We start from the raw sequence: 72,089 nt of genomic DNA on the forward strand, positions 1-72,089 counted from the left end.
GTTTGGCGCACTCCTGATCGCCGACCTTTGTGCTTCCACTGCGGTGAAGCGGACCATTTGTACCGCCAGTGTCCATACCGGCGCCTCGGGCTGCGCGGATTTTCAGTATATTCAGCGCCTCCTCGGTATGGCCAGCGACCCCGGGACATTGAGGACTACCTGGCTCAACAGCGCATGCCGCCGCCTTCTGGACGGCAGTCGCGCTCACCGTCGCCGAGGCGCTTTTCATCTTCGCCACAGCGCCATGCTGGCGCACGGTTCTCCAGTCCCCGCCGGGAAAACTAACGCAAGCGACCCTTGGAGGCGAGGTCGCTGGCAGTCGACGTGCTGAAGACCTCCGATCGACGCTAACAGTAAAGGGTGTAGATTCGACTGAGCGATATGTGCGGCTTTCTCTGGATATACCGGTGCTGATAGATGGCTATGCAGTAGGTGCTTTAGTTGATACCGGGGCTGACTATTCGATACTAAGCGGGAAAATGACCAGACAACTAAAGAAGGTAATCACGCCTTGGCATGGCTCCGTGATTCGAACGGCTGGTGGCCACACCGTCTCTCCGCTTGGAACCTGCACGAGTAGAGTTCGGGTCTGCGGTCATACTTTTGTAGGAAGTTTCCTTGTGCTCCGTGAATGTTCACGCGACGTTATTCTTGGTGTTGACTTCCTGCACGAATATGGAGCTGTCATTGATCTTCAAGAGAATCGCATCACCTTCTCAGCCGACCGAGCAATCGACAAGCAGGACGACCAACAACGTACCGACGTTCTTCGTGTTTCTGCTGAAAGTATAACGCTTCCTCCAAGAGCCAGTGTTATTGTCGACGTCACATGCTGTGGATTGCGAAATGGTGAAGCGATTGCAGAAAGTAATTTTGAACACCTGCTGACTCAAGGTGTTTGTGTGGCTAGGAGTATCATACAGCTACGTGATGACCGATCTCAACTGCTCGTTACAAATTTCAGCAACGAACACCGACACCTTTTCCGTGGCACTTCGTTAGCGTTTGCAGATGAATTAGGAACCATTCCCATCTGCTTCTCGTCGGAAGCAGTGGAGGCCGCCGATACGTCTCTAAACAATATCGATATTAATTCTAACCTCACACCAGAAAACCAGACAGCACTGCGGAAACTCTTGCTTGAATTCAAGTCATGCTTCGCTGCTTCCTCTAAGGTGCGCCAGACTTCGATCACTAGGCACAGAATCATCACTTACGACGACGCCCGCCCAGTACACCAACAGCCTTACCGTGTGTCAGCGAAGGAACGAGAAGCCATTCGTACGCAAGTTCGAGAAATGCTTGACGACGGCGTCATCGAGCCTTCCAACAGTGCGTGGTCCTCTCCGGTCGTCCTAGTCAAGAAGAAAGACGGAACGCTACGTTTTTGCGTCGATTACCGGAAGCTGAACAGCGTGACTAAAAAGGACGTGTACCCGCTGCCACGCATCGACGACTCGTTAGACAGATTACGCCACGCCCACTATTTTTCCTCTTTGGATTTAAAAAGCGGGTACTGGCAGATTGAGGTTGACGAGCGAGACCGCGAGAAAACGGCATTTGTGACCCCTGATGGCCTGTATGAATTTCGAGTCCTTCCTTTTGGTTTGTGCTCAGCGCCCGCAACCTTCCAGCGAATGATGGACACTGTGCTTACTGGTCTGAAGTGGCAAACTTGTCTGGTATACCTTGATGATGTTGTCGTTTTTTCTGAAACCTTCCAGCAACACCTTCACCGCCTCAGGAGTGTGCTACAGGCTATTCAATCAGCAGATCTTACACTCAAACCGCAGAAGTGTCACTTTGGTTATGAAGAGCTCAAATTCCTTGGCCATGTAGTCAATGCGAATGGAGTACGACCCGACCCCGACAAACTTGCTGCTGTAGCCGCGTTTCCGCATCCTACAGACAAAAAGACTGTTCGGCGCTTTCTGGGTTTGTGCGCCTACTATCGACGATTTATTAGAGGGTTTTCGAAGATAGCGGAACCCTTGACTCGCCTTACACGCGACGACACACCGTTTGTATGGGCTACCGAACAACAGGCTGCTTTTGCCGAGCTACGACAGCGGATGCAATCAGCCCCTGTTCTTGCGCATTTTGACGAAGATGCTGACACAGAGGTGCACACTGACGCCAGTAACATCGGCCTCGGCGCAGTGCTCGTCCAGCATCAACACGGCAAAGAAAGAGTCATAGCTTATGCCAGCCGCTCACTGTCCCGTACCGAGGTGAATTACACGACCACAGAGAAAGAGTGTCTCGCAGTAGTGTGGGCGATCACCAAGTTTCGTCCGTACCTCTATGGTCGTCCATTTAAAGTGGTGACGGATCACCATGCCCTCTGCTGGTTGGTAAACATTCGTGATCCCTCTGGACGACTGGCCCGATGGAGCTTGCGTCTACAGGAATTTGATGTTACCATAGTATATAAGTCTGGACGGAAGCATGAAGACGCTGATACGCTGTCACGTGCACCCATACCTTTAGTCAATCAAGAAGAAGAAGACGATGACGGTTTCCTGGGCGCCCTTAGCTCATCTGACTTGAGCAGACGCCAGCGAGAGGATGAAGAGATTCGACCGCTCATCGACTATCTGGAGGGTCATAGCGCCGTTATACCTCGCCATCTATCTCGCGTCGTGACATCTTTCTGCCTCCGAGATAATGTCCTGTACAAAAAAAACGCCCGTCCTACGAGCCGCGCTTACCTCCTCGTCGTTCCGAAGGACATGCGGGATGAAGTCCTCTCTGCGTGTCATGACGAGCCCACATCTGGTCATCTAGGTTACTCGCGAACGCTCGCCAGAGTAAGTGAGGCGTACTACTGGCCCGGACTTTCTGCAAGCGTGAAGCAGTACGTTAAAAGCTGTCGCGAATGCCAGCGTCGAAAGTCGCCACCAAGCAAGCCGGCTGGATTACTTCAGCCAATTGATCCACCCCACAAGCCATTTGACCAAGTTGGCATGGACATTCTCGGCCCATTTCCTTTATCGTCTGACGGCAACAAATGGGTCATTGTTGCAACTGACTATTTGACCCGCTATGCTGAGACACAGGCGATACCACGAGCCACGGCTTCTGAGGTAGCACAGTTCTTCATGTGCCACATTGTTCTGCGCCACGGTGCTCCATCTACAGTGATAACCGACAGAGGAACAGCGTTCACTGCACAACTTATTGATGAAGTTTTTCGACTAAGTAACACTAGGCATCGAACGACGACTGCTTACCATCCGCAGAGCAATGGCTTAACCGAGCGACTAAATAAGACAGTCACAAACATGATCTTCATGTACATCGACGTCCAACACAAAACATGGGATCGCATTTTGCCTTATGTGACGTTCGCTTATAACACCGCCGTTCAAGAAACAACCCGATTTACACCGTTTCGCCTTCTCTACGGCCGCGAAGTTCAGACGATGCTGGATGCGATGCTTCCTTGTGAAGGCGCCGATCAATTAACAACTGACGCAGAAGAATTTGCAGAGCGTGCCGAGGAAACTCGCCAGCTCGCCCGGCTACACATAGGTCAGCAGCAACAGGTTGATGCACGACGTTACAATATGCGTCACAATGACGTATCTTACAGACCGGGAGACCAAGTTTGGATTTGGACCCCTGTTCGACGCCGTGGCCTCTCCGAAAAGTTGCTCAGCAGATACTTCGGTCCGTATAAAGTATTGCGCCGCGTGAGCGACGTAAACTACGAAGTGGTTCCGGACGCTACGTCGTCACGATGGGTACAACGAAAACAACCGACCTCTGACATAGTTCACGTGGTGCGCATGAAGCCCTATTTTGCGCGTTCCTAAAAGACCACTTTTCCTGTGTTTTTTTTTTATTTGTGCTCAGACAATTGCCTCATCATTGGTGAACTTATCGCGTCTAACATTTCATTATTGGTGCCTTTTTTTCATTGTTTAAACTACTTTGTTTTGTTTTTTTTTCAATAACTTTGCAGCATCGGGACGATGCTCTTTTTTTGTTGTTGAGGGGGAATATTGCCACCTCTTTCTAGTAGTGGGTCGTATGCCAAGGTGAAGGCCCACACCACAGAGAAGAAAGAAGTGCACGTGGGCTCTCGCTCTGGCAAACAAGCCAGATAATTACTGATGATAATTACTGATTCTCTTTCGCTGTGTACTACTCTCACAGCTTCAGAACAATCAAGAGCTCTAGCGACATTACAAACATTAGTTCCACCTCATGTGAAGTTCCTGAAGTTAGTCTGGGTCCCGGGACACTGTGGCATACGGTTGAATGAAATGGCCGATTCACTATCTCGAGCCACACTTGATGGCCCTGTGATCTCGGTACTACCAGAATCGGAACACATAGTGTCGATCAGATATAGAAAATTGGCTATTTATACGGATATGATGGAAAATATTACTAAATATACGGACTATCAGCACCTTACATATCCCTGGAAACCTCAGTGGAGTCAATCTAAAAAGTTAGAAGTTATTTTAACCAAATTTCGATGTCGTGTCCCTCCATTAAACTTTTACTTGCACAGAGCTGGTCTGGCGATATCCCCCCTGTGTCCATTCTGTGAAGAAACGGAAACAATAGAGCATTACTTTATAACATGTAAAAACTATTCATTAATTAGGAAAAGACTTTTAATTGTTCCGTTTCACGCAGTAGGATTAAATTTAACTGCAGATAATGTTCTAAGTTTCGGTGCCTTTAGCTTGGGACATTGCCACAGGAGCGTATTCGATGCTGTATGCAATTTCATTCGAGAATCAAAGCGCATGTCATAATAATGCCTGCTTAAATATATTTCTGACGACACTTGTCTAATTTTGAATGAAATTTGCATATTCATTTGATTGTGACCGGGTGAGATAAGCTCGATTGTCTGGTCTACTCAAAATTTCTGTCTTACACTGTAGTATTACCTCACCTTTTCTCTTCTTGATTCAATCTTCAATTATTTGTTTAGTTTAATATTCTTTTTCTAGTTAATTATTCTTTTCTATTATATCATTAGTTTTTCATTTAGGATAAACCTTTTAGTATATCTCATATAGGCTACTTCTAGATTTCATGGCCAATCCCCCATAGTGGGTATGTGCCAATGCGAAGGGGCAACAACAACAACAACAACAACAACAAACAAGCCCAACCGACGCGCTTGGTTAGAGCCCTGTTGCTCAGACGTCAGTAAATCTTGTCGACACCCCCTGGAGTGACGTGACAATATGGTGGTTTTGTGACGTTCGAGCCCACATATCAATCATCGATCTGTGTATTAGCAGCCGAGGAAGGCCATGTTCTTTCGTATGTCTTTTCAGTCATACAATCAAGCCGTTACACTCGCACTAACATGACCGGACAAATCACCCTTTGAGAATGCATAACGTACGCACACATGGAAACACGACATGGCTAGCAGACGACGCACGGAACAATTTAAACTTCTTGTTGTTGTTTTCTTTTGAACATCACTCGTATCCAATGGAGGATATTGGCCGATTATAAGGTGCATTCGCCCAATACTTTCCGCATTGCTTCATTCCTGGAAACGCTAGTTATTTAATTATGATTTCAAGTGCCCATTGCGAACTTGAAAAATATGTAGTGAGCCCCCCCCCCCCCTATTTAGCAATAAAATCGTTTAGTCTCAGTAATGTATTCCTGAATGGCGAATAAAACATCCGCTTGGCTGTACCCAAATGTAGAGGCTCCAAAAGAAAAAAAAGAGCAGGTTCTGATAATTTCAAGCCCAGTTCTTGAAGATGTGGTCTTAGTGCACTTTTTCTGAATAAATGAAAACGGTGATAACTGCGCGCTTCAGACAGATGCCGTCAAGTGGTGACTCCCCTCGATCTCACGGTCAATAGTAGAGCACGGCGAACGGGTAGGAAAGAAAAGTGACAATAAGGATGAGAGGAGAAGGCAAGGACGGGTACAGATGAAAAAAAAATAGAGAGTTAGAGTGCGAAAACAAGTAGAAGCGCAAATATTTCAAATAATAAAAAGCTATGAAGACAAAAATAGAAGTCGACAGTCTGACGGTCAGAAAAAAAAAGGTGAGGAAATGTGACAAAAAAAGAAAAAAAACAAATGGAAAAAACAGCTCAAAAGTTAGAAGACGAGTGTCTGAGAAGCAAAAAAAGAGCAAAATAAATTATTGAAAGGGGAGCCAAAAAAGCGAAAACAGAGAAGGATTTATGAGTGAAAAAATACACAGACAAAGGAAAAAATACAGCGAGAAAGGTTTTTTTTTGCAATTTTATCTCTAAAGTAATTTTTCACATTGTTTTTATTTTTATTTCGGTATCCTGCCACCCGGTTCTTGGCCTAGTCTCCTTTGTCGGTGATTGCAATTCATGTCAGATTAGCATCATCATGATCAAACCTTACAAGCACATAAACACACAAAAGAGAGCCAAAGAAAAGAGAGAAAGCATAATCACATTTCGTAGAGTATTGTAAGTATAGTTTGCCGTGTGGCTCACAAAAGCTGTAACATTCATGAATCCACACCTCGTCTCACGATCGTCTAGATCAACTTAATCTTGTTCGAACGGAACGTTTCCTCCGACTTGTACACAGGGGGATGAAATAACAATGGTGGGTAAATTATGTGGTGTCAAACTGAATAAACAGACATATTGAATTTACTGCTCCAATCTACGACCAGATCACCACCTCTGCTGTTAACCAGTGTTGCACCACTCTGTCTAAGATGAGCAATTTTTTTTCGGCAGAACAAGAGCACGTGCTGTGATGGATGCACTAAAACGTGAAGAAGAAATCACGATAAAGACACGCGTTACACGAGGAAGCAGACGCCGAAGAAGAAGACTGCAACCGTGCCAGCACCTGTGTTCCGTTCCCGCATCGTCTCAAGAAGCGTTCTAGTCCAGAAGAGGCTCACCTATTGCTTTGAAAAGGTGAGATTATTTTGTCGTGTCGACACTAAAGTCCTGAACATTAGGGACTGAACAATGGTCATTTTTTCCGGAACAGAGACACCTTATTATCCTCCCTGCAAGTCTCTCGAAGCAGTCACTTTTTATGCTATGTTAATACCATAAGGCAGTCTAAAGAGGCGAGGAAATATGATATGTAACGTTTACAATTTCACAAGTAATGTAATCTCACTTGAAATCTCATTTAACTTTGATCCCCCTTATAAACCATGCTACAGGACAGCACTTCCTGGTCAGTATTTTTAAACGCACGAATACACTGCCACATGCTGTACACTCAGCTTTGTAGTGGTACTAAGGACAAGTAAACTCAACCGAGTAAACCCAACCGAGGTAACGGTCAGGCTTTGCGTGCTTACGTTGTCCGCTTTCACGATTCAAAACTGGGTACAAATGGTAATAAGCTCACACATATGAACTCTTCCCAGGAAATGCACTGTTCGCCACAACTGCAAATGCCGTTATCGAAATCTTACTCTACACAGCGAATTCGCGTGGCTTTAGATACGCTGCTGGTAGTAATCCTTCACAATATATCCACGTGGCATTGGAAACCACTTCCGGGAAACACATGTTTCTCGCTTGCTCATAACTAGCTTAGGAAAAGTAAGTGCGCACGTACGATGTTCAGCGGTCAAAGGATGGCCTTGTTGAGTCCTACAATTTTGTTGTTCACTTGTGCTACGGGACGTAACGCTTCTACATTACGTAAATGAAAACCTATGCATCCCTCTTCGTCGTAATTCTACAATTGTGAATCGGACTTTATTACGGCGCTCATCGCACGCACCCGTCTTCTACTTGAAATGTCGTTAAACATCGCACGTACCCTTCTTCTAGATGAAATGTCCTTAAACATTACGTTAAGAGGTTTCACTTCTAGAAAAGCCCCACCAAAACGCCAGAGGGCAGCACAGCAAATGAAGAAGGTGGATTGTGTGACTGATATTCGGCAATATTAACTGGCAGATACGGCCTTGCATGTAAATTATAACTTATTGATTCCCAAAAAGTGTGTGTATGTGTGTCGTATGTATATGTATGTGTTAAGTGTGTGTGTGTTTTAGTGTGTGCGCATGTGTGGGTATGTGTGGCCCTGGGTACGCGCGTGCGTGCGTGAGGGTAGAAAAAAAACGAATGTCACTCGTGAACTTTCTGTGGCACTTACTATTGTACTATAGTCTGAGTTACAGTCTTTTGCTATAAAACTGCGCTCTCCATAAATTGACACGCTTACGCCAGTAAGTCTTTATTTGATCAAACTTGCCAGAATCACGAGAAGTAGGTAAAAGGGGGGTAAGCTAATCTTGAGCAATTACGCCCAATTTAACGTATTTTCTTTGTACCAACAACATAAGTATACTGTTCACCATTACATCGGCAAATTGCGTAGGCGAAAGAGCAAATTTTTATCTCAATGAAGTGGAATAAGACAGCATCATTGTTAGCGCGCGTTCCTTGAGAGAAATTTTTATATCTCCCTCTCTTCCCGTATACACGGCGTTTCAGAATCACAATGAACTGCTCACTCATGAAAAAAAATCTACATCACAAACATCGCTTTTTCCAATCCTTACACCTTACGAAACATTTCGCTATCGAAGAAGCACGCTCTTTTATTGTGGACGCAATTCCTGACCACCGGGAATCGTGGACGAGTGAACGCATCCTACGCTATAGCTTCGTGAATTATCACGACTGTGTGTTTTCTAAAGTGTGCGTCTTAGACTACTGCATGAAGTTACACATTTAGAATAACAATCCAGTCCCAACTACGGGGAGCAGATGATGACCTCTTTTCTGACCACACTCATAAGAAAGGAAAACCTCGTGGCACTTTTTGATAACATGAACAGAAAAACAGCATGAACTGAAAGAAAATGACAGGTTATTCTTTCAAGGAAGAACACAAAATCAAGCATGTGCACTGAAACTTTTCACATGGTGTTACTACGACATATCAACCAAAAGCGAATTTCTATAGGCTTTCCCTTTCTATTCATGTTGTTTTTGAGCTCATACATAATACTGTTTTTTTATAAAGCCGCTTAGCCCACCACCATATTGCACCTTAAGGCCTCCTTGTTTCTATCACGTGGTTGAAAACAGATAGATTGCCTGAGACGCTAACTACTGCTGACATTGACGCTTGAGCGAGAGTTCATTAAACTGGTGGCGGTACGTCGGTGTTTAGGCTTGACAGCGTTTGACCATCCTATAACTGAAAGGAAATGCAGCGCGAGCAACGCAAACTAAATATAAGACACGAGATGGCAAACCAGATGGCATAGTAAGCGCTGGTGTTACTCGTGTGTTACTTTGCGCCTGCATTTCAAATAGTTTCTGATGTACAACCGCAAGACCCAATGAACCTTTTTCATAATTCGCAAGTGCGCTTCCTCTGAACTGCTTTTCTTTTCAATAAGTAATGGTGGTGCCTGTCGTGCTTTATGCGGAGACGTGGTCCTAGGTCCTAGTCATGGGCATGCGTAGCGCTCGTATTCAGGGAGGCGGAGGTCCATTGCTGCGCCCACTACCCTCTCTATTAGGTAAATATTGGGGCCCAATTTTACGATCTCTCTCTTGTGTGGCTAGCAGGGTGCCCCGCTTCCGAGTCAATGTAAGGAGCAGATCTTGCGCCCCTAGGGGGTGCCGCCGTCCCTTCTGCCCCCTTCGAGCGCACACCTGAGTCCTAGTTGAACGTGCTCGGTCTTGTATATCATGAGTGCTTAATTTTGAGAGGCGACTCAACATTTTTCTTAATATTGCGTACGCGAGACCCGCTTAAACAAGCTATTCGGACGGACTGACAAGCCACCAATATTCGCTCAAGCCACATAGCAGGAAAGCAAACTTTACAATTTTGAAGAAGGTGTATTTTAGGCACAATTCGGAATGTCTTAATATTTTTAGCACATCGCCTACACGCTCCTACCCGCAAGCAACTAAACCATGTCCTACACGTTTTAGAACCTAGACCAATGATGTCTCCACAAAGCGGCAGATTGCGTAAAATGAAGGCAGCAGATTACAGTTTTTGCAACGCTTACGCACTGTAGCTTCGATGCGGCCATCCACCATGGTACCCTCGGAGGAAGGCCGTCAGGACACTCGCAACGACGACGTAAGCTTGTCGTTGCCTGTTCGTGAGATTGGCCAGGCGTCGTTCATGCTTTCACCAACGCCGGATCCTTGTCCGTCCGAGGCGGGTGCACCCCTCTCGATTGACGCCTGCGTTGGCACTGCCCTTATCGGCCGTGCAAGTGTGCCACGCACGGATATTGGGAGCGCCAGGCCTAGTGAAGGAACTATGAACGCCCAGCTGACCTCGACGGCGCTTCAGGTGTTCGTGCCCTTTATCCTGGCTGGCTTCGGCTCCACCTTGGCTGGCATCCTGCTCGACGTGGTCAAGGTAAAAATGGCTGCAGTGTGACAGCGAACTACTGAGTCACTCAAAATAAGAGCTTCATAAACAATTTTGATAAACGTTGTGAAATATTAAAATGCATTATTGTAACAAGAGAGACACTCACAAATTAAGAAAGAAAAAAAAACAGACAGAAACAAGTAGGCGCAATCTCTCAATGGTGAATATTTCGTGAGGCAGCAATCGGAGCCACTCCATGAGAAAAAAAGGAAGAAAACGAGAGTACAAATAAAAGTAGAATATGTGAGAAAACATGGCTGATCTCTCTGTCTGGTGATCAGTATATCAGGAAAGAGAAACGTGTCAGAACAGAAGGAGTTTACAGTTTATTCTGGTTTGTTCGTGCACAAAGGAGAAGGAATATATGCTACAGAAACAAATTATAGTGTCACGCAAAGTACGGCAAGCAGCTCGAGGAGAAAGCACGCACGAAAAGAGCATACACAGGACGCGTGCGAAGTAACAACTGTCGCGGATCGAATTCTTACTCATTCGTGTGTGAGCAGCTTTGGATAAACTCAATTCGAGTAGCTAGCGAGGCAACCTTCGTGCTCTCCCTAACTACTGCAATCTAAAAGCAATCTTGCCGTGGAAGTGCAAGAGGTACATAGCGCCTTAGTCGCGAGATTAGTGGGCGTGCATGAGCAACACGCATTGTTAGACGCGCGCGCATCTTCAGACACAGGACGACGACCTTTACCGCGTGCCCAATGCACGTCTTTCGTGCCATTTTGCTACAGTTGTGAACGCGCTGAACGGCCTATCATGTATATGAAAAGCTGGACAACGTACAATCCATGGTTTTGTGCCGCCCGCTGTGCATTGGGAGGTTGTATGTTCGAAACCCGGGGAGAAGTTTGCCATCGGTGAGGATATATTCTGCGCGATATCAATGACGGAAATAGGTCAGCAGAGTTGTGGTGCACTTCGGCAAAAACACATTTGTGGTAAAACCGATAAATCTAGAAATCCTATTGTGGGCGTGGCTAGGGTTGCCCATTTAGTGTGATAGTCAATTTTCATCGCACTCGCCCCCCCCCCTCCCTCTTCGTTGGCAAAATCCAAACGACAACGTGCATTACAATGGGTTAGGAACTTGGATATTATGCGGAGACTTCCTTCGCCCAAGGGCTGGCCTGAGTTGAAGACGGGAAGTAGGCAGTTCCTGAAATGCAACGTCAGGTGTCTTCACTTGCCAATAGTTTAAAATACCTGTGTATTCATAATTGAACAAACGTATGAGGCAGACTCTGCAAACACCCTTTTAAGTGAGTAATGGAATGCAGCGTCCCTGTGTCTCTCCTGTACGCACTTTTATGATGCTATATATGCGACTACTGACTTGAGGTACTACATCATTTTTAGATTCGTTCACAAATTTGTTGCAGTTTCATCATAACATTCGAGCAGTACTCAACTTTCAGAGGGCTGGTGGTTAAACCCAATAAGTTGCTTATATCACACATTGCCAGCGCCATAGCATTTTCCACAGAAGAAACTTGCTAAAAAATAAGGCCTTATTACATGCTTGACGTGCCTTGACTGCAGGATTAGCGCAATGGAGCGTACCAAAACTTTATTCCATAAAAAAGAGAGCAACCCGTATTTACGACACTTCCTTCCAACACCTCCGACACACTTCCGACACTTCCGACAATTCCTTCAAGTATTTCGGCAAAAAAAAGTAACGTGTAAGATATTCCCCGTCGCAGTCCTAATCACATACCCTGATTTGATTATTCGCATAATGTCAAGCTTCGAAACCTTCAAATTGACAAATGTTCCCCCTCGCCTCTTTAAAACTGCACTGCACAACCTGTGGTAGTAGTGCGGAATATAAACTGTTGTATTGCGTAGTTCCAGTATCCTTCATTCGCAATAATTGTATTACCTCGTATTTCAAAGTGAATGGTTCTAGTTGCAACTTATGAATTTGGTAAGGAAATCGCAGCGAACTTTTTGCCTCCTAAAGCACGACTAAACAGATTGTGGTTATTGTTTTTGACGGCCACGTATTTTATATATACAAAGTGGCTGACCAAAAGCAACCACCTTCTAAAAATAGGCGGACTTATTCGGTTCAGTAGCTATCCAATATAAACCATCATTAGGTCTTTTTAAATGAAGTTCCGTCTAATTGAACTGATAAAAACTATTCGCATTGTTTTAAAAGTTCTATATAAAGCTTTGTTTTGATGTATGGTACAACCGAAATCTGTTTTTAATGTAAAAAGTGACCACATATGCTATCCTTACGTGTACTGGTCGAATGGTTAGTAAAACACATTTTACCCATACTGAAAATAAAAATATATAGCTTTTGCTTATACACGCAATGCAGCATGAGGTGGTCGCTCAAGTTCTAGTATGACAATTGGAGTTGGGTCTTACTGACCACAACCGAAAATTTCTACAAATTTGCAAGCTGCACTAAATGATACCAATCTCGTTTGATTGCTCGCAGGAAAGCTTAAGAGGCGCTTGTTTAGTTTAGCTCCTCTGCGATAAAATGTAAAGAATTGAGAGAGGAAGCGGTTCGGACTGTTATTAGTGTTGGCGACCACCGCATTCTGTTTTTTGACTACGCCTTCTTCGATGGTAATAAGAGCTTGAGACAAGTTTCTTGGACCTTCTTTGAGCCTTCTCTATATGTTCTCATTTCAACAATGTAGGAGTGGCCGGTGTATGTGATAGTGCACCACATATTCGTGGTCATTCCACCCTTGCTGGGTCTCAGCGGCAATCTGGAGCAGACCCTGGTTGCGAGGCTTAGCACCCAGGTGCGTATTCAGTGTGTCACATAATACAGAACTCATCCATGTCCTCGCTTGTCTATTTTTTGCACTATTCGAATATACGTTTTCATGCGTGCCTGTCAGACTCTAGCTTTCAGTTGCTCTGTAGAGTATCATGTTTGAATTTTAATCACACCCTCACCTAAATTACAAAACTTATTGATTTTCGATGGCGTCTTCCATAGCATAAGCTCCTTTTGATGTTTTGCATCTCATAAAACAACGAACCCATTGTTCCTTGTTTAGGCACACTTTTAAGACGCCTAACTGAAGTATCTGATTCACCCTAATACTCGCAGTTTCACGGATTTTAAGCCTTGTCCATAAGCGTGTTCCCCGCTTCACTACTGTTATTCCGCACAATTTTCAGAAGATGTGAAGAGGAATCGTCTATAAGATGGTATCCTGAAGCTAGTTAAGTACAGTTTCTAGACAAAATGCAGTCGTCATTTGAAACAGTGTGGCCTAAAAGAGAAGCAAAGTTCACTAATTCAGGTGTGCTTGTTAAGGTAATAAAAATGTGAAACCCTTCAGCACTCTGTAAATGGGCACAAAATAAAGGTAACGCTTTGAAAGTTATTCAATTTTGATGCTACTATTGCCACATATCATAACTTTAGTCACTTTTTATCGCAAAAACAATGCAATAGACACAGATTCGTCTACACAACTTGGCATGCATACTGTAACTTATGTTTGTAAAGTTAAAGGGACACTAAAGTAACATAACAATTTCCGCCAGAAAGAAAGCTCAATGCATGACAGCATCTAAAACGACAATTTTATCAACGACAGTGCGCTACTTACCGTAAAATTAGGGTAGATTCACAAGAACACAAGCGCCGCAGCCAGGCATTCTTAAAAATATCCCGATTACATCAGATGAACCACGTAGAGTTATTCTCTTGTAATTTGTTTAACAGCACTAAATAAAAAACCTTCCGTGCATCAAAATACGCAATAAATTGCTGATTTTTGTTTCTGTTTGATTAATGGAAAAAAGAACCGGAAGACGTAACTATGGGGAATGGCGCGAGTGGTTAAAAAATGCAATTTCCGCGTAGTTAAACTGGACAGATGGTGTCACATAGCGGGTCACAGTTGAACCAAAAAACGTCTACGATCTTGGAGCCAATGGTGGGAAGTAGATCTATGGCTGTATTTTCTGCTGTGGCTCCCACTGCTTTCGATCTGCTGCTAGAAAGCCGGGCAACGTTGTACATTGCAACGGTGACGTGAGTTGGTATGAGCAGTTCACTTTTTGAGGCAAGTAATTTGAAGTGCGCTAACCTGTTGCGGACCACTAAAACGTGATTTTATTTCAAAATAGGCCTTTCCTTGGCACAAAAGTAACACACGAGGTTTATGAACCAATATTTATAACAGTAAACATTGACCTAATAGTTGCTTTTAGTATCTCTTTAGAGTTCATCGAAGTCATGACCCGCTAAGTTAAAGCGTTGTGCCAAAGCAAACTTCCAATCACTAGGAAAGAAAATACGCAGTCATAACTTAGTTATGAACTTTTTCAAGGGGGTTCTTGAATTCATGCAATATGACTGAGTACATGCCCAACAAAAACTGATGACAGCGGAGCCCTTATATCAATTTCTGACGTACAATTTACACGTGTGGCCTCCGTCAGATTGAGAATGAATTAAGCATAATCATAATATATTTCATAATTCAGTGATGCATCTCCCCCTCTCCCCCTCCAACTCCACGCCCGCGCATTTTTTCCCGTTTTGAGGGAATGCCTGTTTCTCTTTGAAGAACCCGATTCGAAATGGCGGCCTCCTTATCGCCACCACGCCCGCTTTCAAAGTTGCCCTCTACTTGTTTTTGCTTGTTTTGAAGGGGAGTGTATGAAGCATGCATAAAAAAGCACTGAAGAAAGTAGTGCAGAATTGAAGACAAGATGTCGAAATGACGGCTCCAGCGCATACTGAATGCAGGAATTTTCCTTAACCATGCTTAATATTACATAGCATAGCAAGAAGGTGGGAAGGGAAGTTAGGGCGTGGAGGAGTCTTGTGAGCATGACAGGGGAAATGAGGAGGCGAGAGGGTGAAACATGACGTAGTCTTATAAGGTTCACTTTAACAAAGAGCTAGAGCTTGCGCCCAGGCATATGAGGAATAAACGTGTAGCTTTGCTGCAGAAAGAGTCATCCGGACGCAAAAGTGAGTCGTCCTGGCAGCGTGGTCTTGCTACACGTCAGCGAATTCTAGTCCGAGCACATCTTGATAACGCTGCCCCAACATCCTCACAATGTTCCCGTGGATGAGCCACACTTTTTTATGTGATAACGTTAGAAAGCTTGTTTCTCAGATATGCTGGCGTCTGCATCCGGGCCGGTATTGTTCGTCGGGAGCAAAAAATTATGATCTTGTCCATGATTGACACAAGAGTCAAATGAAATGAATTAACAATAAACATGTCCGGGACCAAGTGAGGATTGAATGCCAGCCATTTCCTTTTCAAGCAAGTATTTAGCCACACAGCCACGTTGATGCTTGGAAATGCAGCTAAAAATACCTCCTCTACGTGGAAATGCAGTTAAAACAACTTTCACGCTTTACAAACACAAGAGCGTTGTATACAAGCTTCATAATATAACGTGGCAAAAATCGCGTGGTACAGGAGTACATTGCCACTGGGTGTAATAACACCCGATAATCATAATGACGTCGTGGTTTGAAGCCGGCCACAGGTGACAAAATCACGGACATTAAGGCGTGTATCCCCTTGCTACCATGTAGTGGGTGCATAGAAAGCTAAAAACAGATACTTAGTTCGCAGAAATGTTTCTGGTTGAAAGTGTGCCACCCTCTACAGAGAGCACAGTGACATGCAAAAACTTCATTGACACAAGCTACTTTCAGCTTTATCGCTTACTTTGAAGTAATCCACGATTTGAACTTTTCGGGTTACATGACACCTAAAACATTTTCACCGAAGTTTTTGAAATACACACTAAAAGGACAGGAATTTGCTCCCGCGTTACACTTTGAACCCATTATAACCGAACGTACTTTTCAAAGTACACTTGAATTTTCGGGAATAGAAAGTACAGAATATAATATTCTGAACTTGTTCACTAAAATTTAGAATGCCGAATGTCACAGCAAGCCACATTTTAATGGTATATTCACTCGGTTCTGCTATTTCTTGTTTTATAAGTCGTTAAATTTTATAAAAGTATAACGAATCTTAGAACTAATAAACTTTTCCTACCATTAGGAAAACGAGAACCCGTCAAACACACGTAGTCATACTGCTTTACCGAAATATTTATCAGAGTTTTCCCATTTATATATTTCAAAAACGAATTTCTTGTGCTTCACCAAGAAGAAAATACTCCTTCCAAAGCGCGAGATGCACATTGAGTGCATAGGTTTGCTTTGAGGTATAATAAAATGTGGGTGTACATTGTATTCCATATTGGGACTTCGTGGGAGCGCACATGGCCTGTTGTGCATTGCTTCAGAGACTAAACTATAGTTTTTTAGGTGTGCTGTATCGGGGGAAGGTAGGCTTTTTTTACTTATATGAGGCTCACGAGACTGCACCTATTGTCGTGCGTCGGTGGTGCCTTGGCGCCGCCTTCAGGGCCACCAACGGTAGTATTCTGTCGTAAACGCATTTGTGTGGCATTGAAGGTGGCGGTAAGTCAAGCTCAAGACAAAGAGCCTGTATGAATACGGGCGTAAGACTGAAGATGTACTGAGATGGCTTAAAGGGCCCCGCGACACTTTTACTACAGCCTTATTTAGCACTGAAACGCGTGTAGCCATGATTACTGAAACATATGCAATAAGATTGGTGAAAATTAGTGCACAAAAAGTGAAATTATGAGTCCTCAAAGTTCAATACTTAAGCAGACGACAACGAGAAACGTTCTCTTTCACAAGTTACTCACATGATGACGTCAAAGACCACTTCCAATCACAGCGCACGTCTCATAAGGACATTCTAAAAATGTCATTTCTTGGTGGCTTTCACACAATACCTCTTGATCGCTTTTTTGAGGGCGTGATGGTGTGCTTACTACAAACCACATGCGTCGAGTAGCTGATGCTCCCATGGTCTCACTATGTAAGATACATACACGCGCTTTGGGCAAGGTCAGTTCTCAGTTTGCATGCAAGGTGCGTTCTATACGGCAACCCGGGCGTTCACCGCCTGTTGCATTCCTGGCTCGCTAAAATCTTGGTACAAGTTTTCACTTTTAGTTGCCGGTGTACCATAGCATCGTTCGCAGGCTAAGTGTTGTGTTCTTTGTTCTGAAAACACATCATTTCGAAAGAGGAATGACTTCTTTCTGAGAAAGTATAAAAAAGATTTTTGCTGTTTTAGCATTCACTCGCAGGCCTAGTTACCACCATATGAATATGGCGTGCTATTTCTCGCATCAAGCTAATGAAAATAGTACCGTGTTTGTCGTCACGCCACATAACATGAAGTCACTTCTCATAATAAAAATAGCCGCTGTGTGTCGCGGTAGCCTGAAAAAAGGTAGTTTATCCCGTGCAATAAATTAAAACTGCGTTGATTTTGACGTTGTCGTGTGTGCAATGATATTGGTGGGTTCAACAGCACCAGAAGAACTAATGATAAATACATGTTCAAATAGTGTCACAGGCCCTCTTTGAGGCTCTTTTATAGTAGAGTATATCCTATACTTGAAATAGTTCAACCTTGTTTCCGAATGCAATATACTACAAAGTATACTTTATGAATCTCGCAGGCAAACTTGGGCAACCTGAACCGGGTTCGCGAACAACTACCCATGATATTTGCAAACATCGCCCTCTTGCAGGTAACGTACCTATTTTCGCTCATTAAATTACTGATACAATCATCGAAAGCTTTTGATAGTGAACTGTATGGTGAATGTATTTCACATGAATAATTGTGTGGTCATAATTGAGATTACTGTATAGGGTGGATAAATATATGAACAAACCAACCAAATAAATAGTTTAACCATTTCGTTCTACAATGCGATGTTCATTGCTCTCACTGAAACCACTACTTTTGCTAGATTTAGTTTCGTGTAAGTAGGTATTCCGTGTAGCATTTCTATCCATCGTTCCATACTGTGGTTATAAAATTCCTGCCTGTGCGATATCTTGAAAAAGGCCTGCATGATGATAACTTCTTGTGATAACTTCTCTGGTGTACGAAACAAATGAGTAATTATCTGTGGTCTGTTATGCCAGCACTGACACTAAAGTAGTTCGCGTGTATCAAAACATAAACGCTAAAAACATGCGTTCGACTATAGAATCGAAAAAAGTATATCTATTTAAGTATTTCAAGTAGGAATACACAGGGGACATGGATGGAGTAGTTTCGTTGGAAGTACTACAGGTTGATGAATGTGGAAGCTGCTCCTGTAGATGCAGAGCTCTCACCATTTTGTGGAAACAGAAAACAAGTGTGGCAGTGGCACAGGTTGTAGGGGTAAACTTCTCCATTGTAATCGTCAAAAATGCAACTCTGTTTAGAAAAAATTTATGTACAGCATGAACAGAGCACAAAGGCTTCATATCATTCCAGTAACAGGGCATATACACTTGGGCACATCTATATTTCAAGACTAACATCACTACGTTACAGTGAAGAAATTTGCTCCAATATATATGATTATGTTGGCATACATGTACACAAGAATTCAATGTGATATCACGATACAAGGGTATAACAATACAATAGATCTAAATGAAACACAATTTGTAACAAATGAAGTCATATATAACGACTCAACGGGCGCTGCTTAGCACCAAGTCGGTCGAAAATTGAGTTGTATCCTTTCGTGTTCCACCTTGACGAAAGGACACGACCAATGCCGCAGAAACTCTTGCTCCCAGAGGAAGAAAAGCTTCACGGAAAGGAACGTAAGGGTCTGTCGTCTCATTCTCCCCAGTGTCGGCCACAAGGCACGCCGGCGGCAATCGGCAGTTACGGCCTCACATCGGTTTCTTCGAAGGCTGAACAGCCCCGCAACTAGCAAGAGAGCGGCGAAGCGGCTACGCGGAAATCGGCCGTTGGACACGATAGTTCGCAGACCCTGTCCCCGAAAACCAGCATTAACCGCACGCAAGAAAAGGCGGGAAACCATATATTCAAACGTCGCATGTCGATTGGTCTCTACCATGACGCAGTTGGGGCAAGTGGAAGTGCTGACCACCTGCCATCGCTGCAACCGATCTCGCGTGGGGAGCAAGCCCCAGCCCAACCTCCAGACAAAGTCTCTGAGATGCCCTGGCAACACTGCGGCAGTTATTGGTTTCCAAGCGCGGTTCATTACAGATTGACGATGCTGGGGCACCAAGGGCCGTAGAAGGGCGGCCATTGTGTCCACCACTTTATAATCGGTCACATCTATCTCTGGGCACGTAGCTTCCAAACGTCAGTGAAATTCCAGAAGGGCTCGATACAAAGATGGTTATTCAGTTGATTGGGGACCTTTGTTTATTTGGGTATCCGGCAAGAAGACACGTAGTGATGGCCCCAGATGGTAGCGAGCCAGTGTCTGGGTGGGCATGTCATCATTGCTTAGTATTCGCAATAGAGTGCGGAGGCACAATGTAGAAGCCATGACGGAAACGTCGGAGAATGCAAAACTGCCTTGATCTCGCGGATGAGCTAGCGCTGGACGCGATAATAATTCTGTGCCAGCAGACCAAAAAAAATGAACTGATGCAGCTTTGCACTTTCCTGCAGACGTGGAGTGGTGGTTTAACAGAATTGCCAAGGCACCAAAATTTTCATAGGTACACCGTTTGAGTTAAGTATTGGCGTTTCAAGAGGGGGAATTCGAAGTACCTGGCTGCTTTGATATCATTTAGAAGAGTTTGTAGAACAGATAACCAGATGCTATCCTGTATACCAAATACAGTGAAAGTAACTCCGGGTATAGATATCTCAGGAGACCACTGTAAAGGCGACGTGATGTTGATACGACTGCTGGGGTTGCCAATGAAAAAATACTGGCTTTTAAAAAAGTTTAATCTTGCACCGGAGATAATACCGAAGTCATGGAATGTATCAAGAGCATGCTGCAGCGACTGTTCATTATGTACATATAGAGTAATATCATCTGCATATGCAGCCATCTTTACTTGAGTGTTACCGGGTAGAGGTAAGCCACGAATCTGCGGGTGATGTTCAACGGCCCTTAAGAAGGGCTCTAATGCAATGATAAATAACACTGGGGAGAGGGGACACCCTTGACGGACCCCACGCGTGACTCTAAATGCGTGACTCTCACGGGAAACTAAGTAAAGGGTACTTTCTAAATTAGTATACATCGCGTGGATGAGGTCAATGAACTTATCCGGGAATCCGAATGCATGTAAAACATTTAGTGTGTAGCCATGTTCTATGAAATCAAAAGCTTTCTCTTGATCTAATGAAACCAACAGTTCTTGCGCACATTGGCTAATGGTGTATTGAATGATGTCACGCGTTAACCACGTATGGGTGCGTATTTCTCGGACCGGAACAGAACAGACCTGGTGGGGAGCGTATAATGTTGCAAGAAATGGACTTATTCGGCGCACCAAAATGTTAGCCAAGAGCTTGTAATCTACATTGAGCAGGGTAATAGGACGCCAATCGTCTGGTCACGTGGACATTGGGTCTTTCCTGGGAACTAGTGTTATAAGGCCTTTGCGGAAAGAGGTTGGAAGTGTAATATCTTAGAAACACTTGCGAATGACGCGTGACATAGTTGGACCAATGATGGGCCAGAACTGTACATAAAACTCTGCAGGGAGTTCGTCAGGCCCTGCAGAGTTTTATCACCGTCATCGAATGGCGGTGATAGCCGGATGTCATTTGACATGTTGGAATTATGAGGTAAATCTTTTAGCAGACGATGCGAAGAAACAAATCCTGGGTAACAGACATTAGCACCAGATTGAGCAAGTGACTGAAAGTGTTAAGTGAATTCCTGAAAGTCGCGCGTACGCGCAGCAGCTGGGGTGGGAGAGTTCAGCGAGTGGGCAGGTGAGCCTGGTGGACAAAGCAGAGCTCTTCGTGCATACCTTAGCACCCCAGGGTGCGCACATGGTGCACGTGTGAAGCGCCAGGCTGCAGCCGAGAGTGAAGAAGCGCGCATAATACGTTGGTATCGTTCAACAAGCTCCTCTTGCCATGCCCTCATTACAGTGGAAGGACTGGGATCTCGATTGGCAATGCGTATCTTCTGGATTAACAATGACGCATCTTTCGACATACGGGTGCAAAGTCCTCTGCCCGACGCACTACAATGATGGCGCCACTGTTATTTGAGGCGATCCCAATCAGCTACATCCGCCCCAATGAACGATGCGCGTAACACTCGGGACAATTTCTTCGTAGCCTGAGAGTGCTGGAGGACGCGGCAATCGAGACGCCATGGTCTGTGAATTGTTGGCATCCCCGCTGGCAGGCGGAGTGAGAACATAACCGGCCGATGGTCGCAAATGTACACTGGTGTCGGTGGCAATGACATTACCCCGGTGTCGTGAACGTAGGTACTGAGACTGGGGGATGCACACACGCGATCGATTCGGCTGCTCGATGCTGCTCGACACCAAGTGTAGGCATAATTACTGCCATGCACACTTTGATGAATGTCACTCAATGCCAATTGCTGCACTAGACGTTCGAGTTCTCTGGCATTCCAGTTTGACCAGCCGCGACCCGGACCTCGAACGTCTGCGTGTGAGTCTAAGACACAATGGAAATCCCCTAAAAGTACCCTAAATGGAAATCCCCTAAATGTTGGGAATATAAAAGGGACGCGTCAAGAGATTGGAAGAACGCGTTTGAGTTCACGCGTGCCGCTGGGGCATACACGGCAACAAATCTTATTCTTAACAAAAAAAGGTGCAGTCGAACGCCAGCACGCGTCCGAAGGCATCGAAGGAAACATGATGGTCACGTAAAAGACCTCGGTTAAAAATAATGACTCCGACGCCAGTCGAACGCGTGCTGGCGTACGAAAAGTAACAATCAATATTGAACGCGCGCTTGAAAGCGAGTACATCAGAAAGCTTGAAAAAATTTGTTTCTTGCACGAACAGCAAATCACAGTGCACTGATGCGCAAATGCCGATACCTCAGCCTGTTTTTGTGGATTACGGAAACCTTGAACGTTAAAAGTAATAACCTTTAGAGTAAGAGCCATGGGGAAAATGAAAACATGGTATAGGATCACGCAAATGCAGGGGTACCTTTATCACGTGCGGGAGCCGGTGCCCCGCAAGTAGCTGAGTCATTTTTTTCCGGCCAGGCGATCCACTGGAGGCTCGGGGCTTCCGGGATCGCGTTGAAGTCCACAGGGGACTTCTGTCTCTGCTGGGGGCTTCCAAGTCACGAGTAGTTATTCGGTGGCGTTTGGAGTCCAGGTTCTTGAGCGAGGATGGTACAAAGGCGTCTCCACTGTCCTGGCTTATGTCACTGGGGCTGGTGTCTTCGTCAATTTGTAGAGGCGCCTCACTCGCGGTGCTGTTGGAGTCCTCGTAAATGCAGGCGTCGTCGTCTTGAGATGTAGACTCCTCGATGACACCTGAGCTTGTTGTTGACAGAGCAGCAACTTGAGGAGCGTCAGATGCAATATTTCCATCCGAGACGCCGTCCTCACGAGGCGCTTCGTCTGACGAGGGCTTGGCCTGTGATTTCTCAGAAATGGCCACGGGACGCTGGGAACTTAATTCTTTAGTACCTGGAGGGATTACCAGGTCCGGAATCGTTGGGGACGCAGTAAGCGTCTGGTGCAGCGTCGCGAATGGCGCACCTTGGTCGTGGTCGGTTACCGCGGCTCGCGCTGACGAATCGTCGCACTTGTTCATAAATGGCGTTCCTGGTTGAAGTGGAGGGAAATCCTAGGATGTCGCCTCCGAATACGATGGCCTGATGGTGCAGGCTACGGTGGCATGCGGGTCCCCACAACGGCGACACGGCAGCGAGCAGCCTTTCCCGTCATGGCCATAAACGCCGCACCTTCCACAAAACGGAGCTGTGCAGTTCATGCGGAAGTGCCCACTGTCTCCACATCGACGGCAAACTCGCTGGATGCCTTTATAGTCACAGGTTACTCGATGGCCCGCGACCTTGAGGTAGTTGGGCACCAGTGATGAAGCCTTCATTTCCATGCGGACGTATCACGTCCCAGTGGTCACGGTTGGGCGCGATCCCATGAGTCCTCTGGTGATGTGCAGCACCTTCCCGAAGGGAGAGAGTGCTTGTGCGAGGACTTCGCTGGGTAGGCGGCACGCGAAGTACTCTAAGCACGCTAACACTGATTTGCTCACTTAATTGGTCACAATCTGCGGACGCACTTTTTTTAACTATATGCAAAAACACCATTTATAGTACAGTTTGTCTCGTCGTGTTGTTCTATCAGAATAATTTATAAGCAATAAAAATAAGTATAACAGTGTTATAAATATTCAGTATATAGGTTGAAATCGCATTCTTTTATATTTACTACGCGGGTCTCAGTAAAACTTTGCAGCGATATTTTTCTACAAAAAGATCAACAAAGAGTTTGATTCGGGAGCACGATAGAATTGACAAGTATTCACACAGGCCACACTCGAGTATAATCATCACTTTGGGAGATATATGCAAAAAGTTATTTTTCAAAGCCGCAAGAACTTGTAAAACATAGGTTGACTGGTATAAGTTCTAAGGTTGATTGTGGTTTGGCAATTCATAAAGGCTTCAGTGTGCCGTTGAGACAAAAAAGGCTAAATTATCATCGATGGTAAATAATCGCTGTATCTGTCTTGAATAAATTCGATAACAAAGTTCACGTTACTTAAATTAAAACATGAAACGGAACATCAGCAGAAAAGTTTACATTCTTATTATAGAATCACAAACGGCCACAACTCTACAAATAGCAGTTTTCCAAGTGTGATGATGAAGCTTTTCCTGTTTTGTGGTACTTTCTAGTACCATTAGCGCAAAGTTTGCATTGCTGGAAACAGTAGAATTACATATTTTAGGTGCGAAGCTTTTGGGGTTGAGGGTCTATCCCCCCTCTCTAATAGTCTGTTGTTGTAGCCTCTTTTAGCCAGTTTTAAAAATTGCTCACTAGATGGCATTGTATATGTGTCTTCAGAAATCTCACCAGGTGGCATTAGCAGTTTTTTTATAGTTTATAAATAAAGAGGATAGATTGTGCATTCATAATAAGAAATTCACAACATATGTACGGAATACGTAATGATGAGTGGGGTGAAGTGCCGGTCCATCTGTTTGTTTATCTAACGCGTGCTCTAGTGTGATAGCAGTGAACGGATGGACAGAAAGACACACAGACAGACGGACGGATGGATGGATGCACCAATCGACCGACCGCCCGACAGACCGACCGACCGACCGACCGACATACAGACAGACAGACAGAATTATTGGCTGTGTCATACTTCTCTCGTGTGCAGGTTACGTGCCTGTCAGCCACTGCGCTTGCCCAAAATCCTGCAGGCCATGTGACCTCTTTGTTAGCCGCTGACTGCTGGCTTGTGGCATTGTCGTTTTCTTTACTTCCAAACACTTTCATGAGCTTCATCTGCGTGCCCATTGCACTGGGTTTGCTGGGTGCACGCATAGGAAGTGTCCCAGCGTTCGCTAGTCTTCTCTGGCTCGTTGTCATCGCAGGAGGCTCGTTTTCTCTGGAACCGCTGCTTCACAAGTACTACATGAGTAGTTTGGATACCGTTTTAGAGACGAAGCTCCTAAGGCCGTGAATCAATTAATCACTTGTATATCTCTCGTGGTACGTAAGCGCCTAGTTGTATGATGCACGTTCTAGTGTAATAGAAGCGGGTGCACAGACAGACAGACAGACAGACAGACAGACAGACAGACAGACAGACGCTTCGACCCACTCATCATCAGTTACTGCGTGGATTTCCTGTAAATGTTCAGGAAGTGTCTCCGCTTTTGTCTCTATAATAGGCCAACTGATCTCTTTATAATAAGACTACACGTTGTTGGTATGAAAGTAACTTTATTGCCGTGAAAATGAGATAGGAAAACTACTTGTAGGTGTACCACCATACTACAATGCGTTACAATTGTCTTGCCGTGGTTCTTGAAAAATCACAGCACATCCACAGAATGAATGATGATGAGTGGGGTGAAACGTTCTTCAGTTCATTCGCGCTCCCATCCATCCGTTTGTTATTGCTTCCGTCCGTTCGTGCGACCGTGCACGCGTCCACCGTTGCAACCATCCGTGCGTACGTCCGTCCATCCATGCCTCCGTCCATGTGTCCGTTCATGCGTAAATCTGTCTCTGCGTCTGTCCGTCCGCCTGTCCGTGCGTCTGTCCATGCGTTATTTCGTGCGTCCGTCCGTTCATATGAGCGTCCCTGCGTGTGTCCGTCTGTGCATACGTGTGTCCGTTCATGGATCTGTATCTCTCCGTCCATTCGTTCGTTCGTCCATCAAATAAACGCTCTATGTACTGCAATCTCGTGTATTTTCATCACATATTCATCAATAAAAGTACCACCATCCAGCGGACATTCCAAAGACTAAACGAGAGGTGGCTACCTACTACTATTACATACATCACGGACGCGCGACCCACAGAATAAGAAGCTTCGCCCCTAAAACATCGCTGATCCCTCCACGATAGGAGTCTGTAAAACACGAAAGTAATATGCATCCTTAGGGAACTAGTTTAAAGTTAATAGTACATTGAGGTAAGAGGGCTTGCACAATGCCCATTGGTTAACATGGATGTATCCACGTTGTCGCTTAGTCATACATCTCTTTCCCCACGACTGGCACCCATAATTAAGGAATAAACAAACGCTTGTAGCCACAGATGCTTGTGGTAGTTGAAGTAGTTATGGGGGAGAGCACTACTAGAGAATAGAATGTGACAGCCGGTAAAGTGTGACTGATTGACAAGGAACTCGCGCTAAGGTCACCTATAGGCACCACTTACAGACCAATGCCTGGCCCGGCAACAGAGAAACGCAACGCGCGTCGCCAGTTACTTTCGGTATGCGGCGATTGTTCGCGGGGTGAGCGTTCGTGGGGAACGCGTTGTTAAAGCCAGATGAAGTCGGTGGGCCTGTCAGATCTCTTTGAAATAGCTGGATGCTATGAACGACGCCGACGAGTGGCTGGATGAATGGTTGTATCCAGCTATACCTATTAGATCAGGCGGTGGCTCAAGCCACCTAGCCATAAAGTTAAGTACTACTACCGTGTGTTTAAGGATTGAGTTCCACTCGCGCCTAGATTGTAGCTACCAATCACGTAGCCTCCTCCTGGTTATTTCTACCCGTTTAAAGACTATTTTGCCTTCACTGTCGCTAAATCCCAATGCTTTTAAAAAATCGGCGCCAGTATCTTCGACTATACGGCGAAGTCCTTTATAAAACATTAACAAATGTTCAGCCGTTTCCTCCTGCTCTCCACACGCAATACATACCGTGTCTGTGCCTTCATATATAATGGGTACATGTTGGTCCGCAATTATCCCGTTCTAGCCTCGCAGAGCAGAGAAATACCTCTAGAATTATCGTACTTTTCCCTTGCAATTTCTCTCTTAAAAGTTCGGTAGGTCTCAAGCGATGATTTCGTAAGCAATCCCATCTTTCACATGTCCCTTCTCTGTTTCTTTCCCCTTCTTTTTAACCGTTGTGTTCTGCTGTTGTCTAAATACTTGCTTGACAATTTTGAGTTCGTTTCTTCCATTTAGTATCGACTTTCTTCATGTACAAGTAACTGAAATTTTTCCTAATCCAACGCCCCTCTCCCATTTTTCTCAATGCTCCTCAAAATCTACCATTGCTGCTAGCTTCCCTGCATTCAAACGATGTCCATCCCATGTCTCCGTGTACCCTCTAATTTGTAGTATTCCCGTATGCTTCCAAAGCAAGTCTACCAATGCCACTTTGTTTATTTTCCAATCTTGCTTGAACTTCTGGTTTCATGCACACGACCGCATTGCCGATCGTCAAACCCGAGACCACGACACCTTTCTAAATTCCTCTCGCAACGCCATACCTATTGTAGTTCCACAGTGCCCTATTTTTCATTAGAGCTCTATTCCTGGTGTTCTTAGCTACTGTGTATCTTTCGTGCTCTGTTAGGTACTTAGCGCCTTTATTTTTTGATATGCCCAAGTATTCGGAATTATCCACTATTTCTTGCGTGACTTCTTGTATCTTATGATCACTGTCTATCTTATGAATAAAAATGATTGCAAAATTTTCCCTGCGGAACTTCTAATTTAACCTATCTCCCTAATTATCAGAGATGTCTTCAATCTCTGCAGATATCCCTTGTTGTCGGTTATTACTATATCTTCTGCATACATCAATGCTGGTAATGACTGTTCAATGTGTTTCCCTTGCTTGGCAAAAAAGAGGCTGTATCCGAGTCGACTCTCCTCTAACTTGGCTTCTAGTCTCTGGAGATACAGCATAAATAACAAAGTTGACAAGGGATATCCCGGTTTAAGCCCGCGTCGTATCTGAATAGGTTCAGATACCTGTTCTTCCCATTTGATAACTACTATGATACTTTTAAAAATGCCCTTTAGAAGATTAGGTATTCCATCTTCCACATCTAGTGTGTCCAGTATTCTCAACAAGTCTTCTTGAATCGCACTATCGTAAGCTCCCTTGATATCTAGAAAAGTCAGTCACAGGGGCATATGTTCTTTTTCCGCTATTTTATTACAACGCATCAATGAAAACAGGTTGTCCTCCAACCTTCTTCGTTTACAAAACCCAATTTGTAGTTCTTCAACTCACCGTCGTTGTCCACCCATGGCAGTAAACTTTTCTTTACTGTCTTCATCACCAGCCTGTAAACTACTGATGCCACTGTTATGAGACGGTAGTAGTATATATCGGCTTTAGCGTCCTTTAGCCCCCTTTATAGATCATGCTCATCTTGCTTAGCTTCCGCCCATCGGGGGCCTCACCATTCATTATTGCTTTGCTTGCTGCCTCTCTTAATGTTTGCTTAGAGTTTGGTCCTAGTTTCTTTATCATCCATGATTCGGATGCTGTCAGGGTTTGTTGATGTGCTATTAGGAACTCTTTTTTTCTGCCATTTACCACTTTCGTTGTCCCAGGGGAGCCACTCAGCTAATTGGTCCATCCTCATCTGGTACGGTGCATGCAGCGCTGTCTTAGTGTTTAAATTTTTCTGTCATCATTGTTATTATAAATTCCATTGCCTCATCCCCTTCTAGTCTGACCCCTTTAACTGTAGGGAAAAACCTCTATTTATGCTTGTCTTATTACTCAGAGAATCGAGATGGTTCCAAAAGTTTTCAGCTGCCTTTCTAACCTTCCTGTTTACTTCCGCCAATCATTCGGCCCCCTTCTTATCTTTTCACTGATCAAATTTGGTGCTTCCTTCTGGAGCTGAAAAAATTATCCCACTTTATTTTCACATCATCTTCCGGTTCACCCCTCTGGTTAGCATACCTGTGTTCCCTGGAAGCTTCCTGACGTCTTACTATGGATCCCTTACCTTCATCATCACGCCAGCTCTTGGGCTTGTGTCTGCTTTTCCCGGCTGATTTAACTCGTACCTTAGCAAGCTCCAACTCAAACTTTCGAGTTATATTTGTGTACGTCCACTTTGCTTTAATATCCTTGGTGATTATTTTCTCAATCTCTTTAGCTGCTATTTCTATTTGCATTTCTGAATAAATAGTACCGTGTGGTTGCTCGTAATGCCACCTTTCCAATTTCTTTTTTTCCCCAAAACTCAGCTTGATAGGTTTGTGATCACTGCCTAAGCTTCGTGACCCAAATTCGTCTATGTTCATTACCTTTAGCCGATCATACATCCTATGTGAAATTATTGCGTAATCTATTGTCGACTGCAGCCTTCCCACCTCCCATTTTATCTGCCCTTCGCATTTCTCGGTGCTGTTGCAAATAAATAAATCATGCCTTTCACACACAACTATTAGCATTCTGCCTGTTGGATCAGTATATCCAATCATATCTTCTATGTGTGCATTAATATCTCATCATATAAATACTTCAAACTCTGCTCCTAGTTCGTCAAAGTCATTTCCTCTGCAGTGCATCATTTATTGACTTTCCTCTCTGCCTTTTGCCCCTCTCCACAAGTATACAAAACCGAGGAGCGTCACTTGCCCTGTCACTTTTCCTTTTAGCCATAAATGTTTCTTGCATGCCTGCTTGACCCTTTTGCCAGTCTGTACTTTTATGAATGAACGTTCCAATACCACCCCCCTTTCAGCGCCCATCTGTTCTATTAAGATACTCCCGCTTGTAGTCCGGATGGTTAGGAGGTTGTTCCATGCCCCTAAGATGTATTTCTGCAAAACCATATACCATCGGCCTCTCATTCCTTAGCTGTTCTTCTACGTTGTCTCACTCCAGCCTATTCCTGCCACCCTGCATGTTAATACACCCTACGTGCGAATTGGCTCGGCCCTCATGTCTACGTCGACTTCTGCCCCGGACTCTACGTGTCTTAAATATTGATGCGTCTTTGGAATCATTTGTGTCTATACCACCTGTAAAAGAACTCTCTTGGTTGTTTTCCTCGATACTAGCTATCCTGCACCCCTAAGGGCCTGTGTGCCCCCAAAAAAGCTACTGCGCGTCTTGCAAGTCACTAAGCCACCTCATGGCCTAGCCTTCTATCGAAGTGAATTCTGTCTCGTTGAAAACCACCCCATCTATGCATCTCTCTGTTTATTTCCACAACCTCAAAGCCTTTCTTTCGACTCATTCGTCATATCTCTTGGTTTGCGTTGACAACCACTCTTTGCAGGTTGCCGTCATGCACCGGTACCTCCGGTATCGTGCATATCACTACCTGTACCTGGGGGAAATGGTGCACATATCATCGAATCCTTTTGCCAGTGTGGTCGCTAGTCCTGCCGTATCTTCATTTAAGACATCACTTAAAACACCTGATTTTATCACGAGGTTTTGTCTATCAGCTGTAGTCTTCAGTCTTGCGCTCGCTTGCTTCATGACTGCTTCCAGCTAGCGTCCTGGAAACATTCCTACTGCGACTTTTTTGTCACCTCTTGCCCTTTCTTTGATTGCTTCTGCGCATCGATTTCAATTGTAGTGCCCAGCGATTATCACGTGCTGTGATTTTTCAGCTGGAGCATCCTGCACCGGGCGAGGGGTGTCTCTTGCACCAGTGACGCCAGCTGCTGTGTCCCCTCCCAGCCCCACTACTACTTCGCTGAAGCTAGCTTTTGTGACCATTGCACCGACAGAAGCTGTTTTTTCCCCAAACTTGCATGCTCTTTCTTCTCCGCCGTTCTAGTTGCCGGTCCCCTACCGTTCTCTCCGTCGGCCCCTCCTTTGATCATCTTCGCTAGTGCCTTCTCGGTGGATTTGAGCCTTTTTCTCAGCCTTCGTTTTCTCTTACTCTGTCGCCAACGCGATCTCCAGCTCAGTGATTCTCATCAGCAGTTCACTCTGGACAACCATCATTTTCTCCAATTTTTTTTCTCGATCTCACATTGTCTACACTTGGCGGCAGCCTCAACTTCATTCGCGTCTGCACTTGGGTCTATTTTCAAACCCACTCCCCATCGTGAACATTTTATAGTCTTTTTAACCATGTCTTTTTGACACCAATTGTCATTATGAATTGTCCCGATCGATAATTACTAAACACGGCATACGACATACCATGCCCTACGAAAAAAGGAAGTCTAAGCTCTACTACACAAGTTTGCGTGTTCGGTGTACCTGCACCTCTCCCACGAGGTGGCAAGAGGAAAAACACAAACGCACACACAAACAAGTGAATACCTGCCGACTAACTCCGAAAACGCCGTTAAATGTTATAAGTGTTACAAAGGTTTTAACTGTTGCCTAATAGTTATAAAGCAAGCTCGAAACATGCAAAACCACTTATCGGCGCAGTCAATCAGGAGCGCCCCAAAAAAGACGTCCATTCACCGTGCCAGTCCAAACTGAGTGGGGTAAGGGTAAGGGCGTCACCTAGAGTTGTGTTAAGGCGTTGACAAAATCGCATTTCAACGAAACACACTGAATGGTATGAATGCTTAAAAACGACGCGTTGAAAAAACTAATGGCAGATGCGATGGCCATATTGCTTTGCTGCTCTGTACCAAGAACATGAAAGGACAGTGGTAGATATAAGTGACGTATTTTTAAAAGCGTACAAAACATATGACTATGGCACAGGGGATAGTGTGCCCAAAATATGTTGTCCTAAACCTAGGGGTGATGGTTTCAATTGTCATTAAAAGAATATTTTTTTTCGTTTTCTGATTGTGAATATTTTTTTGAAGTCGTTTCCGTGACGTAAATACGTCACTGAAATCTTAGTCGACCCCGGCATAAAACTCTTTTGTGTTAAAAAACAACCCTAATAGTAAACGCTAACTTGAAAGGAAAAGCATGGCGACAACCTCTTATTGTCAAAGATTGCTGCTGCTGCAGTTCTATTCCAGTACAGCTTGAAATCGATGAGTGGGCAGAGTAGAAATCGGGAAATAAGTGTACTAGTGGAGTATGCGTATCAATTTAAAAGTTCAGTATGTCGAGATTAGTCCAGCAAGATCACACAAGAAACATTTTCTTTGGCGAATCTAGACACATGAGAAGCACCAACTGGGAACTGAAGTAAAAGATTAAGGTCACATGAACCCAGCGCTTTCGTCTTTATTTCCGCAAGCACGCTTTCTGTCAGCTTAGTGTCGCTTGCGCGCTTATCACGGGGCCTCAACCAAATAAAGAAATCGCATAAACAGTGGTCTCAGACAATGTTGTCAAGTTTTCACTCGCGATAACTATTCTACTATGTCACCTATTCTTCGAGTTTCATTCGTTCATAACTGTATCACCCTGAGATTCACACCATATCATACATAGTGCGTGAAAATATTTAAATCATAACTACAGTAACTAGTATTTTGTTCGTTCAGTGCTGTTTGGGCTAGAAAGTGAGGTCATTACTAATCACCTGTTTACGTGCAGGGGTTGAATCACTCATTCATTATTCAACTCATTCAGACTCACAATAGTCTGTTCTGGCCATGAGCTTGAGTCCAAGGTAATTTTGTTGAGAAAAAAATTTGTGAGTCCAGGTTCTAGTGAACCCTGAATGAGAAAGATTTTTTAATGTGAAGCATTTCTTATCAAAGTACAGTGACATTGAGCCTATCTATCTATCTATCTATCTATCTATCTATCTATCTATCTATCTATCTATCTATTATACAATCTCCGACTTTTAGCTCTCCAAGCAGTTTAAATGATGGTATCAATACCAAAACTGGTATGCGATATCATGACTATATGACGAGTACATATAACTAATCATAACATGAAAACCTATAGCTATGTCATGAATGTCATAAATTAGATTACATGCTTTTGCTGCTCTTGCGGTGGTTTCGTTCACATGACACATTGCAAAACTGGTAGGGTATGACATAACTGCATGACGAAGATCCTAACCTGGAAATCGTGACATGCATATCATGAAAGTCATGGCTAAACTCTCCGCTCGTGTTGCACTCGCACTTGTTTCGCTTACTTCACATATACCAAATTTAGTATCACGCCACGTGAGCAGACTACGAAAGTAAATGCCACGCCCAGACATGATAATCATGACATGCGTGTCATGTAAAACATGAATACTTGCCATGCTCATAGCGCACTCAGGGCCGTTAAGCTAGATCAACATATACCAAATTTGGTATCAAGTGGTGTGAATTGACAGCGAAGGTAAATGAGACGTCTAAATATAGCAATGATGGATGGAAGTCGGATAGTGCATAATTTACGTCCGTTTGATAACGTTGGTTTGGTTTTAAAGTGAGATATTGACCTTCCTTGTTAGTGCTTCGCATGTTATCGGTTCCCACTGTACGGGGGATCTGCTATTTTTTAAGGAGTCTGAATGAGCTACACATTCTTTTGTCGATCTATGTTTACGTGCAGTGCCAGTCGACAGTGGCGACATTCCTGACATGTTCACTCGCCGTCCTGAAAGGCCTGGCAATTGACGGTCTCTGGGACCCTTCCCACATCGCCCTCCTCTACGCTGGAGCGCTGGCCGCTGTCAACACCGCCAGTCTCTTTCTCAGTTGCGTATTTGTTTTACGTAGCATCAATCACTGAAGAACTGCATATGGGAGCAGGGGACAAAAACAAGTAATGCGATTGTGAAGCATTTAAAAATATTCTTGAGAAGTTTAGAAATTCACACATAAATATTGAGTTGACAAAACTAGAAATAGGCACGGTGTGTTACAAAACATGAACAAATTTCAAAAGCGAGCGAATTCGTAGGCATCTAGAAATTAGGAATATTGTTGTGATGACACACATGTGAAAATGCACATACATATTGCGGTGCTCTATTTCGGTGCCCACAGAATTGTATACCACAGGCGTTTAAAACTAATAAAACTAGAAGGCACGATAGGAGCTGAATTATAAGGACGGAAAACTGTATTATGACTCATTTCGACAATGGGCTTTTAACACACTAGGTTGATATTTTGAACATTATTCACAGAGGTATATGAATCGACTGGCTTAATTTATCGGGAGCTTTCTCGCTGTACAAACGGTCACGCTTCCTCAAGATGATAGAGTAAAGTGTTAATCATCCATGTTCTGTCATATGTGCGTGTATATTTTGTAATATTCATGTGCACATAATTAGTGGATTCCATTAATATTGCAATACTTCACGTATGTATGCAGGACGTTTGAAAAGTGCGTCCAATGTTATTCAAAGATCCGCAAAGTATGCTATTTGCTCATTGTCTTTTCTGTAGCCAAAAGTATTTTAGAAGAGTTGAAAACATCATTTGGAACAGTACTTAGGAAACTTACATTAATCACCATTTCAATTAGCGGACTCAAGCAGTTAGGTGAACTGGATGAATTGTCCTTGATGTGAAGAGCTCATTGCTGCTTTTGCTATTTCGAAAAAAGGGCCTCTTGTAATAACTATGCAGGTCACATACCCACACAAAGTAGTCAGTAGATGGCTGATATACCGCTCCCTCATTTCGGTTTCACTGTTTCGCGATTCGTATTTGGTTTCCCCGCCGAATCGGGAATATTTTCATTTATTTGCAGTTAATATTACAGGTTGTTCTTGTAAAATCTCAATGCGGCCATTGGCTTTTGGATAAAGGGCTTAAATTCTGCGTTTTGGCCTAACTGTCCAACTACAGTAGGTAAAAAGCAAATAATTTTATTGCCAATTTACTGTTTCAAATAATATCTTCAACCCTCTTGAGTTGCCTGCCGCTACAGAAATACCAATTGTGAAGACAGCGAGCAAATAGCGCCTTTTCATGAAATTTTAGAGGGACCCATAAATATATGTATATATATGTATATAAATATATACATATATATATATATATATATATATATATATATAACCAAACTTTTACTAGAATGTTTTTTTTTCTGAAAATAAACTTAGCACGTGGATTTGACAGTGTGAGCTCAACTACATATCACTGAACAAATGAAAAAAACGTTGAATACCTGTAGGGAAAGCATTTTGTTTTAGAAATATTGCTTCGCAAGGGTGCAGGGTTAAGTCAATCACACGACATAGAGATTCCCTTCACTGATTTTTAATAAACTCATCCGAGCACAGTAGTTACTTGAACAAGGAAATGTCAACAACGGCTCGCTTCAGTCACATTGTTTGCAAATGAAATATTTACGAAAATTCATCTACATGCTGCCCTATGAAATATATCAAGCTGATGTACCGTACTCTGAAAGAGCACTTTTTCAATTCCTGTTTTTTTTTTTGTTCACGCAGGCTTCGTCATGTCCACGGTCGTGGTGCTGTCCACCAAGTGCGAGAAAAACCCGGACAACATCGCGCCGGCCATCGCGGCTTCGTTCGGCGACCTGACCACGCTGTTCCTGCTCACCGGCTACTCGTCTTTAATGCTGTACCATCCGTGTGCGTCTTTGCCACGGTCACTTTAAATGCGAAGCATTTCTTAGCGAAACTCGGTGACTTTGAGCATATCTATCTATCTATCTATCTATCTATCTATCTATCTATCTATCTATCTATCTATCTATCTAGCCATCTACGACATTTAGCTCTCCTGGCCGTTTCGAGTATCGATACCAAACTTGGTATTGCATAACATGACTATAAGAAGAACTTATCTGAATAGCCATAACATGAAAATCATATAATGTGTGTCATGAATATCAGGATTTACATTTCATGGTCCTGCAGCTCTTGCGGTGGTTTCGTTCACATGGCTTCTTGTAAAACTGGTATGGCATGACATGATTGCATGGCAAACACAAGGGACAGGCCCTAACATGAAAACATATGTGTGTCATGTAACAACATGACTATATACCATGCTCATGATGCCAGAGTGAAGGCGCCAATACATTTCGACGCGAAGCGGTGCGCGTGCTCTCTGGCGTTCATTTCGTCGCGTCACGCCGGCGTTGCCACGCCAGGCACTGGTGCTGCCATATGCTCGCAGGCACGCATCGCGTTGTATCGCTTTGACGCATGTGCGTTTCAGCGTGTTTGGCATCCCTTCGTCACAAAAAGAGGGAGACGCAGTGTTTTCTAGATAACGCATCGGCACGAAATGCAGCATGCCGCATTTTACACCGGTTGCCGTCGGGCTGCACTGACGGACGCTGATCGCGCCAGTCGCGCCTGGCGTCAGACTATAGATGGTGGTAAAAAACATTTATTTCAGAAAAAGTCTATCTAGAGAGTGCCGACGTGGCCCATCGGCGTGCTAGAGTGGCCAGACCCTATTTCTGGACGCCAGTGGAGCTGGAAGCTGCCCGTGCGCGCTCCACCAAGGAGCGTTGCGCAGCCAAGGTAGAGCAGCCGAGCAGGTGCTCCTCCCAAGCCTCTTTAGTTGGGATAAGAAAAGGGGATGAAAAAGGGACGTGATCAATTGGGCACGATGCTACGACGTGATAGGTGTCGGCGAGGACATGACAGGTCGAGCAGGTGTCATTGATTTCCGGCAAAAAGTGCCTGGCGACCGCCGGACTGATAAAGGTGTTCGTCTGCAGGCGGCGTAGCAGTCGTTCGTCCGTTTTCTCCAAACCGCGTGCGGGGTCCGGGTTGAGGCGGCGCGAAGCCCGGAAATGAGCCAAAATTTCGCGAAAGCGGGTCAGGTTGGTATTGCCAGATTCCGTCTCGTGACATGGAGGGGCAACGGGCCGGACAGGAGAAGCGCGGGCAGCGGCATTTGCCGCCTCGTTGCCGGGCAGGCCCGAGTGGCCTGGGGTGCAGACTATACGAATGGGATGAGGGTTAAAGCGCCAAGAGGCTGCCTGTAGTAGGCTAGCCGCCAGCGGGGCAATGGAACCCTGAAGGTACTGAAAACAGGCCGAGCGCGAGTCCGTCAGGATGGTGCGTGAGGCAGGGTGAGAGGCGGCCAAAGCTATGGCAACCTCTTCAGCGTGCGTTACTGTGTCTGCTCGAAAGGAGAGGCCATAAACGTGTTTGCCCTCTGTAATCACGGCAGCCGTAAAGTACCCGAGGGGGAGGGACCCGAAACGTCCTCGTAGAAAACACCAGGACGATCTGAGTGTCGCGTACGAAAGGCTGCGGCGCGTGCTAGTCTACGGCTGGGATGAAGGTTGGGGTTCATATTACGGGGTAGAGGTTCCACCCATAGCTTTTGACGCCAGAGCTCTGGTATTGGCTGCAGAGGGTCTTAGTCAGATATCGGGTTAAGGCCAAGTCTGTGTAGAAGACGGCGCCCTGAAGGCGTCTGCGACAGTCGATTGATTTGGTTAACGCAATGGGCATCGCGCATCTCTGCAAAGGTGTTGTGTACCTCCAGAGCCGCGAATCGGCTGTTGGAAGTTAGGCTATAGATCGCTCGCGTTTTTCTAACCTAGCGTCGCTGTACCCATCGGGTTCGCGTCAATGCTACAATGGAGTATAATGGGCCCTTCATGATGCGCTCGCGGTCGTTGTGCTAGCTCTACCTATACCAAATTTGGTGTTACGTGACGTCAATGAATGACAAAATATATGACTGGTCTAAACATAATAATCCTGACCGGCGTGTCATGTAAGAGAATCACAACCTACCACGCTCATAGCGTGCTCACCACCGTTTCGCTAGCTCCACATATACTAAATTTGGTATTCTGTGACGTCAATAGATGACGAAGGTAAACGACACATCCAAACATGATAGTCATGACAGGGAAGTCATAGAAGGCATCATTTGCCTTCAACTCGTCACGTTGTGCTGATTTCAAAGTGACATATTAACCTTTCTCATTCATGCTTCGCATTTAATCAATTCCCCTTGTACGTAGGATCGGCCAACTTTTATCAGCAATGTAACGACCAGGTCTTGCAAAAGTATTGTAAAGCCTGTTGATATGCGTTCTTGTGCAAGTTACACTACGCTTGTTCACTGCGCACACGCTTACGTGCTTGCCGCCGTGCTTCAGGTGTTCGAATAAGTTTCGGACCCATTTGCTATTAGAATAGTTGATATCGATTGATTAATGTGTGTACTATACTGACACCATTGTGTCTCGTGGTGCAAGGTGTGGTATTATACGCGTAGGCTTCAGGCGCCATTGCGACTCCTCCATGCCAAGCGTTTCGTGCGTTCAGAACACGAGCTGTGGGTGGAATGGGCCACTTGACGTTGATAGTATATGTTTAAAAGTGCCAGAGTTAGTGGACAAAGACGTGTTGCAAACAAAGGCCAGCAATTATTCACTAAAAGCTGTTTACATCAGTTGCGTATAACTTCAAAAGACTTGCTGTATAAATATTACCGATTCATGTACGTATAATACAGCTTTTTCACGCTCCCGTCTGTTCATGCATGGTCGCACCACATGGCAGCACTGACTGTCCCATTTCCCACGCTTCTGCATACAATATGCGCTTGACGACCATATGCAGATCTGGCGCCGCTGGTGATCGCGTTGTGCCTGCTCCTGCTGCCAATGTGGATAGTTCTGGCCCGACGCAACACCGTCTCCCGGGAAGTGCTGCGCATCGGGTGGCTGCCAATTATTATCGCACTCACGGTCTCGAGGTAAGTGAGCAGAGAACGCACCCATTGCTCATTAGGAAAGCGAGTGTTACACTCGAAGCTTTTGCGTTAATTCAGGTGAAATTTCTTCCCGTAATCTAGGTCTAAGTCGGCTTTCCTTGCTGTTACTTTTGCTATTCTGTCTACCAACGCCATTGCATAGCATTGGCAGCAGGCCCTACTGCGGAGTTCTAGTTGCTGAGTAAATCAGCTGCTGACTGGCAGGTCGTGGGATCGATTGCCGGCTGCGGTGGCTGCATTGTCGGTGAAGCCGAAAATGCAGAAGGCCCACGTGCTGATATTTCTATGCACGTAAAAGAACCCCAGGTGGTGGATATTTTTTGAGTCCTCCCCTGCAGAGTCTCTAATAATCATATGGTGGTTTTGGGGCTCTGGATACCACATATCATTCAAGCATTTGCAGCAGTCTCTAGGTTATTCTGTACGAATCCATTTTATGGGTTCATTCTATGTTGTTTTGTTCTCTATTTCTGTTTAGGTATTGTATGTAGGAATTTAATGTGTCTTCTACCTGCAATGATGTGGCATTCGATAAAAAAATTGTTAATAAATGAATAAACCCTGAAATAACTAAACAAAACGGGTAAACAATAAAAGCACAATAAACGAAAGTAAATAAAAGTAAAAGCAGTCCACATTTCAGATATTCAACATTTGCCTTGTCACCTCTAATACTGTGTTGTAAACAAGGATGATTGAATAGAATTTCGTAATAGCAATGTGAATTATTCTAAGAGGCTCCAAGTTTAATTACCCGACAGTTTTTAAAGCTCTTCGTACGAAACCTCCTTAATAGAAGTTGCTAGCAACATTTATTGCCAATGGGTTTTTGCAGCTTCGGTGGGTACATCCTGGATTACGCAGTCTTCGCTTATCCGCCAATCGCCCTGCACCTGTCTGCAGTAAATGGTGAGTCAGGCTATTCAAACACTGGAATCCGCCACATTCTACGCGATGTCTTTAAACAACTACTTTCGCAGCCGTGTACGAGGCTGCACCATAGGTTCGGGGCTTGAATTGAAACTCTCTCCCGGTGATAACTTGAGAGGGAAATAATTGAATAAATAAATGGCGAATATGTAGTGCCTCTTGTATTTTTACAATATGCCAGCCAGATGTGCCAGGTCTAGCCCTTCGCTGCCATCTCCAGCTCTTGCCCATCGCCAAGTTTCGGCCTGTGCTATGCGGCTATGGGGGAGATAGCCCATCATGTAGCGCCTCACGACGCAAATCATACGAAATAGAAAATTTTAGTGCTGGATACTCAAGCTCTTGGGGAGTCGCGGGCTTGGGGACGCGCGGCGTTGCGTACCCATCCCATACCCAACTGGAATGCCTTATAGAGGCGCACACGCAAACGCAAGCAGCACGAAGGTCACACGCGGTCGCAGCGCCATAGCGTTGTGTCGCCTAAGTATTATTGAATTATTTTTATGATTTAAAATGTTAAATGAAACATACTTAGTGAACAGGACACTTTTTGTATCATGGACAGTATCCTGGTAGACGCAAAAAGTATAAAAAGCAAGGTTACTGTAACGACAGTGTCGACATCTTGTGACACTTGTGCAACCACAGCCATGAACATGTTAGCTTACGCGTAATATTTTTGAGGTGAAAAGAATAAAAAGGTTACTCATTTGTAATATTGTCGCTGCGCAGTTTTTGTGCCAGATGTACAATGCACAATGTTTATGCAATAAATATGTTGGGATTGTCTGTTTCACTATGGGCCTGATAGATGGCGTCACCTATTCAGCTGGTCAGGGGTCTGGCATAATTTTAGTTTTTATGTTCCAGGCCATTCTAACTTTGGTAAGCTGGCTGAAACCGTGTAATCGCTATAAGTGCTTGCAATTTGGCTTACTTTAACTCGACGTCTAGAGTATCCGCAGTGCGGATACGGTGAGTTCTTGCGAAAGCGGCCGATCCATGCCGTCAGACATTTCGCGCCTTTGTGCCATGCTATTTCTTTAGCGGCTAGCCACTATAATATTTGTGCTTAAAACTTAGAAGTCAAAGTGGTGGCTCTGGCCAGCCTCGGCTTTGCTCGCCTTGAAGGTAACATGATGCACCAGCATGTGCGCCGGGGCAGCTTATCTCTGCTAGGAGGCCAGTGGTGGCAGCGTTGTTTATGGCCGCGCGGACGCTTGGCCCCATCGCCCCAGCGGTCTTGCGACGCGTCTGTTTGTTTAGTGCTGGGTACCCAAGTGGCTTGCGTACCCAGGACGTTGGGGCGGCGGTATTGCGCATTCGTGAACCCCCAAACAGATGCGTCGCAAGATCGCTGGGGCGATGCGTCCGTGCTGCCATAAACAACGCTGTCACTAATGGCCTCCCAGCGGAGATAACTTGCCCTGGCGCATCATGTTACCCGTGATGTAACTCACCTTCAGGGCGAGCCAAGCCGAGACTGACCAGAGCCACTAGCTTGACACAATTATTATAGCACAAAGGCGCTAAATCTTGGTCAGCATGGATCGGCCGCCTTCTAAGATGCCGCCTACGGTGAAGCAGCGCAAGTTTTCACTTCATGCCCCAGGTGGACATTTTTCTGTTGCGTGAGGTACTGGCGGTAGATCAATAGTGATTAAATTGTTTCAGCCAGATTACCAAAGCTAGAATGCGCTAGTACATAGAAGCCAAAAACGTGCGAGCCCCCAACCAGCTTAATAGGTGGCGCCATCTAGCGGGAAGCATAGTAAAGTAGGCAATCACAAAACTGTTACTGCAGAAACATTGTGCGTTGTACGTCTTGTGCAAAAAAACGCCAGCAGCGTGAATAAATTAGAGTTACCTTTTTAATCATTTTCAGTTCGAAAAAATTTACGCGTAAGCCAACGTGTTTGAGACTGTGGTTGGATAAAGTGTCACAAGATGTCGACACCATCGTTACAGTAACCTTGTATTTTTAATCTTTTTGCATATACCAGGATACTGTACACGATAAAAAAAGTGTCGTGATTTTGTCGCATCGGCGATCCAAAAATATGTAAGTTAAATGCAGTTAGCATCACCATTTATGGTTCGCGAATACGTAAAGGCATACATGTTTACGTACGTACGTAAACATCTAAGTATGAGGAGCTGAAAACGTTGGAAGACACGCGTTTCGGTAACGCGGTAAATGCAAACCGGTATCCGGTAACACGTTAAAGTAAAGAAGTATACGTACAAAGTAAAATTTACACAAACTTAAAAGTTACACCATTGCTCTGTTGTCGCGTTTGTCGGACTACGACCGGCCATCCGGATTGCTTGGCTTCGACGGTGCCGGCTTCAGTTGCAACTACGGCAAACACAAAAAAAAATGTTTTTAGTGCTGAAAGCTGTCAAAATAATTAAAAATAATTTATTGAAAGTAATTCACTCCATTTACCTATGCACGTCAAATTTACCACTTTAAATTGTAAAAAATAATTAAAACATACTTACGTGACCGGACGCTATGTTGCAACGAGCGCGTGTGACCTTCGTGCGGCACGCGTTTGCGTGCGCGCAACCGTGGCGCCAACTAAAAGGCATTCCAGTTGGGCATGGGTTGGGTACGCAACGCCGCGCGCTCCCAAGCCCGCAACGCCCTAAGAGAATGCGTACCCAGCACTAAAACTCTCTATTGTTTTGTTCGGTTGTGTACAAATCCCGGGGTGGTGTCTTACATTCCTGGTGTTCACAATGTTGGCGCTTACGCTGCTTCTGTAAATGCTACGGTGTTTTGAGGTAGCATGTCGGCGTTCATGGCGCAATGTAAGCAAACAATGGGGAAGCATCATTACGAGACTACTTCATGCACTGACTTGAAGAGTACCATGAGGTGGCATCGGCAAGCTTCTGAGCCACAAACCTAGGAGCAATAGCAAATATGATAGAAATATAATATTCGAGACATAAAGGTGTCCAGACATAAAGGTGTGTGGCGCCAGCAGCTGCACGTGTGGCGACACACCACGAACATTCTCCGAACTAAGGTAAACCGATGGCTTCCGTTGAGGAGCGCGCATTTGCACTGGCTATAAAATAAAAGAAGGAGGCATTGGCCATTCCTTCCTTCATAGAATAGGCTTTTACCCGAAAGGTAAACTTATCTTGACAGAGGTATCTAAACATTTACTGCGCATTTCCACAACAAGGAAGAAATGAAGGCGGCAGCAGCTAATTTAGGTTAACTTGAAGAATGGCATGCAGCTCAAAACTTGCCGCGCGCTGCTCAAGCAGAACAGGCGCACGAAACGAACATACAACAAGACGAGCACCAACTAAGAACTGTGTACTAGCTTCTCACTAGCTGCTCAGACGCAAAGTAACACGCACAAAATGAACGCTCAAATATACACAGGACCAGTAAGAATCAGCAGCTCTCACATATGTTGCTTCTTAATTTTTGAGCAGTGCACTCCTTTCGTAAAGACGGCCACTGCAGTGAGCGAATCGGCATTTGTGCTCTCCGTAACTTCAACAGAAACTAGCGGTGAGACGTTTAAACCACCCGCATCAAGGTCACGCCTGCACGAGCGGCAATTAACGTATTGCAAAGGCGTGCTCACTCGTGCGGACCATAAGAACACATTCAGAGGAAGAGCGATGACTTCTAAAGTAATATCTAAAGCGCACATTTTTCGCTATCTCGCCAGTTATTAAATGTGAACACGCTGAAGTGCCACCGAGCTATGATCACCGTCAACAGAAAATAACGTACACAAATAGCTCACCATTAGTGTGCTGATTAATGCGCGTTCCGTGTTAGAGTCGCTTCACTCCGCATATTGCGGAGCTATATATAGGTGTCATAAGTGTGACTAGTGGTGACTGAACAATTTGTTCTTTTCTTCGAATTTTTCTTGGTCATCTGTGTGTGTATGTTTCACAACGTATTACCCTCGATAGAAAGGCGTGAGTAGAGCGGTGGTGTACCCCAGCGTAAAACATTTACGTTTAAGAAGTTCGTTTCGGATCGCGATCGAACCAACCGTGAAATACTATTCTCCGCGTGTCTGATGGTTACCGATTGCAGCGCTGGGCGGCAACCTGGCGGCCGTGTTTAGCTGCAGCTTGTCCAGCTTCCTGAACCGGCTGACGCCACTGGGAGACATACCGTTCGGGGAACACGTCTGCGTGGGGCCCCTACAGATGTACTACCAGGGTGGGGAGATGGCCAACGTTGCCTACGTGCTCGTCGGCGTCGTGGTGCCCGGCCAGACGCTGTTCGCCGTGCTCTCTAGGATTCTGCGCTTCGGCAAGGTCTCCATGACCATCACCTTCTTCGCAGCCTATTGTGGTGCATCGCTAGGGCAGGTGTGTCCCCACCGACCATGTTGCGTAATTACGAAACGCGAAGGATTCACTTATTGTTTAGACACAGGAGGAAAAACATGAGTATTCCATACGCAACCATCAGGGCTACGAACAGCGCTGACAAACGCTCCCAGGTGTCGACGCACAAATACACCCGATATAGTAGACAGAAGGACAACTGCTGCTTTAGTTCAAATCGTTAGCATTGGACGCCTTATTCGATGGCTGCAGCTGCGGTCTCGGCGGGGCCTGGAGGAAGGAAGAAAAAAGGAGGGAGCATCATCACACGAGTGAAGCCCACCGTGTCGGCCCAACAAATGATCAAAATGTCAGAGCATGCGGTGGGATTTAATGACTTCGGTGGCGTTTCATTTTTGAACCTCCTGCGTGGGCCGGCTGGTGTGCACCGAACAAAAGGATTTAGAATTAAATCTGCCGCGTGCTATACTCCCCAGTGCGCCGCAGTATCGGCAAGGATCGTTGTGTACTTGATCTTGGCGTGAAATGTCTAATGCTGGGCAGACACTGGTGGCTTCAAAACGGGTCGGCTTTGCAAAGGTGGCTCAATTACGTCATCCTTTCTTCTTGTATATGCCATTTAAAAATTCTTTCTTTCAACTGATCAAAGGTCAATTCAAGATCGACACGCCGCACCTTCAATATTTGTCAGGTTATGATACCAGACACAGGAACTCACTAGCTGCAACTGTATTCACGACACGTTCCTAATTCTTTCTTTCCTAGAATTCACTGTAGCCCCGCCGCGGTGGCCTAGTTGCTAAGGTACTCGGCTGCTAATCTGCAGGTCACGGGATCAAATCCCGGCTGGGGCGGCTGCATTTCCGATGGAGGCAGAATTGTTGTAGGCCCGTTTGCTCAGATTTGGGTACACGTTAAAGAACCCCAGGTGGTCGAAATTTCCGGAGCCCTCCACTACGCCGTCTCTCATAAGCATAATGTGGTTTTGGGACGTTAAACCCCACATATCAATCAGTATTAACGGTAGTGGATTGGAACAAATAGCCCGGTTAAAGGTTGAGGCAAGGTTAACTCTCGCAATTTGAATCTCACCTTCGTTTGGAAGCAATTGTTTTCTCTGGCTAGAATAATTTTGTATGTTTCTTTTTTCTCTTTCACCTCGTGCTAACTCGTCTGTTAGAGCCTAAGAATGCTGGACTAACGCTTATTGCCCTTTAGTTTTGTTTATCAAAGCACACGTGCTAACGAAACCAGTCTTTCCCGTGTTATCTTTTTTAACTTGATGCACCTTTATAATGTACCAAGCTGCCAACATCGTGTACCTGATCACAGTATCAATCAATCATAAAATAAGTAAATAAATATACAGATGTATACTTAAATAAATAGGTAAATAAAAATAAATATTGAACTGGCAAGCCTATGTTCCAATTAAGGAAAAAAAGTACAGATAACTATCACCAAGTGGAACTATAAGTTGCAAGAAAACTGAAGCGTAGACATGTACGGAATCACTTTTTATTGTATCCGGTGCTGGTTAAGTTCAGCCCGGCGAAGAATTGCGCAGCCTAAGCACCAACAATAAGACGTGCTTTCAGAGAGAATCAAACCATGGCTTTGACTCACTTTGACCCTCCACGAGTCGCTGGCGCCATCTATTTGAGAAACTCGTAATTGCACTGTAGAGCGCCAAAAGGTCAATGGTTGCATCCGCTTTTCTGTGTTGGCTGATTGAGTTTTATATAACTACTGCCCAAATGCAGCTAGAGGGGTTTTTTTGCATGGCTATGTTGTTATCTTTTGTGTTCGTAATTTTCAGTTCAGTATTTCCCGCGGTAATGGCCCCTGTAGCTATGCATTAACTTTGTTAGTAAATTTTATGTTTTCAGACAGTTAAATGTATTACAGAGAAAGACATTATGAGAGCACAAGGGCCTTCGTGCCGTAATTGTCCGTCGCCGGTGTCCGTATTCGCAATCGTGCGTTGTGGAGAAAAAGAAACAAGCGAAGTAAACAAAAACTCCGAGGCCCGACTGGGATCCGAAACCGGGTCCCCTGCCTGCCAGCCCAGTATTTTACCACTAAGCTACACCGGTGCTTTAAACCTCGTGCGTGAAACTTCGTTGCATATTAACACTAGGCAACTTTCATGTCGAGAAAAGAATCGCGTTATTATAAGTAATAAAGTGTCCCAGAACAGCAAAAAACAACCTGGCATCACACATTGCTAATTGCGTTATAACCAATAATGGCATAGTAAATGCCTTCCTGCCACAAAAAATTGGTATTTATGGCATAATCAATACTCTACGAGTGTGCTCGTAGCAGTTACACAATGCATAAATAAAAAGAAGTCTTCGGAAATTCCGCTCTGACTGCTTTCGCGGTGACAATGCTGCATGGCCCGCGCAGGCTTGGTGCTTTTTGTCCTTGAACAAGAAGTCATGGTGAAGTGCTTTAACTGCCCACCGGTAACCATGACGCTTTAAGCCCAGCCTGAGGCATGTGCACTAGGGATGGAGGATGTGGGGATTCACTTTAGCTGTCAGTTTGTCACGAGTCAGTTCATTATTATTATTATTATTATTATTATTATTATTATATTTGTTGTTGTTGTTCTTAGGGAGGTTTGGCGTTCAGAAATCATATGAGTGCGAGAAGCGACGCGGATGCCTCCTAGATAGACGCTTCAAGAGACAAATTGCATGACACACTGCACCAGCGGAATAAAAAGAAAGGCGAGAAAAACAAAAAGAATACTCGCTAGTGACATTCACCCTGTTCATATTCTAAGTATCCGGATCATATATTCTATAAGGTAACCTAGAATTTCTTGATCTAAGCACGTTGTTTTCTAGCCGTTCGAAATTTCCCCGAGGCTCTGCTTATTATGTTCGGCCTTCACCCTTTAGAGGCCCTTCAGGGAGGTATATAAAGTAAGAGCTCAGAATTAGGGTGCAGTAGTGCTAATTGAAAGCAATGAATACGTAAGAATGCCAACAAGAAGGTACAGAGGTAGGTTATGACATGCATGAGCAAGAGGCCATTTTTAGGCAAACGCTGCTCTCTCACAATGTATTACGAAATCAACTCTTTTTTTTAGTGAAGTAGCGATACCTAAAATGCCGCGAGAGCCATGGTGACTCTGGAAGTTTATTGTAATAAAAAGGGTGGCTAGAAATGCTGTGAAAAACACAGGGAAAATTCTTAGGTAGAGGTATATTTCTTAAGTGGACGTTATTACTCTATCACATTCCTAAGTCGCAAATATTTCTTGTCTGTAGATATTGTATATTTTATGGTCAGTACAACAAACTAACTACACTAATCGGCCAACAAGGCGTTTTAGAGACTGTTTAGACGCTTTTAGTAATAGCAGCTGTCCTGAGTCCCACCACGGTGGTCTATTAATTATGGTGTTCGAGTGTCAGCAGCAGGTCTCGCGATCCTATCCCCTCTGCATCGGCCCCATTTCCGATTGAGCTGGAAAAGCTATAGGCCAATGTACTTAATCTAGGTGGACGTTGAAGAAGCACTAGAGATTCGAATTTATAATAATAAAAATTTGAACGATCTCTCCGAACGGAATCCTGAAAGGGTGCGAAGCATCAGCGTTGCGCACGTGTGGCGTGACGGATTGAAAGGCGCTAACGCGGGTGCTGTGGTGGGCGCTGGAAGATTCGTTTGAAGTGATTGCTGGCGTGTGTCTAGTCGTTTCTTCGCAGTGGACACGGGCGCTGGACCGGAGCAGGCGCGCGTTTTGCCTTGATGATCGCCGCCTTGTGATCGGTGAAGTGCACGCTGAGAGGTTCCTGCAGACATTCTGCGTCGCAGTTGGCTAAGGCCAGATCGATGCGCATTCCTTTTATTGTGGTGGGTGATTTCCGTTCTGCCGACACGCACTTACACGCAAGTCTAGCATGTAATCGACCAGCCATTCGTGTCTTCTCCGCTGAAGAAAACGTTGAAGTCTCCCGCGTCTATAAGAGGTGCACATCGACACGCCTCGCTTCAGTGGGTCAGGGTCTCCTCCAGACAGCGCTGAACCTGCTCCTTCGGCAGGTTGGGAGTGACGTACAGCACGAAGATAGAGACGTCACCGATGCGCACGGCAACGCACTCGGAGCAGTATAGTGTCTTTGAGAAGGTACTGATTGTTCTTACATGTCGCCTTCTGTTCACCCGGCGGAGCCTGGCGCTGGCGGGTGGGTGCTTACGTGGAGGGCGCATGGCACTTTCGAGAAGTTTCCAAACGACGACAACGTCGAGGATTCATCAGCGTTGGCGTTCCGCTCTCGGTGCTTGCACTTGGCTTCTTCGCTCGCGTTTCGTCGGCGTTGCCTACGCGTTGAAGACGCTTGCGCTTGGCTTTCCTGGCTTGCGTCTCGTCGGTGTTACCCACGCGCTGTCTTCATTCTCGCACTCGCACCTCGTCAGTTTCAATGATCTTTCACCTTCGACGCTTGAATTTGGCTTCCCTGGCCCGCGCCTCATCGATGTTCCAGGCGCGACGTCGCTGTTCGCGTGCGCGATCAGCTCTGCTAACCCTCGCAATGCCGAACAACACCCGGGCTTGGCCAAATCACATCGGCGCATCTTCCGGCGGGCGAAGCAGCTAGCTTTCTGGTGTCCTCTCTATCGCAGACAAACGGGCTGAAAGAGTGTTCACTATACTCGGCGACAACTTTCTGTGCCAGCACAGCCAAGGATACGAAGCCCACGCACGCCCTTTTTTACTACGTTTCTGTTGTAGCGCGCTGTAGTGCCTTTGTTTCGGCTTACTTCGTCAAATAGTCTGTGGCTGCTAAGGTCCACTTGTTGCCGGCAGATGTCAGCGGAAAGGGCCCCAGTAAATCTATTCTTATCTGATCGAACGCCACACTAGGTGGTTCGATTGTTTAAAGAAGCCAATGGGCTTCAGTGGCGGGGATTTTTGGCGTTGACAATCCTGGCAGATTTTCTCGTATCACTTAACGGATGCGTACAGCTTAGGTTAGTATTACGCTTGTCGAGCGAGAGTTCGAGAGGAACCAAAATGACCAGATGTGAACTCATCGTGGCAGGCGATAAGGATGTCGTCACGCATGTCAGTTGGCACGACAAGAAGATAAGTTCTCTCAATGCCGTTGTTTCTAATACAGAGCCCCATCTCGCAGGCAGTATGACGACAGACTTCGAAAAATACAATGAGGTATGGAAAAGTTACGTCTTTCAAGTTTTCAATAACTGTTTGTATTTTGTCTCCCGCGTGCTGTCGTGTAATCAGATCGTTTGTAGTAAGCGTAGTTGTAGTACTACCGTCGTCTTCGGTGTCGTGGGCCACAAACTTCGACAGGGGCGTGGGACAACGAATTCGTATCTTTGTGCTTGCGGCCCGATTTGATAGTGATCGTGAAATTGAATTTCTGAAGACGAAGATGCCATCGTGCCAGTCGCCCACACGGGTCCTGTAGGTTGGCTAACGAGCACAACGAATGATGGTCGTTTACTACCTTGAAGTGGCGTTCATGATGGTAAGACCTAACTTTAATCGTGGCCCATACAACAGCGAGGCGCCATTTTTCTGACGTGGAGTAGTTTACGTCAGCGCGAGAAAGAGTTTTATCACTTCCTCCGTGCCCTCTTGTAGTTGGACGAGGTCAATACCAAGACTCATGTTACTGGCGTCAATATGACTCTCAGTATCAGCATCTCGGTCAAAGTTAGCGAGGACTCGCGGTGTCTGCAAACGCTCCCGTAGTTCAGGGAAAGCTGCATCCTGTTCCTCCTTCCAGATGAATTACATGTCTTGCATGTCTGGCAAACAGGTGCCGGTACTCGTTACTGAAATTAGCCAAATTATATTTGTTTGGGCATAACGTCCCCAAACCACTGTACGAATATGCGAGAGACCGTAGAGCGTGGCTCCGGAAATTTCTACCGCCTGAGGTTCTTGAACGTTCAACTAAATCTAAGCACTTTGGCCTCAAACAAGGGCCTCAAGCACATGAGCCTCCGTCGCATATACGACCACATGGGCTGGGGATTTGATACCATGATAATATGTGGGGTTTATGGCCCCAAACACAATATGTATACGAAAGGCGCCGTAGTAGATGGCTCCGGATATATAAACCACCTGAGGTTCTTTAGCGTGCACCCAAACCTTAAGCACACGGGCCTATAGAACTTTTGGCTCCATTGAAAATGCAGGCACCGGAATCGGAATTCAATCCTACGACTTGCGAGTCAGCAGCCGAGTGCCTTAGCAACTAGCCCACCTTGGCGGGTGGTGGTGTCAGAATTTCTGAAGCTCTGTACTACGACATGCCTAATAATTATGTCGAGGCTTTGACACGTGCGACTGTGACTAGTAATATTATGCCGGAGCAACCAACACTTACTCGAATTGTGCAGGTTCTGGTATTGCTGTACCTTGCACGCCTCATCGTGTACCACCTCTGGAACTGGGGCATCGACCCGGACAACGCGGCTATCCCCTGCCTGACGGGCTGCGGCGACTTTCTGGGCACAGGGTTTCTCACCATGGCATACGCGTTGCTCTACTACATGGGCGACAAATCGGCTGTTCGAGAAGAAGAGCTGCGCTCTTACGTGCACGTGGCCACTCATATCACTGCGCATGCGTCTTCTACGCCAAGTTACGGCAACTCCACGTTGTCCTAGCGATGCCACGTACTTTGCTCCGGTAGAGTGGAGCAGGTGCAGTTGCAGTGGTCAGTGCACCTTGTGCGCTTTTATATGTTATGACAAGTCTACTTTCTTATTTTATTTTTTGTTGTTTTAAGGTTATTATGCTTTTATCTTTATTACGTCAATGATATTTGCAAAAATGAAAAATTGCCGATCCTTCAGTTCTGTTTACTATGTGCGTGTATGCATGTACACGTCGCAAAGGTCAAGTATGCTTCGACAACGTACTGATATCATGATGTCACCTACGTTAAGACGTAAAATTGTGTGTTGAGCAAGTTATATGGGTTGACCGTGCGATATTTTTAATAAACGCCACACTATGTCTTCTTTTTATCATTTTTACTTGTGATGGTACATTTTTCGAGCACTGTATAGTATCGAACATGAATATTTATAAGACGCTTTGGGATACATACCAGTGATCAATCCTTGGTTAGATAAAAGCTACCACCTGAGGCGTAACTAGTGCTTGTCTGTGTGATGCGCAACTAGTGCAACACATATATTATCTGCTGCATCAAATATGAGAGCAAAAGTGAATGGCAGCTAAGCTCGAAGTCAACAAATATAAGTTCAAAACGAAGGAACATGTAAAATATTGTCGTTTTTCGTTATACAATAAAAAATGGCACATTGCCTTCACAGCATTTTTCGGGGAAAAATTCTGGCAGATTTTACGTACGCTGGGAATTGATGTTATGAGAAGCATGCGGAGGGAAGGAGATAGCGGTTCAATTTGTTCACTGAGTGAATCGTTACAAAATAGGGATAACAATATGTTCAAATATATTCAATGCAGACATGTTGAACCATCGCACATGCTACCCATAACCAGTTTACAGCTGTGTAACGTTCGCAAGTGAACTTGGGTATTAACAACACCAGAAGACATTAGCTGATATGTAGTGTTTGTGCTTGCGAGGATGGTGGCAATGGCTAGTTCTTCATACACTAACTTCAGTGGATGGCACCTAAGTTTTAAAAAGAGGCTAACCAGACGTAACGCCTGCTTTATACGAGAACGTATAAAATGTCAATAGAGTTAGATATGCAGCACTGGAACAACAATTGACCTTTCAGCAACATTACGCCTTCGCACGTTCATTTCCAATGCAATTCCGAGACCTGTCGTGGCTGTGCAGTAGAATATCTGATTTTATACAGGATAGCTCTGTTCGATTCATACTGACACCCTAATAGTTTCTGACTGCATTAGCTGGGCCCACACTGGCAATGTCACTTCATCTTAACACTCTCAAATTTAAATTGCCCACATTCTTGCATTCAACATTAAAATGCGCACAAGAAGTTCTTCCTTCAGAAAACTTGTGAGAAAACTCTACTTTTAATTTTCGTGTACAGTTCGTTTAAAATATAAATGAATAAAGTTTTGTTAGGCACATAACGTTATTAGTAATAATTGTAAATAATCATTTATTATTGCATATTTATTTCACTAACTTTTTATACTAAGTCAAGTCTGCGATAACTGCTTATCACGACACCTATAGTAGCGTCATTCAGGTATTATATTCAATATATACAAAATATGATACAGCGGGCTACATGGTTAAATTAACACAATAACTACATAGTTCAATTAACAATCTGTGCTCCTACCGTCCTTATTTAGATATAAGCTATTACCTGAGGCGTAACTAGTGCTTGTCTTTATACGCATTCCCGAACGCAACAAGCAACACGTCAGTTCGGGGTTTGTCGCCAGCATGAAGTAATTTCGTTTGAAAAGCGACGAAATACGACAATGCTACCTCTGAAACTATGAAGGCGCTATGAGATAACTTCAAGTGAATAGAGTAAGAAATGTATGTTGTTGGGTAGAAACACTGAAGCTAGGCCTGAAATTAAAAACAAAATAGTGAAGATAGCTTGAGCGGAAATGTTGTCGTTTTTATAGGGGCATAGATGGAAAAGAGCTTCAAATAAATTTTTCACCCGTGTTCTTTTGGTATGAAAACGAGAAAGATCTGCTTCGTTGCACAAGAGATTCAGAGAAAAAACTGCAGGCTCTAACGGGCACATAAACGTTCCTTGAAAGAAACCTGAGATGACCGCTGTTCATGAAGGACAAAAATAAAAGCAGGAGACAAATGCGTTTGAAGGTTTCAAGCTTTTCTCTTGCGCGAAGCTGACATAAACGCAGAGAAAATTCAAGGAGCACGAACGGGGCTACAAGAACGTTATTTCGAAACGAGTCTGGAAGCTCGTTTGGAGAAATAGAAGGCCCATAGGGCGAAATGTGAAAGGGCTCATGAGACGAACAGAACACCGATGAAAACAAGAAGGTATATGCACGAATAACAATCAGAAGCGTTGTAGGAACTGAATCTTGGTCACTCGCATTTCATCGTACGGGCTGCTGTTGCAACATGCGCAATGCCACAATTCTAATAAATATGTGCTTGAAAAAGTGAACGGAATGCATGATGAAAGCTTTTAGCCCATGGCTTAATTGTGTCCCTGGTGACAAAAAATCTTTCCGTCTCATATTTCGAGATTTCGTAAAACGGCCCGCATGTCCCCTTTTACTTCCTTTCCTTTACGCAGGTATTGTTTTTTAATGAGGTGTACGGCACAGTCGTATCGAAGTATAAACGTGATGCGCTCGAAGATTGGGCCCTGAGGCGAAACACACAAAAGTCCTAAGGTTCCCCTATACGCACTTTTTATGGTATGTCGGAACAGAATTCATTCTCCACTCGATCTATATTTGATTTGTACAGTGAAGTTTATAATTTTTTAAGTAAAGTTCTTACACTTCCTTTCTTAACGAATTTATTCGCCGTGCATAACGTCTCATTGCATGAAGTTTTCGCTCCAGTTGGTTTATATTTGAGGTTAGCAGGACAGAGCAAGTGTCACTGCATTCTTAACAAGTCTCACCATTTCTTGAATTTCTCGTGGATACAAGAATAATTCTTTGCGCTTTCCTGGACTATAAGAAATGAAAATTGAGGCATAGCAGAATGTGTACAATATATCATAATATATTTTAAAAAGCAAGTTCTAGGTATGAATGGATCGCGTAGAAAAAGATGCTTTTCCGACACCACCTATTTTATACCAGCAGATGAGGCAAGACCATCTGGAGAAGAGTTAACAACACACACACACACACACACACACACACACGCACACGCACACACACGCACACACAAACACACACACGCACACACAAACACGCACACACAAACACGCGCGCGCACGCACACACACACGCGCACACGCGCACGCACACACACGCACACACACACACGCACGCACGCACACACACACACGCGCACACGCGCACACACACACACACACGCACGCAGGCACGCACGCACACACACACACACACACACACACCTCTTTCCTGTACCTTTCTCGCTGTAGATGCATTCTGCCAAGTGTATTTTTATATTCAAGGGGTTTTGTAACCGTTACACCTTTTTTCTGATATCCGCATGCATCCCGCATTGCTATTTTAGTTTCGTCAGGGTATCTCCTAATTATTAAGAACACACGTGCCATGAATAAAGGTGCCAAATTCTACAAGGATTGTTAACGTAGACTTGTTGGTATATGCGAGACATTGAATAAACAACAGTACAACGGAATATCAAAAGAAGAAACAATAGCAAGGGCTGACTGACAACAACGAGTCTTACGTAACCGCAACGATATATGAATTCATGGATGAACGAAGAAACTATAAAGACCAGCAGATACGTGAAGACAGCATTCACCACTCCAGATAATCATGTTCTTTCTTCAGTAGCGCTACTTATATTATGCTAAATGATCACTCCTTGCGATCCTTATTCAGAGAATCTATAATCCACTGCAGCGAAACAAAACTTGATTTTGTGTGTCTGCGCTTCATCTCGTGCTTGTGTTTGCTATGCCCGTTGTTGGGCTGTTCCCGAAGTATAACTTATATGTCCAATACACGACCGACTGCTTGAGCTACGTGTCAACTTTAAAAAAAATGGCCCTGTATATACATGTTGCACAGCAAATGTCATCAAAATACGATAGGCTTGCGTTTGGAGAGAGATTACGAAACGTTTATTCGATGTTCTGCGCCAAAACATCGGTGAATGGTATTCCGGAGGGGCTGCGTCAGAGTGCTTTTAGCGTGCAGCGGAGGCGAATGAGCGCATAAAGTCATCTCACGCGCCCCGCCGCGGTGGTCTAGTTGGTAAGGTACTCGGCTGCTGACCCGCAGGTCGCGGGTTCAAATCCCGGCTGCGGCGGCTGCATTTCTGATGGAGGCGGAAATGTTGTAGGCCCGTGTGCTCAGATTTGCGTGCACGTTAAAGAACCCCAGGTGGCCGAAATTTCCGGAGCCCTCCACTACGGCGTCTCTCATAATCATACGGTGGTTTTGGGACGTTAAACCCCACATATCAATCAAAGGCATGTCACGCGTGAGACATGAGCGCTACCTGGTAGTTATCTTGGAAAACGAAGCGCATGACTGTCTCGGAGGCTATAAGGTTTAGAAAGCGAGGCGGTGGGTAGGTGCCACCACCATGTCGTCTTAGCAAAGCCGATGTAAGCGTTGCATCGTCAGCGCAGCGTGCAAAGCGCTAAGGTCCTTATAATTACTTATGTATGTCTTTTCTAGTAAATAGGCTCATATACAGAATACTGACGCGTTGTTATGGTGCCTCAGATATGTGCAATAATTGCTCTTATTGATAATAGTCTTTCTTGGGGACCTTTGACGCAAAAATGTTGGTCTGTCTGTCTGTACATTTGTCTGTTTGTTCACTCTTAACGGCTTTGGGTACTTGAAACGGCCGACCCCATCCGCAGCGCCCACCAGTGTTACTCAAGGCTGGGCGTTCATGCTTGTGCAACTGTCAATTAAAAAGCAATTATTGCGCAGGTCTGGGGCATCGTAATAACACGTATAAATCTCCATGTGCATCTGTTACTAGAAAAGGCATACATCAGTAATTTTAAGGACTATAGCACTTATTACGAATGCGCTGACCATGCAACGCTTGCACGGAACGAGGAATGTTTCCGACGGTTTGCTAAATTGAGACGGTAGTGGCACCTACCCGTCGCTTTGCGTTTTACACTTTATGATCTCTGAGATGGGCGCGCACACCCGTCTCAGAGCCACACGCTTTGTTTTCTAAGAAAACTGCCAGATGGCGCTCATGTCTCACGTGTGACGTACCTTGATGCGTTCGTTCACCTCCGCTGCATGCTCGAGGTACTCAAACGCAACGCCTCCAGAATATCACTCACCGGTTTTCTTGCGCAGAACTTCAAAAAAAGTTCTCGTTCACTCTCTCCACACGCAAGACTATCGTCTTTCGACGACATTTGCAGAAACATGTAGATACGGAGCCATTTTTTAAATTGACAATCTCATATGTAATAACGCAAAATCTTGAGCAATATTTGTGGGCGCTGCAGATTGGGTCGGCGTTTGGGGTATTGTTTGATACTGTTTAAATTATCGTTAGGAACGGACAAGCAGACAAATGTACAGACAGACAGACTAAACTTCTTGCGTGGAAGGTCGCCAAGAAGGACTATCGTCTTTAAAACAAACCAATCTGTTATATTGTAGCTTCTAGACGGATCTCTGATCCCACTCCACTGCGAGGACACTTGCGTCACTAGCGTTGTCGCCTATGATAGCTTGAACGATTCAAAACTTGTCTTCATTTGTTATTTTCGTTTATGCCAAATTTGAAGCACTTTTTGTTACAATTAAGTGCATTTTATTGTTCTCACACTGGGTACCTGCTGAGACACTTTTGCTATCAGTTTGCTCTGACTCATGCGTTTTTTTCCGTGCGGTAGGGGTGGGAACGAAATTTTTTAAAGTCTTATTTAATTAGTCATGAACATTGCAAAATGTATTTTTGAGGGGCTTCAGAACAATTTTCATAGTTTCCAAGCTTTCCCGTAAACTTCCATGCGGCATCTATTGTAAATACAGAAATCTTTCAAAACACTGTTTATTGTAGAAAAATATAATGCAGCGCTAAAAGTGTCGTAATACTACGAAACTTTGAAAATTTCGAAATGGGGATATCGTTCCCTATGGGCATTTGGCATAGGCATACCTGTAATAAAATTGATAAACGCACGACTCAGAGATAAAAATTGCACATTGAACAAACTTCGACGTGTTATCACTCAGTTAAGTTGAGGAGCAACAGCATTTTTTAATGATAGCTGCTGCCACAAAAGTATGCGGTACAGGCCAAACTATATTTAGTGAACCGAACATTTTTTTCAGTGAGCTCGAAAGGGATTCTACTTACTCCCGCTAAATTAATTCCGAAGTTGTAAAAGGAGTGAAATCCTTGCAATGCAGTCGTATTGTATTTGCTGCATCACCATTGGAGCGAGTAATTACGAAAAATGGTCTGTCTTCGTCATCAACTTCTGTACTGTCAGAAAAGCTGTTTGTGTCTTACAGTAATCAATAGTACAAATGCAAGGCTTCTTGAACTCAAGTGCGTTTCCATCCTGAGAAAGTGAAAAAGGTACTCTTCGTGACATTGCGCGCTAAAAGTGAAACAGCAGCAAGTACAATCATTCACGAGTTATTACAACTGGTGAAAACGGGCGTGACAAAATTTCACGCAGAGAAAAAAAGTGCCGGTGGTGTCGATGGGAATAGTGGTGCCAGATAGCTGGTTATGACGGAATTGCTCAAATTTTTTCTAGATGATTCCCAAGTAGTAAACCGGAAATTGCAACCCTCTCAGGGTCGATGAAGGAGAAGTCCTGGAGATAGAGGCATTGATACTTACTGGCAAATCTCTTTCCCATACGACCGTTTATGGGTTATATGTAGCGACCATGCAATAAAATGCTCACAGTTTAACTGCAAACTTAGTTAAATGGCAGCAAAGTTTGTCGAAAGTGTTAGGGGCAATGCGTAAAATTTTCGAATGAGCATCCAGCTTTTTGCACATTTAAGTGCTTACTTGCGACAAACGTGCAATAGCTGTGTAACCTAGAAAGATGCAATACGTGTCGGAGGTGTCAATCAAACTTAAGGGCATTTAAATAAAGCCATATGAGAGAAATAACATCATATATGGTGCCCTAAGTGCACCCATACGTGTCACACCGCGAATAGCGCATGCCACAGTCCCAAAAAAACACACGCAACAAATAAGAAACGAGAAAGCAGAGGAAAGTCTATTGTAAAGAGGGAGACAGCGGCTTCGCACGTAACTTAGCATACGGAAGGCAACCTTCCTTTTACACAGAGGGAAACACGCAAAGAGATTGGAGGCGCGTTTTGGGCTGAAGAAAGGCTTGTCCTCTCTACACGAATAGGAGCCCACCGATTCGAGGTCACACGCTGAAATGCGGTCATCTTTCGGGCTACACTATAAGCCCCATGTGCTCGCGCACCCATGGCAATAACGCGGACAATGAAAGTTCTTTCCGGCAGCCGAAGTTGCCGTGTTCAGAATGGAAGTGTGTTTTTCTGTAGCGATCATTGTGCCCGGCAACGGAGCCACGACCGAAGAGTCTCCGTGTGTGCTGATGTCATATATCACCACGCCCCGAGCACAGGGCTCCTAAGCATCGGATGCATTTATACGTGTTTCTCTGTCAGCCATAAAGGCAGTGCGATGAAGCAAGGAGCGCTAGGCCTCCTCAGGGAACAAGTGTACTGCTTTGTCCAGAAATCAGGGAAAGAAAACTTTTCAGGGCATTGTTTAAGAAACGAGTAGTCTCCGTAAAGTACGTAAGCTGTGCTCCCGTTCCGCTTTCATCTCAATCTTTTTTATCTTACTGCGTAAACTCAATTGCTTAGGTGGGTTCCTAATTTGAGGCTGCTGTTGCGCATTAGAGTCGGGTGAAAGACAAGCCCAAACTAATAGAAGGTATTGCCTTATGATGGTTTTAATGTTCCGTGAAGTTTCGGTGGTGGTGGTGGTGATGATGGAACTGACAGTGCTGGCAACAAGTTTGCTGAGAACCCCAGCAATTTAGTGGTCGGGGCCTAAGGAAACTTTAGAAAACTCGGGAGGATCTGTTTCCTGGCTGCCTAATGGGCTTGCTGCTATGATCGTCGCACGAGGACATCTTAACATGATCGTATTATGGCTCATACCCAAGTTGCTTTGCGTGGTGTCCTGTTTTGGAATATGCATTGATCGTCAGTCACAATGTTATAAAGAAAGCTATTATAAATGCTAGGTAGAACTGTCTTGCCTTGTTTCACGCAGGACACTTGGGCGCAACAATAAACTTTCAAGTAAAAAAATGTTGTGTCTGGTTTCATTCCTTTTTGCAATAAGCTGCTTGCTACAAATGCAGTAGAGCGATGATGTTGGAAAGCCAAAAAGCCGCAGTAGCTCACGCAGGGGTGCTACCATAGTAAGAAAGCAATAGCTCTCCATGTGCGGCATGTACCTATCGGCACTTTTATTTATTGTATTGGAGTTTTGTCCCATTGTTATCCCACAGCTGTGGCTCTCAGCGCTTCTATATAGCGATGAAGCAGTTGCACAGATAACCAAGGAAATCAAGAAGGCTCACAAGACAGCGACCAGCAAGGAAGGTTAACAAAGAAAAAAGGCAGATCCCACGTACAGTGGGAATCGATGATATGCGAAGCGCGAATGAGAAATGTTGATATGTTACTTTAAAATCAACAAATTCACGCAGTGGAGCCACGCAGTGGAGGTAAACGAAGGCGCACATGGGTTCCGTGTCACGATTATCATGTTTGGATGTGTCGTTTACCTTCGTCATCTATTTACGTCACGTGATAACCAATTTAGTGTATGTGGAGCTTGCGAAATTGCCGCGAGCACGCTATGAGAGCGGTATTTTGTCATGTTCTTGCATGATGTGCGTGTCAGGATTATCTTGTTTGCACTAGTCATATATTTCGTCATCTATTGACGTCATGTAAAAACAAATTTGGTATATGTGGAGCTAGCAAAACGGCCGCGAGTGCATCATGAAGGGCCCATTATACTCTAGTGTAGCGTTGACGCACGCGCACGCGGGGCGTAGCGACGCTACGTTAGCGAAACGCGGGCACTAGGCGCGACTAGCGTCCGTCGGTGCGGCCGGACGGCAACCGGCGCGAAATGCGACATGCTGCATTTCACACCAATGCGTTACCTACACAATACTGCGTCTTCCTTTTTTCGTGACGGAGGGACACCGGGCGTGCTGACACGCACATGCATCAAAGCAACGCAGCGAGGCGCGCACCTGCGAATATATGGCAGGACCAGCACCTGCTGCGGCCACGCAGTCGTGACGCGACGAAATGAACGCCGGCGAGCAAGCGCACCGCGTCACGTCGAAATGTAGTGGCGCATTGACTGTGGCATATGTTCTCACATGACACGCATGTTATTTATTTATTTATTTATTTATTATACCCTCAAGGCCATGGGCATTGAAGAGGGGAGTGGGAGTAACAAGATGTACAAAACATAGAAAAAACAGAGCATGTGTTTAAATAGAAAAAACATAGATTATCCTGATTATACAATATTAGCTAATGCTTGATGAAACAGGTGATTAACGCGTATGGAAACAACATCGGCGGGAAGATGGTTCCACTCTCGGGATGTTTTTGGAATGAAAGACTCAGCAAAATATTTAGTGTTAGATGAAACAACTCCAACTTTATGATTATGGTCAATTCGACATGATATGTACTGAGGTTGTGAAAGCAGTTCAGCATGGAGAGAAGCATGGTAATAAATCTTATGAAATAAAGTTAGGCGAAAAATGCGACGTCGTGATGCTAAGGATGGGAGGTCAATACTACTTTTCATTGCCGTTACACTTGCCGTTCTGTTGTAATTTGATAGTATGAAACGGGCTGAATTATTCTGAACAAGTTCAAGTGCGGTGAGTAAGTTGTCGTGGCAAGGATCCCATACTGGTGTTGCATACTCTAGTTTTGATCTGATTAGTGTTTTGTATAGAAGAAGTTTTAAAGAAGACGGGGCTGAAAAAAAGTTTTGACGTAAATAACCTAGCATGCGGTTTGCCTTGTTAATAATGTATTCGATGTGTTTCGTCCAAGTTAAATTGTTAGTAATATGAACACCTAAGTACTTGTAAGAGGAAACGATTTCAAGTGGTGTATTGTTCAGGTAATATATAGGCATACAACTAGTAGTTCTCGATACACGCATTACTTTACATTTAGTGACATTAAGTTCCATTAACCATTCTTTGCACCAGTTGCTTACACTATTTAGATCTGACTGGAGAGAGTAGGAGTCGTTGTCAGCAGTTATTTCGCGAAAAATTACGCAGTCGTCGGCAAACAAATGAACATTAGAGGATATAAGAGAAGGCAGATCGTTAATGTAAATAAGAAACAAAAGAGGTCCAAGAACAGATCCCTGGGGGACACCAGAGGAAACCTGGCTGAATGAAGAGTTATGATTATTAGCTGAAACAAATTGCAAGCGATTTTCAAGGAAACATACCATCCACTTCATTATGGTGTCATCGAGTTGGAGTTTGCTTAGTTTGTGTAGTAGCAGCTTGTGGCATACCTTGTCAAAGGCTTTGGAAAAGTCTAAATAAACACAGTCAGCTTTTGATGATTGGTCTAAAATGCGATGCAGCTTGTGAGTAAAGGATATTAACTGTGTTTCGCATGAGAGCGATTTGCGAAAACCGTGCTGTGCAGATATAAAAAACGAATTTGATTCAAGGAAATTGACTAGATGTGAGAATATGATATGTTCCAGTAATTTACAGCAGGTACTGGTTAAAGATATAGGGCGGTAATTTGCGGGGGATGTTTTTTGGCCAGATTTGAAGAGTGGAACCACCTTACCTATTTTCCATTGTATGGGTAGCGTAGATGTGTCAAGTGACTGCTGGAATATTTTTGTTAAAATAATAGAACTAAATGAACTTGTATTCTTCAAAAACTTCGAGTCTATTAAATCGTAACCTGGAGAAGAATGGTATTTAAGTCCAACAATTAACTTAGCCACACCTGGCGCTTCGATACAGATGGAGGACATTACAGAAAAAATTATATGTCTGCACGCTAGGAGCATTAACTGTGGACGGAACAGAAAAGTTTTTCGTGAATGTATCATTGAGCACAGCCGCACAATCACTCAAGGAAATGGAATTGCCCGATGCGTCTTCTAAGTAAATACTGTTATCATGTGGCGGATTTATGACTTTCCAAAACTTTCTAACGTTATTATTAAGCATGGATGGCAGGGTTTGGAATAAAAATGAAGATTTAGCAGCTTTTAATGCAGATCTGTAGGCGTTCGATGCTAATCTGTAAGCTTCCCATCGGGAATCAGTTGGCGATTTCCTGGCAGAACGATAAAGGCGCTTCTTACGGTTAGACAGCCTTTTCAAGTTGGCGTTGTACCACGGGGCGCGATGATTACACGTGATAGTGCGTTTTGGTATAAATTTTTCTGTTAGATCGTAAACTTTACGCGCAAATATGTCCCAGTTAGTTTGAACAGAATGATCATCGAAGTTTGCCAAAAAAGTATCAAGAAAGATGGATAACTCGTGATTAATAGCCTGAAAGTTCGCCTTTTTGTAGTCACGAATTACTTTTTTGTTGTTTGAAACTTTTGGGAATGATGCATTAAAAGAAAAACTGAGAAGAGAATGATCGCTGATTCCGGGCAAGTACGTTATGTCGGAAGTAAAATCGGGCCGCGTAGTTAGGATTAAGTCAAGAGTGTTAGCTGCGTGAGATGATATTCTAGTTGAATGATCTACTAATTGCGTTAAAGAAAAGATAGAGCAAAAGGTAAAAAACTCAGAAGCTTGTGTCAAAAAAGGAGAAATGGAAACTGGTTGTGTAGTCCAATTTATGTTCGGAAAGTTAAAGTCACCGAGTAAAAATAAGGGATAACTGGGAAAACGTGTTACGATATGGTTCATAACGTCGTGGAGTTCGTTAACAAATGTTGAGGACGACGAAGGGGAACGATAGCATGCGCCTAGGACGATTTTTTGATGGCCAATAGTGAGCAAAGCCCAGATAGTTTCAAGAGTGGTGGTAATGTGTATGCAAGAAGAAGATATGTTTTTGGATATCGCTAACAGAACACCGCCACCCCGATGCGCAGTTCGATCACAACGATAAATTGCAAAATGACTCGCTTGATTAAAAATTTCCGAGTCCTGCACATGCGCACGGAGCCACGTTTCGGTTAGTACAATTATTTGTGCATCACAGGTATCTATTGCGGAAGATAAAGAATCATATTTGTTAAGAAGGCTTCTTATGTTCGTGAACAGAACAGAGATCCTTGGGTTAGATTTAGGACCACTACCCCTCGCGCGTTCCTAGGAAGGGACACGTGCCTGGATGTTACTTTCGAAACCTCGACCAGGCCGTTCTACTTCAATCACCTGTCCAGCGTTAGTATCAAACATGTAGCATTTTTTATTAACATATAGCTTGTTGTAACGTAAGTTAAATTGGGGGGATTCTGGCAGATTTTTTGCGAAATCAGTGAGCTTTTTTCGGATGATGCGCGTAGCGGGCGAGAAGTCTTCGCTAATGCCTATGTCTTTTATTTTAAATTGGGAGCGTGCAGACAAAATTTTATCTTTAGTTTTGATGTCGCTAAACTTTACAATGATGGGACGGCAACGGTTTTGCGAAAATGAGCCTAGTCGGTGTGCGCGATGAATCGAGTTTGGCGAAAATGACCCTATGACGGACGTAATTTCAGTGACCACCTTTGCTTCAGTTTCTTCCCAGGATTCTTTGACATCTGGAAACCCATGAAAAATTAAATTGTCACGTCGAGACCTATCTTCAAGCTCGTCCAGGCGAGCCTGTAGCAAGCTGTTTTGAGCAGTAGTTTCTGATACTTTACTACGCATGCTTGATAGCTCACTTTTGAAGTTTTCGACAATTTTGGATTTATTTTCTAGTTCATCTAGTCTTTTTAGTATTCCGGTTACTTTCGTCTCGACGTCCTTTTGACCGTTTTTTATGGTTTTTACGTCAGCAGCTATGATTATCATGTTTGCACCAGTCAAATACCTTCATCAAGCATTGGCGTCACGTAATATTAAATATGTCTATGTAAAGCTAGCGAAACGGCCACAGGCGCATCATGAGCGTAGCATGTAGTCATATTGTTACATGACACGAATCTTAAGTTTAGCACGTTTGCAACAGTCACATACCATTCGTCATCGATTTACGTACCGTAATACCAAACTTGACATAAGTGACGCTTGCAAAACGCCCGCGAGCGTATCATGAGCTTGGCATGAAGTCATGTTGTTACATGACACGCATGTCATGATTTTTATGTTGGGATCTGTCGCTGTGTGTTCGCCATGCAATCAGGTCTTACCATACCAGTTTTGCAACATGCCATGTGAACGAAACCACTGCAAGTGCTGCAGGACCACGAAATTTAAATCATTACATTCATGAAATCTATATTGTTATTTTCAAGTTATAACTGATTTTCAAGTTATAACTAGTCAAATATGTTCTTCATACTGTCATGTTATGCCATACCAAGTGGTATTGATATCATTATGGAAACGGCCAGGAGAGCTAAAAGTCATAGGCGGCTAGAGAGATAGATATGCGCAAGGTCGCCGAAGTTCGCTAAAAAATGCTGCGCATTTTAAAGAAAATATCAGGAGCATGGCGAAAGCTGGAAATAGTGCAGATAGTGTCTACTCCCATCTTTTCTTATGTCTATGCGTGGTCTTTTCCTGGTCATGAAAAGCCCCCAAAGCTTCCTTCGAATGAAAGAAAAGTGTAGAGCACTAAATCTAGTGTGGCCGTCAGAGCTACGGACCTTGCAGTATCCAAACCTCAGATAGACAAAGAAATGGAAGGTTTAGCGAACAAAAAAAAATTCTGCCATCGTAGTAACCACCCAGAGTTCCCAGGTGAACCAACCAGCACATGACTAAGTGACCGTGCAAAGTTTCACTGGTGCGTTTTCGGTACACATTTGCCGCGAGGATCTCCGTAGAGAGGCCAGCACTGCGATGTTTTCAACGTCACTGTTAGGATAATAGTTGTTAAATACGGCAGCTTTGCTTTCGCGACACCACCTGAATCGTTCCCTATGGCTGCACCGATTCTTAGTCGTTCTTTTGCGATGCAAATTAGACATGAGAGGGCTACCGGGGCCACCGATTCACAGTTTGCTTGCCCGTATTATCGGGTCTTAACGCTTCTTTATGTACTGAGCTTCAAAACAAAGGGAAGCACGCACGGTGTCCACAGAAAAAGCGTAGAAAATGCGGTGTTCTTGCAGACAAAGTCAACCAGGCATCCCATGAGCGACGTCATCCCGTGGGTTGCGCAACGGTATGTCATCGAGTCCAATATTGTGGAAATTTAAATTGTTAAACATAGACTGCGCTCGTCTCAGAATGTTTAATCTTCCAGTAGTTGCTAAAGTGGACAACTTATTCAATGTTTGTTTGTTAAAAGATACAATAAAGAGTGTATATTTTCAGAAGAAATCTGGACGTTTCATGAAGCCTCCTATTTTGCAAAAAGCCTGATGTTATGCTTTAAAGGGGAAATCCGCATTCTCGGCCATACATGGAAAAGGCCGCTTTCAAATAACAGTTTTTCAGCCGTTAGGCTGGCTGAATTAGCCAAGCACTCGTCAATAATTTTTGTATGCAATCAATGATGAGTCAAAACAGAAACTCTGATAGGGAGTGGCTCCTGTCTTCATGGTCAGTATCGAATGACGTCACTAAATCAGATATCCACCCCCAGAGCTGACCAGAGTGTAAAGATAGCTCACGTACCTTCTCTGACGTGCGGAAAGCAATTGAGCGATGTGATCCGACGCAAATTCAACCTGTGCCAGCTCGTCTGAGCATACCAGTGCTAAGTTCAGCGATGATTTCAGCTACTATTTGAGTGCGATAGCATCGTCTTTTGATTTCAAATCACCGGCGCGTGAAGTATCTCACCTGCCCCACATCGCTATCCTCGTTGCCTAATATTCGGGCGATTGCAACGATGACTACCTCGCTGTTGGCAGTTGATAAAGCTGAACTGCACTCGCTTTGTTGTCCTCTTGTAAAAGAAAGCGTGCGCTGCATCCGTCTACTGGGAAAGGCAGGCTTTTGAAAAAAATCAGGCACTTACATTGTATGCATACGCAGTGCGATCTTCGGTTACAGATCATTGCAAAGTTGGCTTCCAATTTTCTAAATTGGTTTTCTAGAAGAATCGGTTAAAATAGTATAAGTTGGTGCATATTCTCAAGGTACCCACAAGAACACATGTTCAAAGCTTTTTTAAAGTCAATAAATATAAAAAAGTTGTTAGAGATGCATTAGTGCACTTTTTTGTGATGCTTTGTTATCGGCTGGCTACAATTGGCTGCGTCTAACAGAGGGCATACAACTCGATTCATTCTTACTAATTCGTTCATTTGCCAGCAAGGGTACATGATCATTTTGGGTATAATGCAAAGGTGAATTTTCCAGTTACCAATAAACTATCGCTGCACGACACGAGCTACATGATACAAGAGGGAAACGAAAAGTAATGTTCTACATCTGGTCCTATGGCTACAAGTGGCACCAGCTAGCACTCCTAATTATACGTAGAAGTTCACCCATTTCTTTTGATGTATACGCATTTGTATATTTCAGTTGAACACTATCACGATATTGCCTATTCTTTCCTTGACTTACTATTTGTTAACTTTGCTGGAGAACCTTGCCGAGCTCTTCTTATGTTCCGCCTATCAAAAGAGTGCACCCCTCTATTCATTCGTCTTCATATAAGAAAAGAAAATTGGTAAGGACATGACTCAGCACTCCTTGGTATGTTCCTACGAATTCGCACTTTCATGCACATGACACTCATTTATTATTGGCTATCATAAATAATGGCGGTCAGAAAAGCACCTGCAAACATAATTTGTACTGTATGTGTTCGATACGACCAAAACAATCTGGGTTCAGATAATTCTGCAGGCCTTGAAGTTGCGGTGCTGACTATAGCCAAAACAGATGTGATACCATGTTCTAGCAGTGCATAAAAGGTGTGTTTAAAATTCTAAGCACACAGTGCCAAATGTTTTTGTGGTACCTCTTGCGAAAGTAGACCTGCATATAGGAAAATTCATTCTGCTATAACAACAGTATTAACCCTAGTCGCAGTGAAAGATGAACTAGACTTTCTAAATAATAATTACATGTTTATTTTCTAGATGTAAGTATGTCAACGTAGCGATTTGTTTTGCCGTTGGTTCTATTGCCGTCTTCTCAGCAATGTGCGTTCCACTAGCTACATCAATAATAAACACGTGTGACGGTCCAAGTCGACACACTTTTTTTCTAAATAACCTACAATAGCTCCGGGAAGCAGCGCAATTTCATGCAGCACTTACAAAAATATGGCCCGTCATTTCAGTCTTTGCAACTCATACATGCCTCCCACCACACCGGCTGCTACAAGAACCAGCGTTCCCGATCAGGAGCGATGACAGGCTTTTTCGTATCCTGGAAGAAAACCCAAGCCTTGTGGAGATGTTTTGTTTTACTTCATCAAAAACTTTGCAATGCAGTCTGGCGAGCGTGGATCATTTTAAAAGCAGTGACGACGACATCACCACTCGTGTAGAAAACGGTTTGACCAGATCAAAGTAGAAGTTTGAGATGTTCCAGTGCGACAGGTTTCCCGGGAAGCGTACGCCCTGCCAATGAAGAATGAGCGTGAAGTATGTTTGCGATGTAAACAGCGCAGACGGCAGCTTCGTCGACTGTGCTGTTCTCTATACAATGCAGCACTTACTTCTTACGTGCGATAGATCAATCACGGAATGCGTAAGTATGACTCGAAGAAGCGAATGTGTCGTGCGTGATTCAGGAGGCAAGTGCTCGACACTTTACGATAATTTTATAAATTTTGAGGAATCTGCATGCTTCTGGCACTTATCCTGAGTTATCGGCAGGTGGGTAGGATGTCTTACCCGTTTGCATGTACGCCTGTATGTGCGTGTATTCATCTGTGTATGCATATATATGAACGCTGAAAATACTTGGAGGGACCGATTTCAGCGGCCCTCCCCACGCCCAAATGCGCCCGTCAACCCTCAATTCTTGCGATACACCTTTGACGTGGTTGGTGAATAATGTTCGCGTCTTTCAATAGTGTGAAGTGTCGAGCCAGTTCGTGTATGTTTAAGGCTGCAAGAGGGGGATTACTTCAGTACGAAGCCACAGAAAAAGAACAACAAAAAAGGTGGGCAATCGGCGTCGCATCATCTCCGAAAGTTCGATCTTCAATATCACTCTTCGTCGCGCTCTTTCTGTATATCCACGCTTGCCTTGGGGAAAATTGTTCAAATATAAATTTAAAAAGGCTACCTTAAAAGTTTCTGAGTTTATATTACGTCAAGATTGACGACGCTCCTGTTGTATATGGAAATTTATGCCGCCAATGGAGCACTCAAAAGTCCTACATGAAATAGGAGCTACAGGAAACAGTACACCCATAACTAAAGTTGAGTGAATGACACCTATTATTAGAATAAACTGAGAATAATATGCTTTTGACGCACGTCGTACTGGAGAGAAACTAGAGGGCTAAAGTTTGACTACGTGATGCGTTTTATTTCTATGCACGTCGCACAATACTTGGGCCGCAAGCATTTCCTTCTCCACTGAAATGCGAACGCCACGGCGCGATGAAGTCCGCGATTTTCACGTAAGCCGCCGAGTAGAACAACCGCTGTCCACTGATCTGAACAGGTTAAGAAAACCTAACCCCGCCGCGGTGGTCTAGTGGCTAAGGTTTTCGGCTGCTGACCCGCAGGTCGCGGGATTCAATCGCGACTGCGGCGGCTGCGTTTCCGATGGAGGCGGAAATGTTGTAAGTTCGTTTGCTCAGGTTTGGGTGCACGTAATAACCTCAGGTAGTGAAAATTCCCGGAGCCTTTCACTACACTGTATCTCATATTCATATGGTGGTTTTGAGACGTTAAAACAAACATCTCAAATATCAATTAAAATAGCCTATGCAGTTACTCGAAACAATTGGATGTTGCGGGTTCACTGATTATCAGAAAGATCAAGATATTTTTCGGCACAGTGGTACTATAGCCTGCAAACTTGTAGAGCATTTCGTATATCTGTAAAAGCCAATGCTTGTTTTACAGACCCATCTGTATATTTCACAGTGAGCGTAAATTTTGCGTGTTTTTTCGTGATATATTTGGCCATTACCACGTGACCAGATTTCTGCTTGCGCTTGTCTGATATTGAGTATATATTGGAGCGTGGCGAAAACTAAAAGTAAATTTTTACCTGTTTCATTTCGTTCTTCTTGTGCGACTGTCTTTGTGCTCACCAGTTTATACCACCAGGTTCAGAAGAACTTCATGTTGTCCACCGCAAACGCTGGATAATTAGCAGTGGTGCAACTTATAAGCGAGTAAAAAATAAACAAGACAAAAACAACAAACACGAAGATACAAAATAAGGATACTCCATATCAACTGTTGAGTTTATTACTGGCCTCTTTCCTCCTTTCACATCCTGAAAGTTTTATCTGTCAACGTGCCTACGATGAGGGCAGCGGCCTGGGATATCCTGATGCTGACTCATTACGCGCTTTCACAAAGTCATACCACTGCCCATCGGACAGCGAAAGAGCGCGCGAACTTCCGACAGCGAGATGCCTCGGGCGACAGCAACTGGAAGCGCCCTCGCTTTTCGACCACCGTGCCGACAGTGACAAATATGAAGGCGCCGCGTCCGAACACCAAATTCTCCGGGTTGCAAGGCGCTCGTCCATAACTTTAGTTATGTGCGCCATATCGCGTTCACTGACAGTTTTTTTTTCTTCGCTACAATATGACCGCAAAACGCACTCGCAAGGCCTTCGCAGAAATTTTGTTGTTGTGGCACGTTTTTTGTGCACCCGAGAGCAAATTGTGGGCATAACAAGTCAGACATATCTAAAGCAAATGATAAGTCGCAAGTTGCTTAGCCTAACAGTTGACCCTTGAGTCAGTTTGTAAACCTCAAGGATTCGCCGCATTGCTCTTGTGCGAGGAATCTGCGAAAAAGCGGCACTTTAAGAAGTGTTGCTTCTTCATTGGTGCGATGCCCACCACTGAAACCGCCAGCGCCATCACCGGCCTGACGTGCTTGAAGGTATCACGTGGTCTCAGGGGCCACATGGGCTCCTTACGGAGCGCTGCCGTGCATGTCGCAAACGAGTTTTAAGTTCCACCTGCACAGCGGTTTTCTCCAATGCGGAGGTTTCCTCGCAATGAACGTCATCTAACCTATAATAATATAAGTAACTGCCTTCGAAGACGACGAGCGTGCTGTTCTGTACAGCTCGGTGCAACAGTCCCGTACTTACACGAGGGAGCCCAGTGTCAGTCTGCTCCGGTACCAAGAAAAGAAAAAGCTTGAAGCTTCGGTTGGGAAGTTAATAGCGGGCAAGGAGCAATCTGTTATAGGAGTCGTGTGTGCAACAAGCAGTTCCTCGATGAACACTTTTCTGCTGCCTAGGGGCTGCGATGTTCGGCGAGTCGCAGAAAGTGGCAAAGAACATTCGTCGCACGCATTTCCCGCTGGCTGTAAAGCAGCTGAGCCACATGGCGCTGGTTTCCCTTGCAACTCCGCTGTTCGCACAATAAAGGTTCACCACCAGCATCATTCCGCTGAGTAATGGTGCTCGTTTCCCGTAGAATGGAAGTGGCGCTACCATTAACCATGTGCAATATCATCTGAGAAACGTCCCGTGCGAGCTATTGATCGCTCGGTTCGTGTTCAACCTCCCAGATGTCTTGGCTCGAGCATTTTGTTTTTTAGTGGCGAAGCTCCCTAAGCCGTGGGCCATGCGTCCTCGATGTATGTAGTAGTAATAGGTAGCCATCTCCCGTTTGGCCCTTGGAATGTCCGCTGGGTGGTGGTACTTGGTGTGTGATGAGAAAATGATGAAAAAATATGAGATGGCGTTGGTGTGTTCACTATATCAACTGACAGACGAACGGATAAACGGACGGACGGATGGACATACATACATACATACATACATACATACATACATACATACATACATACATACATACATACATACATACATACATACATACATACATACATACATACACACATATACATACATACATACATACATACATACATACATACAGACGAACGAACGTACGGACGGATGGATGGATGGATGGATGGACCCATGCCTTCATGCAGGTGAAACACAAATATACAGGATTGTAAAAAATAGGGTTGCCCGACGAAAGTTTCTAGAACACCTATACCAAAGACCGAAGGCGCGAGTGCTGCAGCACATGTAGTTGTCTTAAAATGCCATAACAATGTCTACATAGCAGATTACGTTTGCCCAAACCGAATTCAACGAACCTGAACCATCCTTCATCTACACTGCATTACACGTTGAGAAAGTTAACTGTATAATCAAGTCCATCTTTATTCAAGAAATCAATATTATTTGAAATTCGTATTCAAGCCCCGGATAATTAAAGCTATATGGAAGAAAGCAACACAGCCAATAAGTTTCATCTCACAAAGAACCTTTTGAGTAAAGCCTTGAACTTCCTAACAATAATAAAAAGAGGAAAATTTCAAATTAAATATACAATAAATTAAAAGCAAAGTGCACAGTTTAGGTAATGCACGCTGTGCCGCTCAAATTTTCTTCATTTCTATCAGCCCAACAAAGATCGCTCTTTACCATATGTGTGCAGAACACTACATCTAAAAGTTAATGAGATGCTTTTGAGTGAAGTTTTATAGGCCTAGGCGAAAGCCAAATTGCTCCCTCCTATAATGTGCGAGATATCTGCTCACCCGTGTGCTCAACACAAACTAAACAAGCTAACTATTCAGCTCTGGCGCACTAAACCAAATGAAGAAAAACGCGTGAATTGAAGGGCTCGTTTTCTCTGCCACGTACAATAGTATTAAGAGCTACCAGACAAAAATGCCAAGAAAGCATATTGGATGATATTAGAAGTAATTGTAATGTTAATACAGGTCTACTTTTCAGACCAAATTAATTAAATTTCGGGATTCACGTAGTGGTAGACATGTGTCCGCTTCACTGTATAAACACGTAATGAAAGTTAATCTTAATTTCCAAAAGTATCTTAGCCGTTGTGAGTTATCACGCAACTAATCCAAAGAGGGGTGTTATGTGATTGCGTCTATTTCGCGTTGTTCATTCGTCTATCATACATGACCACTACGCCAAATCTCTCACAGTACGACCATCTCACATCTTTTCATTATATACTCTTCATACAGAAGTACCGCCATCGAGTGCACAATCCCCAAACTAAATAAGCGGTGGCTACCTACTACTACGAGAATGACTACTACTACATAAATCGCGGACGCACGATCTATGGCATAAAGTTCCGCTCCTAAAATTTGTCCTGCGCTCTTGTGCAATAGTAGATGAATCCTTCCTAAGTTGTGTAACATGCATAAGGAGTACGCTTTTAAATGCAAAGCATTTCATAGCGAACTACGGTGACTTTGAGCCTATCTATCTATCTATCTATCTATCTATCTATCTATCTATCTATCTATCTATCTATCTATCTAGCCGCCTACGACTTTTAACTCTCCGGGCCGTTTCAATAATGGTATCGATACCAAACTTGGTTTGACACAACACGACCGTATGACATAACATAAAAATCATAACATAAAAATTATGACATAGATGTCATGAGTGTCATGTTATACATTTCATGGTCCTGAAGCTGTTGCGGGGGTTTCGTTAACAAGACATGTTGCGAAACTAGTATGGTATGGCATGATCAGATGGCAAGCACAAG

At 44.4% G+C, this 72,089-nt stretch overlaps 1 protein-coding gene across 1 annotated transcript; it reads left to right on the forward strand.

Annotated features, from left to right (window-relative positions):
* The first annotated feature begins 11,485 nt into the window (after positions 1-11,485).
* LOC142784775 (solute carrier family 41 member 1-like) lies at positions 11,486-50,214 on the forward strand. The gene is made up of 9 exons (XM_075883274.1): positions 11,486-11,557; positions 13,053-13,160; positions 17,926-17,997; positions 33,146-33,290; positions 35,004-35,150; positions 38,124-38,259; positions 39,113-39,186; positions 43,289-43,569; positions 49,945-50,214. Exons 1-9 carry the CDS (start codon positions 11,486-11,488, stop codon positions 50,212-50,214), a joined length of 1,305 nt encoding a protein of 434 aa, XP_075739389.1.
* Positions 50,215-72,089: the final 21,875 nt, after the last annotated feature.

Source organism: Rhipicephalus microplus, unplaced genomic scaffold (genome assembly GCF_043290135.1).
Source record: "Rhipicephalus microplus isolate Deutch F79 unplaced genomic scaffold, USDA_Rmic scaffold_15, whole genome shotgun sequence".
Lineage (NCBI taxonomy): Eukaryota > Metazoa > Arthropoda > Arachnida > Ixodida > Ixodidae > Rhipicephalus > Rhipicephalus microplus.

What these genes read in the sequence shown, in the direction of transcription:
- LOC142784775 (XM_075883274.1), top strand. Translation starts at nt 11,486, where the DNA reads ATGCGGAGACTTCCTTCGCCCAAGGGCTGGCCTGAGTTGAAGACGGGA. An exon ending in GGCAGTTCCTGAAATGCAAC is followed by an intron (nt 11,558 to 13,052) that starts GTCAGGTGTCTT and finishes TCAACAATGTAG; the next exon opens with GAGTGGCCGGTGTATGTGAT. An exon ending in CAAACATCGCCCTCTTGCAG is followed by an intron (nt 17,998 to 33,145) that starts GTAACGTACCTA and finishes GTTTACGTGCAG; the next exon opens with TGCCAGTCGACAGTGGCGAC.